General features: G+C 40.2%; 1 protein-coding gene across 1 annotated transcript; it reads right to left on the bottom strand.

Annotated features, from left to right (window-relative positions):
• Positions 1–19,117: 19,117 nt before the first annotated feature.
• On the bottom strand, positions 19,118–66,697 carry XIAP (X-linked inhibitor of apoptosis). Its single transcript, XM_063432107.1, has 7 exons — positions 66,608–66,697; positions 42,248–43,141; positions 30,664–30,763; positions 24,993–25,071; positions 23,407–23,443; positions 22,394–22,582; positions 19,118–21,333 (listed from the first exon to the last, which is right to left on the bottom strand). The coding sequence occupies exons 2-7, from the start codon at positions 43,119–43,121 to the stop codon at positions 21,140–21,142; spliced, it is 1,473 nt and encodes a 490-aa protein (XP_063288177.1). The 5' UTR covers positions 43,122–43,141; positions 66,608–66,697; the 3' UTR covers positions 19,118–21,139.
• Positions 66,698–72,089: the final 5,392 nt, after the last annotated feature.

Below are 72,089 nucleotides of genomic sequence, written 5' to 3'. Positions count from 1 at the left end.
ACAAATATACATTATCACAATTTTATGTCTTGCAAAAGGGATAAACTTATTTTACTCTTCGCTGATAATGTATTAAAAACATACAAAATAGACAAATAACATTGTTTTCTGCTAGATAAATTAAAAAGATAATGGAGATTTTTTGTTAAGCTTTATAAATAGCTATACGTTAATCTACCTTTTTTCGTTTCCAGTTTCTGGCTGTTAATGTACTTGCTGCTAGTAACAGATCTGGAATCAATACATTATAATGGCCAAAGTCTCGACTCATATGTATATGCAATAATAAAATATCTGGGCTTACATCAAAATTTATGTTAATTAGTCTTTAATCTTGGAGGCTATCATTAACCAATAAAGACAGATTGGAGCACACTCCCACCTTATCCATTCTTCATTGTTTATGCTAGTACCTAACTCCTTATTCCATTTGTAAATAGTTAGGCTTATAATGTAAAATTTTTTAGACCAAACCTTTAACTGTATTACCATTTATTCAAGAAATCTTTGTTTATTAGAAATTTATTTAAGTAGATATTCTTTAAGATGACCCTTTTTCCAGCATGTTATCATGCATGTTATGTTTTTGTACACAAAGCTAAAACACATTTGTTACTTACACGTGAATCGATATATATATATTCTATCTATATATTTTCTCCATTTTTTTTTTTTTTTTTTTTTTAAATTCTTTATTTTTGCAGTGCATATGGTGATAACATTCAGGCACGTGGTGCCCCAAAGGCAATCCGCATGCATAGTTCAAATCAAAGAGTGTACAACATAGAAAGCATTGGGATATGGCAGTACAATGCACTATTTTTATATTTAGGAACAGGCTTAAAACACGGTAATTAGGTATATCAAGGATTATAAGATGGCTTTACAGTAGTGTTGTCAGTCGCTGCCTACTTTAGGTATTACTATTAGTCCTCGCTGGAAGTCTGTTTGAGTTAACGGTTGCATATCATCACTTGTTATAGTTAAGGTAAACAAGATTGCTGAGGCAGTCTACGAGGTCTTAATGATAATAATGTAGGTAGAGTAACTTAGCTTTAAATGCTCTGATTCGTGTTGGAACAATATCTACCGCGTGTGAGCTATCTAAAGCTTAGTGAGTAGACAGTAATTGTGCGTAGGTAAGTCAAGATTAAACATAGCAGAATTATATGTGAATAAAGCGAGATGATAAGAGGCTTAATAATTGTTAGGAGACACATGACTCAAATTAAAGCACATGAATAAACCAGTTGTTATACTAAACAGTGAAAGTCTAGTCAGCTGCTGGAGTGGTAAGGCGTAGTATGAGGGACATGCGGTGGGTTTGTTGCATGAGTACTTTGCCCTTCGCTGTGCTGGTTATCCCCGTGTATTGTGCCCCTGACTCAAGGGGGGGGGGGGGAGGAGGGGGGGGAGGAGGGGGGTAGGCGGGGAAAGGGTGGGGGGGTGATGTCCCGTCCGGTTAGGCGTGCCGGTATGGTAGTGAGGTCATGTTGTGACAGTGTCCTGTCCCAGTCCTTGCCTAAAGCATGGATTGTAGCATTTAGCAGTTTGTGAAATCATAAGCATTAGGGTAAACTGACCTAGCATTAGGTGTAACAAATTAAAGCAGAATGTTAGGGCATAACAGTGAGCCCTTATAACGTCCGCACATATCTGTGTCCTTCAGACCCACTTGGTAGCGTAAGTCCCATTGGGCTCTAAGCAGTCAGGTCCCGTGTGTTTCGGAGCCTCTGGGCACGAAGGGTTCTACGTTGTCGAGGTCCCAGGATCTGACCGAATTGTCGGGGTTATCGGTGGGTGCTTGTGTGGCAGGTAGTGGCATACCATTCGCTTCCAGGAATGCGGATATGTCATCCGGCGTGCGGAGCGTGTGTGTAACTCCGTTACTCTTTGCCATGAGGGAGCCTGCCGGACCCCAGCGGTACTGCACCCCTGAAGACCGCAGGTGGGTAGTGACCGGCCCCAGGGATCTGCGCCACTGAAGCGTTGCCTTGGAGAGGTCTTGAAAAAAGGTGAGCTGAGAGTCCTCAAATTTTAGGGGCGTCTTGCCGCGGACGGCAGCCATTATGTGGGCCTTGTCGGTGGCAGATGTGCAGCGGACTATGACGTCCCGTGCTGTGGTGGTGGTTCCGAGGCCCGGGATACGGAATATCCCTTCTAAGGTGAGTCGTTTGGTCACTGCTGGTGGCAAGATAGTGGCTAGCAGCCTCCGGGTGTAATGCGGTAGTTCCACCGCTGTTATTCCTGCTGGGATGCCCCGAATCTTAATATTATTCCGGCGTTGTTGGTCCTCTAGGTTAGCTACCCGTTGTGAGATGATGTCCTGCTGGGCCTGTAGCTGCTGTATTGAGCCGTTGAAGTTGGACACTGTGGCTTGGGTGACTTGGATATCTCCCTCAGCTGCCTTAATGCGGTCTGTGTTGGCCCGTATTTCGGCCTGCAGAAGTGTTCTGTCCGCCGCCATCATTTGGTGCAGTTCAGCAAGGAGCATTTTAAGATCCCCTTTGGTTGTCGGAGCTGAGCTATCAGTAAGGTGAAGGCTCGTCGAGGGGTGTGGAGGCGGTGAGTCCCGTACAGCGCACCGTTGTATTTCAGGCTGTGGGTTCTCCGTCTGTGGAGTTTTAGGTGCCGCAGGCCGTTGGAGCATGGCTCCTATGTCCCTGTCGGGTTTTTGTGATCTGCGTCCCATATGGAGGCTTTGTGTTTGCGGGGTTATCAGGTGGGACTCGGGTTCTCCTATGTCCTGTGCCTCCAGAAAACTGTCGAGGAAAGTTTCTAGGCCTCGTGCTTGTGATGCGTGGTAGGCCCCAGTTTTGCGTTTTGGTTTTGCTTGCCTTGGGGTGAACGTGAAAGGCATCAGTGTGTGCAGCTTGTCGCCCGGCTGGCAGTGCCGCGATTTATTTTCAGTTTGGACGGGTTTGTCTCGTGGTTTTCAGGCTTAATTTACACGGTGAGCGAGGAGCGATCAGGAATGGCGACTGCTCGGTTCAAGCGTTGGCTCCGCCCCCTATTTTCTCCATTATTAACCATCACTTATCACAGACACATTTCTGATATAGGGAAACAAATAGCAGGATTATTTTAGTAATTGTAACTTTCTTGTTCATAATATGTAGAGTACAAGGAAAACAACATATCATAAGACAGGATTAGCATGATAGGGGTAGGTCTCTTGATGGAGGCAGCCATGACAGGGGCGTGGAAGGAAGTGACATCACTGATATGTATGGGAAAGGAAGAGGCAGGATGTGGGGCATGGTAAGGGCAGAAGTGACGTCAGTTTGGGAGGTCACGGGACTGGCTGTGCCAACCTCCTTTTGTACTAGACTGACGTACTTTCAACATTACACTATATTATAACTAATAAAATAAGTCAGAGAAGCAACATTCTGTTCTGCAAAAATGGAATACTAAACTATAAACAAACCTGGCAGGTTAAATAAGACAGTTGAAAACAACATGCATCTAACAGCCCGTAAAGCTGTCTATAGAAACATATACTTTAAAATAACATGATGCAAAATAAACTCACGGAATGCAACCAATCTCCCCCATCATTCACCAGCCATTAATCACTTCACATACTAACTTAACAACTTCTATTGAAATAACAAAATACACAATTAGAATATTTTCTAGCAAAAATTCTATTGCTAACTCTTATCAGTAGCTCTGAATAACTCTACGGAACACAAATTTGAATCGCAAGCATGTCACCCCTCCCTCCTCCCCCCTCGCGTCTCACAGAAGGCAAGGAGGGAGGGGTGGGGGGAAGAGAGGGAGAGGAACAAGAGAGACTGCAAGCATGAATTTTTAACCATGTCAGCGCTGGAAGGACAGTTGCGTTACAGTTATTGCAAGCAAAGAGACACAAAAACACAACATTTACCCATACTATAGCAGAAAGTAATATGGCCATGTACACATTAGAATAATGCGCATATAAACAGTAAAACACAGCAAATAACTCCTGATCCAGTCAGGTCAATCATAAAATAGTAATAATCTCAGTGAAACTCAGCAGTGAAATACAAAACCCCAACCCTCTACTAGGGTGGTCCTCTGCCATCTAATGGCTAACACAAAATACAAAAACCCCACAGCATTTAAGATTGGGGTAGGGTGGGGACCAGGGATGGTGACCGTGGTCAGCTACATTTCGGTCATTACTGACGGGATGTTGGGCGTGGTCACCTCCTGGACATAATAATGTAATAATAGGGCGCTGGCTGGGAGAACTTCCCAGTAACACAATTATTGTAATAAACATACAATCTTAAACCTTTGTGATCAACATCTTCCTCAATCCATCCTTCTTGCTGAATAGCTTTTGTTGTATGGACTAAATCATGGTCCAACAGCTTCCCTTTCTTTTCTGTCAGTAACTTACGCCAGCTCTCTGGCTGCAATCTACCGCATGGAGGTACGGTAATTCCACATACTTTAGCAATCTTATCAACTTGCTTAACCATCTCTTCTCCTTCTTACGGCAATTCCACATACTTTAGCAATCTTATCAACTTGCTTAACCATCTCTTCTCCTTCTTACGGCAATTCCACATACTTTAGCAATCTTATCAACTTGCTTAACCATCTCTTCTCCTTCTTATGGCAATTCCACATACTTTAGCAATCTTATCAACTTTCTTAACCATCTCCTCTCCTTCTCTATCTTCAACCAGATCATATGCTAACCAACCCTTATTGGGTTTATCTAGATTCTGTCCCATCTTCCCTATACAAGGCGTCCCAGATATAGAGAAAGAAAAAGGAACAGAATGTCTACAGTGCTCGACTGCTACGTAAGAATAGGTTCCTACGTACGTCTTCCCAAAACGTAGACTAGTCACTGATTCCGCCTACCCAGGGTAGCCGCGGATTGGAGCGTGGCGAGAAGTGTGTGACCAATCACTTCTCTCATCAGAAAAAGAGAAATAGGAGGGGAAAGTGCAAATAGTACAGAGAGTAAGATAAAAGTAAACACAGGAATCTGTGTGACAGACAATTAAGACAACATTTCAGTGTAAATACAGTGCATGCATCACAGTTCAAAATGAATTCAACAGTAATCCCTTTCCTTTACTCATGTGGCAGAAGCCACCTATCTCAATCCCGTAGTGCCCCTACGGACCCACCCGTAAGTCCCACTACCACGTGGTGATGGAGACAGCAATGCCTGCCCGAATCCACACGCCACAAATAAAGAAAAATTGGAATGCCACCAGCCTCAGCACTCAAGGCTGGAGGGTACCAGCTAAAATTGGAATGCCACCAGCCCCGGCACTCGAGGCTGGAGGGTACCACCTCTCTGCAAGCAGAGTAATGTGTGCACAATGAGGCTAGCTAAGCTGTCAAAGTGACACCTATGGGAAACCCCCAGGAGGCAGTGAGTCTACACCCCTCCACAGATTCCCCCCTCTTTTTCCTTACTGCCGTAGCTACTCGGCACCTAAAAGAGGAAAACAGGCAAACAGAAGATCCCCAGGAAAACTTCCACAGATCCACCCCCCTTTTTCCTTACTACCACAGCCACGTGGTACCTAAAAGGGGTAAACAGGCAAATAAACTACCCGGGCACATAAACTAAAGACAAAACAACTCAAACACACTCAGGTAACAGATAGTCAACAGGTAAGGTACAGGGGTCTCTGGGCAAGATATTACATGACTTTGATGTCCTCTCGGCAGCCAATCTCAGACGCTGGGGCAGGTCAATCACAGGGGGCTGGAACATACCGGCCAGGTGCTGCAGCAAACTCTACCGTGTATTCAGAGGTGATCAGTCTCCTTCCTTCCCCCAGGATTCATCCACCCCACGTCTTCTTGGACGGCTGCCATAGCAGGGCATAACATTCTACAACAGCATCATTTATGGTTCACAGGGAGCCATGTCATCACTACAACCTCATTACTGTGCATTTTGGTGTCACAGAGATTACATGGACCAAAGTCCACCATAGTGTATAAACAAAGTTTTTATTCCCATCGTCTTTGTCTTGTCGTGCTTTCCTCTTATTTCCTCATATAGCACATTATATATTCTCAGATTGTCTGGTTATTCAATTTTGGCTTGATTATAGATTTTTCAGATATCTGTAATCCTGACCTGTCTAGTTCTACTGAATTCCCATATTTCTGTTATCCTGATCTTGGCTAGTATTATTATGTTTACCTTTTTCTTTTTTTTTCTTTTTTTTTTTTACCTGGCTATTCTAAGCTCCGGTAATATATCCTTTCTTCCTATTTCAGACCTAGCCTTCAAGTTTGGTAGTGTCACTGTGACACATGAAGATCTGCAACATATCTTTCATGAGTTAGGTCAATTGGTCCGATCTGCTCACTTTCTACTCCCTACATACCAGGGAGTTCTGGTCCTCATCCTATAACAGTAGTTCCGGCACAAACCACAGAGTAACAGTCACTCCAGTAAGTGTGCCATTATAGTGTTTCTACTTCTTTGGTCTGTTGGAACTTTTACCAATATCCCTTTCCTAGTTATTCAACCTCACTGGCCCTTCTGATATATTTAGCTTTGTCTATATGTATCACCCAATGGCTACTGAAAAGTGTTATTTTTGTTTGTTTTTAAACAAAATAAATTAAGGACTCTAATATCTTGATTCAAATATTGTGATACAAAGTAATAGCATTAATCTGGGAAAATGAAACATTATTAGTGTAATGGGGATTAATTTGACAATATCCCAACATTGGTTATTGATTGCAGTGGACCAGGTATATGATATATTACTCAAACCCAATTTTTGTAAAAAAATTAAAGGAACACTATAGTCACCTAAATTACTTTAGCTAAATAAAGCAGTTTTAGTGTATAGATCATTCCCCTGCAGCCTCACTGCTCAATTCACTGTCATTTAGGAGTTAAATCACTTTGTTTCTGTTTATGCAGCCCTAGCCACACCTCCCCCGGCTATGATTGACAGAGCCTGCATGAAAAAAAAAACTGGTTTCACTTTCAAACAGATGTAATTTACCTTAAATAATTGTATCTCAATCTCTAAATTGAACTTTAATCACATACAGGAGGCTCTTGCATGGTCTAGCAAGCTATTAACATAGCAGGGAATAAGAAAATCTTAATTAAACATAACTTACTCTTTACAGGAAGTGTTTATGGAAGGCTGTGCAAGTCACGTGCAGGGAGGTGTGACTAGGGTTCATAAACAAAGGGATTTAACTCCTAAATGGCAGAGGATTGAGCAGTGAGGCTGCAGGGGCATGTTCTATACACCAAAACTGCTTCATTAAGCTAAAGTTGTTCAGGTGACTATAGTGTCCCTTTAAGGCATTTGCATTATGCTCATAACAATGAGGGTGGAATTGGAGATAGAAATCCCCATCTGTAGTGGAGTGAAGCTTTGCAGTAGTCCTCATAATATTGTAAAGCTGTACCCTTTAAATGATAAAGGATGTTTACTTCACACATCGGTTAAGATCCATTGCTTATCATTAAGGTTTTGCAAGATTACAATAACCTCTCTTAGTGGTTTATCATGGACTTGTGATGATTTGCCAAAGCAATACACTCTGTTCAGGGTTATGTTCTTGCCTGTTTATGGTATAATCATGTCATGAATAGCCTAAGAAATTATGGAAGTTTCATTGTGTCAATATAACTTTCTGTCCACAAATGTTTATGCTACACCACCCATGTTTGTCATTAAGGCCCACAATCTCGGAAGCTAGATCTACGAGACTTCTGCAGTTGCAGAGTACTTAATTCAGAAGATGACTGAGATTGTCAAATATCCATGGAGTCTTGCTCAAGTGCCCTTACCAGTCCTGTTAGGGTGTGAATTTCTTGATAATAGCAGTCTCTTTTTACAGGGTTTGAAGCCACTCAAAGGCTGTTCACATACTGTAATAAGTAGAGAACACTTATAGGTACTTGCCTGCTTGTTTGAGTGCTGAGCAACCTGGCTGTGAACCTGTATAAATATATCTAACCCACCAAATGTTAGCCAGCATGCTTTCTTGTTCTTGATGGGACGTTGGTGGTAGCCCAAGGTGTCTGAAGATGTAATTAGTTCAGGCAGGGTCGTCTTAAACACGAGGAAAAAAGGGCAGCTGCCACGGGCCCAGTCAGTCTTAGGGGGCCCAAAGCAGCTGCCCCTTTAGCCCTCTGGCCGCCATGGTGCGTGTGGCCCACGTGGAACTACCACCGCGGACCGCACGATTTGGAGGTTCATCGAGTGGCCAATGCTCTAAGGGCCACCCGATGGATTTTCAGGGGCCCGGCCACTATGAGAGCGCGACCGGGCCCCCTGTGATAATGTCAGGATGCTGGGAAGAGGAGGAGAAGAAAAGGAGGGAGTCAGATTGGGAGCTCTGACTCCAATCAGCCTGAGCCAGCCTCCTGTACTCCAATGGTAGGAAACACATAAAAAATGTGCATGTATGAATGTGTCTGTTTGTATGTATGTATGTGTCTGTTTGTATCTGTATGTATGTATCTGAATGTGTCTGTCTGTATGTATGTGTGTATCGGTTTGTATGTAAGTGTCTGTATGCATGTTTTTATGTGTATCTGTTTGTGTGTGTGTGTTTCTGTATCTTCATGTGTCTCTATGCAACCTGTGTATCAGTATGTTTCTGTGTGTTTATAAGTGTGTCTTTGTATATATATGTATCGGTGTGTCTGTTTGTATATGTGTATGTCCATATGTGTATCTGTGTGTATGTTTGTATGTGCGTCTGCATGTCTTTGTATCTGAATGTGTGTCAGTGTGTATCTGTATGTGTGTCTGTGTATCTGCATGTGTGTGTTTGTATCTGTGTGAGTGTCATTCTGTTTGAATGTGTATCATTCTGCATGTGTGTCTGTCTCTGTGTGTTAGTGTGTGTATCTGTGTATCTGCATGTGGGTCTGTGTGTGTATCTGCATGTATGTCAGTGTGTTTGTTTGAGTGTTAGTGTTTCTGTTTATCTGCATGTTTGTCAGTGAATGTATCTGTGCATCAGTGTATGTAGTTGTGTCAGTGAATGTATCTGTGTATATGCATGTTTGTCTGTGTATCTCTCTATGTATGTCTGTACCTGTGTATGTGTGCATCTCTATTGATGTCAGTGTTTGCATCTGTATGTGTGCTAGTGTGTGCATTTTGTCTCAGTAAGAAATGAGAGGGCTAAGTGTGTGGTTTTTTTTGTGTGGGCGTTGATGGCGTGATTGCATGCTAGGAAGTAGAAGGGCTAGGTCAAGGGGCACCAATCAAATACCTGCCCAGGCTTGACAAAGACCTTTTGGGGTCAAAACGTTGCTGTTGTGGTTCCTAATAAAGTACTTGTCTTGAACCAAGGAGTGCCTGGACCTCTACTACTTTATTCATTTTTGGAAATCTGGTGTTTGATTCCGGTTCAGCAAGCACCCTGGCTCAGATTTATGGGAGTGAGTGCAGTTCCACACACACTAATAAAAGTGTGTGTATTTTGTCTCAGTAAGAAATGAGAGGGCTAAGTGTGTGTTTTCTTTTGTGTGGGCTTTGATGACATGATTGCATGCTAGGAAGTAGAAGGGCTAGGTCAAGGAGCACCAATCAAATACCTGCCCAGGGTCCAATCAGTTTTAAAGATAGCCTTGAGTTCAGGGACTAGTGAGCTCAGGCACAATGGCAAGCATGGGTACTGCTCCTTCCACCTCTATGCTGATGTGATGGATGAGCAGTACACCATAGAAAATATATTACAGGTACTAAAGAAGTTTTCAGAACAGTGGCTGGGATAACAGACAGACAAATGTTATTTTTGGTGACTGACGGAGTAGTAAATATGTTCAGGGCTTTCTGAGATGGTCGATTTTTAGGTGTGCACTCCTCAGCCCATGTCCTTCGTCTAGTATTAAAGGTTGCTCTCGTTAAGGAAAGCACTGGAATGTTGACACCCCTTCTTGAGTCTTATAGGAAGATTTCAGGCCACTTCCACTGTAGTGTTAAGGATAGCCAGCTCTTGAAAAGAAACAGAGGATGGCAGGCATCCAGCAACAGTGTCTCAAACAAGACATAGGGACTAGGTGGAATTAAACTTTGGAGATGCTGTTTCATTGGGTTCATTCACCCCTTAGGCAGGGAAGATTGGGCAATGATTGGGCAGGTAGTGGCAGTCCTTGTGCCTTTCAGGAATGTCACTGAACATTTGAGCCAAGACGCTTTGGTCAAGTTATTCCCTTGTTCACCCACCACTCAAACAAGAATCAAGGGCAAGCTGGTACTCTGTATGGATTCTCTGATCACTTGGATTTTTTAAATTGACAGGATTCCTAATGTTTAAAGGGAGAACGAGAGCTGGAGGAGTCCAATATTGTGGAACCTCCAACTAGCAGTATTGCTCATCCACTGGAGTAGAAACATTTTGGGCTGAGGACCTGTGTAGTTTGGTGGTACTCACTAAACTTTCCTCAAGAAAAGAAAGAAAAGTGGCATTGCAAAGATGGTGAAGGCTTACCTTAACGAATCTCCTTTGCCCCCTACTACAGATCCTTTGAGCTTCTAGGATGACAAGGAGTGTGAGTCTTGTTCTCTTCCTGGTAACCCAGTGTCACATCCTGTTCCTGGCTGCGGATCATTTTTGGCAATAGCTTCTGGTATCCAGTAATCTTTTTGCAATTCTTTAGTTTTTCTTGTTTTTTCTGGTTTTCTATTCCATGTCTGGTTTTCTTTATGCTGGGTTTTCTGGGTTCATTCCTTTATTCCGTTCTTGGAATTCCCAGTCTCCTGGATTCCTTTATATGTTTGTTTTATGTTGCCACACCCGTTCCTTTTCCATGAATCCTTTTGTTTCAGTTGTTTCCTGCAGGCAGTTGCTACTAGTCCTCTGCCCTTTTCTTGCAGGTAAGTGCTGTGAGTTTTATTATTGTTTATTTAGTCATGCATATCTAGGTAGATAGGACCCACCTTAATTGGAGGACTTTGACGCAGTTGGTGGGCTGCATACATCTTGGCCATTTATGTATGTCTAAATCTCCAATGTTTGACATATATACTACTTAGTTATTTGTTTTATTTAGTCTTGTATTCCCAAGTTCATGTACAGTCCTGTCCTGCCCTGTTCTTGTTTTCCTCATGTCTTGTGTACATGTTCTGGGTTCTTCTTTCTGTCCAGATCTGGTTCTGGTTTCTTCTGGTTTTGTCTTGTTTTCTTGTTAGGTGCCTGTCCTAAAAAAATTGCCAGAAGCTCAAGGAAGCAAGGCGAATGGTTAGCGTTAGGACCCACCTAAGAGGTCTGCCTTGACGTGGCAGGTGGACATACCCTCTCATGGCCATTGGAGGTAACTAAAAACCTCCATTTGTTTAAAAATACATAGGGATGTGGAAAGAGCGCAGGTAACTTTTTTCTAAAGTTAGCGTTTTTATTAGTTTCCCCCCCCCTCCAATATATATATATATATACACACATATATATATATACACACACACACACATTTTTATTTCCTATATATGTATAATATATTAGAATTAAATAATTTTGTAATATATTAAACATATACAGTATAATGCGTATATATGATTTCATTTCAAGTGTATTTTGAGATGTGTATATATCTCAAAGTACACTTATAATGAAATCATATGTATGCATTATATATGTATAATATATTATAAAATGCTTTAATTATTTTATAATATATATATATATATATATATATATATATATATATATTTTTTTTTTTTTTTTTTTTTTTAACTTTTTAGCAGCCTGTGGGACTGTCTGACAGCTCAGACAGTCCCACTGCTGGCAGTTCCAAGACTCCTATTGCGGTGATGTGATCACATGGCCCTGGAAGGCCAGGGTGGCCGGAGCTGCTGCAGGGGAAATGCTGGGGTCTCTGGCAGTCCCCCCAACCGTGATCACCGCTCCAGGTAAGTCCAGGGCTCCTATTTGCCGCGGTCCTTAATGACCATTTTTTGTCGGATGTACCTAGTACATCCACGGTTGTTAAAGGGGATCTACATATATAATTTCATTCTAAGGGTATTTTGACATAAATAGATATATAAATAACAATACAGTTAGAATAAAATATATATAAACCTTTTTAAAAAATATTTAGTTTATTTTTAATAAATTATTTTTTATAATATATATATATATGTTTATACACACACAATATGTATAGTTTTATATATATATATATATATATATATATATATATGTATACACACACATATACATTTACACGTGTAATTTTACTCAAAGTGCATTTTTATATTAATATATGTATATATAAATTTAAAAAAATACACTTAGTATGACGTTATATATAAGACATATATACATATTTTATATATATATATATATATATATATATATACACACACATATTGTGTATTGTTTATTATATATATATATATATATATTTTTTTTTTTTTTTAACTTTTTTCACCAGCAAGGGGATTGCCCATCAGTTCAGGCAGTCCCCCTGCTGGCAGCACTGTGGACACCTATTGCAGCCATGTGACCGCTCTTTTAGAAAAGTAGCAAAGTAGGGAGGGAGGGGGAAGAGGTTAATTTTTTTATTTAATTACATTTTTTTTCGATCCCTCGAGGAACTCGGCATACAGGCAGAGCATCGGAAGCCTACCTGATGGCTTCCGATGCTCTGCACTACACTGCCGCGCTCCAGCGCTCTAATTAACCGCGGACAAGCAGGGTACGTCTGTGGTCTTTAAGGACTGTTTTTTTTCGGACGTACCCTGCACCCTCAGACGTACCCAGCCCCTAAGAGGTTAAATAGCCCTGATTTGAGCGCCCAAGTTCTCCAAATAGCGCTCAGATCCATGCAGTGTAGGAAAAAGGCCACCGTGTTAGTTCTGACTGGCCGGACACGTGGTCTATGCTCAAAATAGTTCCAGGGTGTTTGGTGCTTTTGCCGGTCAACTTTCAGGAGCTCCTGCGGTCGCAATACGGGGTGCTCCGCCTGGCTCTTGGGTAGCGTTTTCCTCTTACTCTCAGACACCTTCCCTTCAAAAAGCGCTCTCCTTTGGATTTTAAAGTGGTTAAAAACCACAAACGAAGTTGTCCTGGAACTGCACGGCTGCCTCATGCCAAAAACAGTACCATAACATTAGCAGCAAAGTCCCACTGAGGTGCCTGGGAACCCACGAACTCCTCATGCCAAATTTACTTCCAAAGCTGTCGCGGCTAAGTACCACTGAGGATTAATTGTGGTTTGGTTCATCGAACGGATGCCAGGGAGCTAGTGTTCGGTTTCATTGGCATAAAGAGAAAGTGCAGAACCAGGGGCACCCAGGATAAGCTACTAATAGCGGCTGAGTGTCAGTTGATCGAAGTAGGCGCTAGTAGGAGGTAACTAGGTTGAGCGTGCCTGGCGAGGCCTTTGGGATTTATTTTGAGGGGGTGGGGGTTTCCTTCCCATTTTTTCCCTGGTCATTCTACTGCTTTTGCTAGGATTAGAGAGGGAGTATTAGGGAATTAGTCCTGCTCTGTGGTAGACATAGTATACTTTGCAGTTACCCATATGAATTTTACTTGTACCATTAATTTTTTGGTCCCTGCCAATGTTTTCAATATATGGTAATCTGTAGGTATCTTACAAACATAGGTCAGGGTTTCCTTCCCTTGGGTATTATTATACATAGTCAGATGTTTGTGTAGTCAATTATTTAGTACCCATATTTTTTAACAATGGTTGTTTTTAATATCCACTCTCTTCCCCTCCTGGAGTGTCTTAGTACTTAAAAAAAAAAAAAAAAAAAAAATTATGAGCGGTGAAATTCTTACTACCTGAATCGGTGTAGTTGAACTGCTAAGCCATGTAGCTTACAGATGCAAGTGGTTGGACTTTTGACATGACCTGGAAGTCAAGGTTGCGGAGACTGCACAAAACAAGCATTGGACACTAGCAGACTAAAGGGGAGAGTGGCCCATCGTTATAAGATGGACAGCCCATCCCACATCTCCAGGCTGATGCCTTTCATATATAGCATTGTGAAGCCAATATAAATTTCACAGTGTATCTGTTATAGTAATATCCACCAGGATTTGGTGGTGTCAAATCCTAAGGTATGCTGCTATAGTCACATTCTACACTGCTATATTCATTTGGTATAAGTGTGTACAGCAAACCTCAATGAACTGAAGCATTGTTGTAAAGTGAATTCATACAGAAAACTAAGACTTCAAGTTATTGCTGTTAAAGGTGGTTCTACAAATGCTACTCCTAGCAGCAGGTGATGTCTCTCCAAACCCTGGTCCCTCCACTACTCAGCCACCTGGTTCAAACACCAGAAACCACTACAACCTAATACCCATTCCATGTAATTCTCACTATAATTCCTCTTTTAAAGCTGCCCTCTGGAATGCACGCTCTGTGTGCAGCACCTTTAAATCTACTTCCATCCATGACCTATTTATCTCACACTCCCTAAACCTACTTGCACTAACAGAAACATGTCTCTCTCCCTCGGATACTGCTACCCCTGCCTCACTGTCCTTTGGTGGTCTTCACTTTACCCACAATCCAAGACAAGCGGAGATTAAAGGTGGCGGTGTAGGTTTTCTTCTCTCACCCCACTGCTCCTTTAAAACCCTGCCCACCCCCCCTTCCCTCTCTTTCCCATCATTCGAAATTCATTCAATTCGCCTTTTCAAACCCTTCTCTGCTAACATTGCCGTCATCTATCGTCCCCCTGGTTCCCCTCTCCTCTTCCTTGACCACTTTGCTGCCTGGCTACTCTACTTCCTCTCTTCCAACATTCCATCCCTAATTCTTGGAGACTTCAATATTCCCATTAACCCACCTTCAACCCCAGCAGCCTCTAAACTACTTTCAATTACTTCCTCCCTTGGACTATTGCAGTGGGCTAATTCTCCCACTCATGTAGCTGGCAATACCCTCGACCTTATTTTCTCCTATTCATGTACATTATCTAATATCTGCAATACTCCATTTCCTCTCTCTGATCACCACCTCTTATAGTTTGCTCTCAATTACCCCCTCACCCAACAACCTCAGCCTAACCCCCCTCAGCTTAGGAGGAACCTTAACTCTATTGACCTCCAGCAGCTGTCGGCTGACATTGATTCACAACTGCTATCCATCCCTTCCCTCTCCTGTCCCTCACTGGCCATCTCCACATATAACACTACCCTCACATCTGCCTTGAACACTGCAGCCCCACTCCAAACATGCACCACGAGGAGAACCTTGGCATAATAAATCAACACGCTATCTGCAGAGTTGCTCCCGCTGTGCTGAACGCTCCTGGAGGAAGTCCCGCACCCAGGCAGACTATCTTCATTATAGATTCATGTTGCTTTCGTACAGCGCAGCCCTTGCCCTCGCCAAACAGTCCTACTTTTCCTCTCTCATTAGTTCATGCTCCCGCAATCCCAGACGTCTCTTTGACACTTTTAATTCCCTTCTCCGCCCTGCTGTGGCCACCACCCAAACTAACCTTACAGCTGATAGCTTTGCATATTACTTTACTGACAAGATTGAACAGCTAAGGAAACAATTCTCCCCTCCTTGCCGTTCTCTTTCTCAACCACACATAAATCATGCTTTCCCTACCCTTCAGACTTTCTCCCCAGCTACTGAACAAGAGGTGGCTGCACTCCTCCATTCCTCTCGCCCCACCACTTGCCCACTTGATCCTGTCCCATCTCACCTCATCAGATCTCTCTCCCCTTGTCTTGTGCCTATCCTAACACACATCTTTAACTGCTCTCTCTCTTCTGGCACTGTTCCTGCTGACCTTAAACATGCCATTGTAATACCTATCCTGAAAAAACCATCTCTTGACCCGTCCTCCCCCTCTAACTATCGTCCCATATCCCTGCTCCCTTACTCATCAAAGCTTTTGGAAAGACTTGTCTTTACCCGTGTGTCTCACTTCCTTAATTCCAACTCTCTCCTTGACCCTCTTCAGTCTGGCTTCCGCCCTCTCCACTCTACTGAGACCGCTCTTATCAAAGTGACTAATGACCTAATCTCCGCTAAATCCAAAGGTCACTACTCCATATTAATTCTCCTTGACCTCTCTGCTGCCTTTGACACAGTTGATCATGCTCTCCTCCTTCAAACTCTTCAATCACTCGGTCTCTGTGACTCTGTCCTCTCTTGGTTTTCCTCCTATCTCTCCCATCGCTCATTTAGTGTCTCCTTTTCCAAGGATACCTCCTCCCCTCGCCCTGTCTCGGTTGGAGTTCCCCAAGGCTCTGTCCTTGGTCCCCTTCTATTTTCTCTTTATACTGCCTCTCTTGGAAAACGTATTGCCTCTTTTGGATTCAACTACCACCTGTATATCTGATGACACTCAGATATACCTCTCCTCACCGGACCTCTCCCCGGCCGTCCTGCAACGTGTCACTGCTTGCCTCTCTTCCATCTCTGACTGGATGTCGTCACGCTTTCTCAAACTTAACCTCTCTAAAACTGAACTCCTTGTCTTTCCTCCTCCTAATACTGATCCTCCTCTCTCACTCTCCCTTCAAGTCAGTGATATCCACATGAGTCCATCCCTACAAGCGCGCTGTCTTGGCGTCATACTTGACTCTGGTCTCACCTTTGATCTCACATCCAGTTTGTTGCCAAGTCCTGTAGGTTCCAACTCCAAAACATAGCCCGCATCCGCCCCTTTCTTACGCAAGATGCTACCAAGGAGCTTGTCCATGCTCTAGTAATTTCCCGCATAGTTTACTGTAACCCTCTCCTGATTGGTCTCCCCAAAAGCCGTACTGCCCCGCTACAGTCTGTAATGAATGCTGCAGCTAGACTGATTTTCCTATCCAGTCGGTCCTCTCACACCTCGCCCCTCTGCCAGTCCTTACATTGGCTCCCTGTATCCTATGAGTCAATTCAAAGTGCTAACCCATACATTTAAAGCACTGAACAATTCCAGCCGCTCTTATATCTCTTCACTGATCCAGAGGTATGCCCCTCCCCGTACCCTCCGCTCTGCCCGCGACCACCTCCTGACCGCTGCTCGCACCCGTACGGCCAACTCACGCTTGCAGGACCTCTCACGGGCGGCTCCTCTCCTATGGAATAACTTGCCTACTGCCATCAGACTCTCCTCTAGTCTTCAATCATTTAAGAAGGGCCTTAAATCCCATCTCTTCAGGAAAGCGTATGGCCTCCCAGAGTAACCTCTCCCTTACATGCCTGTCTCTTGCTCTCCTATGGGATAGTGCTTTGCTCTCTCCTCCAGCTCTGCTTCACTCCTACTTGATATTTCCTATCCTAATGTTTCTAATACCCCACCTCCTATAGACTGTAAGCTCATTTGAGCAGGATCCTCTTCAACCTATTATTCCTGTAAGTTTTCTTGTAATTGTCTTATTTATTGTTACATCCCCCCCCTCTCAAAATATTGTAAAGCGCTACGGAATCTGTTGGCGCTATATAAATGGCAATAATAATAATAATAATAATAATATGTACTTCATGTTTACCATTAAGTAATTTTTATTTTATTACAACCTCTCATTATATTGCATCCGAAGATTTTTCAATTATTTTCTTCAAAAGCCTACTTTATATTTCAAAATAAGAAATATGAATAAAGGGACACTACTTTCAAAAGGAAGTGCGGACATTTATTTTTATACTTTCCTATTTTGTATTTCAGTCATAATAGTGACATTGTTTTACATGGCCTGTATTTAGGAACATACAAAGATCTTAATTTAGGAAAATGCAATATTTAATTGAGTAAAAATTTAATTTATACATTTATAATTTTAACATTTAGCTATATTTAGAAAAATAACCTCTTTTATCATATACCTAAGTCTTGTAATAACGTTATTTGAAGCTCTCCGATGTATTCCTTAAACTGGGAATGTTGGAAAACAGAATAGTAGCATTTATTTAATTATGATATTTAACATCAATAGGATACATTCCATAAAGCACACAGAGGTATTGCTCTATGACAAAAATAAATAACTTGAAAACTCTAAGTCTTAATGGGCTTTACAACAACAGTACTCAATTCAATTCTCACCAGAAAAAAAAACAAAATCATATTTTATTATAAATGGACAATTAAGGAAGAAAAACGGCAAAGTTGTAGAAAAATCACGAGTTTTTAATGTACGTTAACACGTATGCTGTATATAACAATGGATAAACTTTTATAAACCATATATTTTAAGAGATTTTATTCTTATCAGTAGCTCATCCTTAAAATATGTGGTTTGTGACTTGAGATTTTAAAAAATACCAGTGCTTATAGAGTTGTGGTAGAGAAAATCTTGAAGCACTCTATAAATATCTATAGTTCCTTGATAAAAATAAATTATCTACTGCAGAAAAAGGATTAACCTGTAAAATGTAAAGTTTTAGGGTAAAAACTCAAACAGGTGCAATGGTTTAAGGTTAATAAAATATCAATAAAAATATTTGAGATGCAGATAAAACTTTACACATTATCTTTCATGGCATTTAATAAATATAACTTAATTTATTGTCTTACCAAATTCATTACTTGGTGGGATAGAGGTGATAGACGTTTTCGCATTATTGAGTTGCCTTATCTTTTACACAAATCTACTACAATTGCTTAAAATGTATTATTTTAAAACAAATCAAAAAACTCAGGATTGCTGCATTGCATTGGGACTAACTTTAAATAATAGGAATGCAGCATTGCTGTGCTAGTGCTTTAAACTATTATTTTATCCATAAAACCATGTAAAATGCATTCTTAGTAAAGGCAAAAAAGCAGAGAGAGAGGGAGAAAAGGCTCACACATGATGGAGCTGTATAATCGTCCATGCCATCTGGTTTAAGCATGGAATAGCTCTCCATAGTGTGAGCGTGGCTTTGTTGGCTTTTTAGTGCTCCTTTAGAATTCTGCACATTGCCCTGTGATCTCTTTATGTTTTTCTGCATATACATATATAATCACTCTTTTTGCTTGCCTTTAAGAAGAATTTTCTTTTATATTTATATGTATGTACATTGCATGGTTTTTAATGAAGTGCATTTCCTGTAATAAGGTGCAATTAAAGCACAGTTAAAGCTTGTACTTGTGTATTTTATAGATTTGTTGCAGAGAAAAATCCTTCTGTACTAGCGGTGGCACAGCAGATAATGCTGCAGATAGTTTATAAAAATAGGAGCAAAAGGGAGTGATTTTTGCATTGCTTGTATTTGACATCATCAACATTGTAAATAAAAGTCACAAATAGGAGAATAAATCCAGTTTAAGTATCTTTATACATAATGTACAGGCGCAAAAGTAAAAAAATGACAAACAAGAGCATGCTTAGTTTTGGAGATTGCACCATTTATACATAACCCCCATATTTTAAAACCATCTAAGGTGCAAAGGTGAGCTGTCACTGCTTTAGTATTTAGTTTACAGTTGTATATGAGTAAGAACAAAAATAGACAGACCAGGAAGCACGTTTCTCCATAATCAAAGTCTGGTCTAACCAGATTCCAAGACTGGCTAAACTTGAGCCCTTTAAATATGTTTTACACTAGAGAATGAAGCATTTAAATCATGATAAAATTACTGGAATATGGAAAGCCACAGAGGAAAAAGTTAACCCTTTAGGAACAAAGGGCTCAGAAAAAAACCCATCTAGGTCAAGACCTGGCCTGACATATCACAAAAGGTTTAAAAGGTACAATGAATCAAACAAGTGCATTATCCAAATGAAAATCCATTCATATATATACACATTTAAATTATACAATTTTTTTAAATTCTATTGCATTATACACACAGATATTCCATATACCTGACTTTTCATTTCCAGTGCATTAGTATTTTAGACTTATCCAGCAATTAGGTGCAGCTCATTAGATACCATGGAAGTAGTAAGTGTAACATTATGAAACATCGTTCATACTTCTGTAATGTAATTTTCCATCTATATGATGTAAATTTCAAAGCACGTTCAGATTATATCCTAATAAACAAAGTCTTTGATCACCACTATAGGGATGCTAGGCCTTGTTCTATGTGATGTCACTTTTCAGTGACTGCTTAATTTTAAAATTACTTGTTGCCAATCAGGTCTGCTGTGTTTGCCTTAATTACAGTGTTTGCATTGTCCATCAAAATGATACACTGTACTAACAAGATTAATCAGAATGCAGTCAATCATTCTCTAGTAATTGCCACTGCACATTATCTAAGGCAAGCTGTACAAAGCACACTGAGGAGATCATACCAGTATCAATAAGTGAAAAGTGGGTCATAGCTTTAAAAGTGAAGTAATTACTATGGAAACCAGTGGAATGAGCAGGGGTATTCTACTGGTTTCCATTGTGATTTCTGCACTTCTAAAACTTGGCTCTACATTCACACTATTCTAAAAAGCCATCACACTATCACATTTTCCCATTATAGTGTAATCAAATGAGTAATCAGTGGGCTAATTTCTTAATCATCACTGCGAATTACAAGGCTAGAACCATTTGTAAATATGCAATTATTAACTCTAGTCAGAGACAGGTAAAATGTATACCATAATTACGATGACACACACACACAAATTGTATGAAACTAAAATATAAAGAGGACTCATTCATTACATTCCTGTTTCAATAATCCATTACTACAGGCTTGAAGATCTCATGTCAGTTGAAGATGGATGTGGTGGAACATTCGGGCAGTTAATCCACACAGCTTGTCTAGAACTGGCTATTGGGTCTTCCAGTTTATATTAAGTTTGTCTGTAAACCTATACATTGTCCTTTTTGCCAAGCAAACACAATGCATAGATACAATTATTTGTAGATTAAAACACCACTGGTCTTATTATCAACAAACTATTACTATCAGAGATGGGATGGCAAAAGCATAATTTTGGTGATTAAAACGGTCATAGTCCGTGACCAACAGTGCTCTGATAGTCAAGAGGTTTTTTTTCTAATTAATGCCTACTTTTTTTTGTACACACCCATAGATGGAGAATATAATTTGATAGATTATTTTCGAGTTTGTAAATGGATTCAGTAACCACAAAGCAAGTTGTATTTTTGCCAATTGCATTAAATACATTTTTAAAAAAAAAATGTATTTATGACACATGCACATTTCCAAGGCACAGCTCCAGTGTTTATATTTATATAATTTTAATGATTCAGTTGAAATAGTTATTTTACAAAAGATCAAAGTCTAGTGTTTGTGAATTTGGTTTAAGACATAAATATTCTCTGTCTTCTTTGAATAACCATGCAACAAATGGGACACCTGTCAACCTGTTCTGCACATTCTACACAAGCCACAAGATGGCCGCATGGGATGAAGACAATGGATATTCCTTTGTCCATACACAGTTTGCAGATTTTCTCCTCCTCCAGCTGTCTCAGTTTTTCCTCAATGCTGCTCTCTGTAGATAAAAATACAATTATTTACTTGATAGGCATATAAACATGTAATAAAAACCAGAGAAAATAGGTATTTGCACACTATCCACTACACCACACAATAGTCATTGCTGCCCGCCAGGGGTAGTGGGAGTTTAAATGCAGGACTTATTTTCGTATATAACAACATTTAGTTTTCAAATAATTATTTATAACAAATGTATCACATGTAAAGGATTAAAAAAAGACAGTTATGAACCATTTTAAACGTAAACACTTAAAAAAAATCTACTACATTAGGAAACACTTGGCATGCAATACTATTTGAACATAAAATTACAAGAAGAGCTCTACTGAAAAATTGGTAATAAGTGTATGGTTTATAAGGTACAGGGTGCTCTTAACCCCTTAAGGACACATGACGTGTGTGACACGTCATGATTGCCTTTTATTCCAGAAGTTTGGTCCTTAAGGGGTTAAAGGAAGAGAATATGGTTAACATCACAGAGCTAAGCAGGGCCACTCTCATTAGTTAAGACCCACTCTCATTATTTGAGACTGTCAGATGACTGATCTCAGACAATGAGTGTGGTCTTTTCCTGGACCTGCTTAGCTCAGTGAAGACATCCAGCAGGAGAAGCCAGATGCAGGGCAGGTGCCCGAGGGAATCAAGTTGTTTCACAACCATTTGTCATTTTGCCTGGAAAGTCGTCAAGGCATTCCTGCCACATTACGCACTACAGTGAGCTTGGAGTATTCCTTTAAACCAAAATTTCCTTTTGTTCATAGTTAAAGTAGTATGTCTAATTTTAAAAATTATTTTTTTGCCTATTCCATGCGTTATTAACATAAAATGCACATTCGTGTGGATTAGTCAAGAGTACTCATGAAATGTTTTTTTTTTTTTTTTTTTTTTACTGCTATAAAAAGCAGGGGGGGGAGGGGGAGGGGAGAATCCACGATGCTCCATTTAGCCACTTTGACGCTATGTGTGATAAGGCAGAATTGCAAAACAAACTATACATTTTCAGAAAAAATGCTCACTTCAAAGAAAAATACATACGAAGGAGTGGAAAAATTTACCTTTCTCCTTGGGCTTTTCATCATCTATTTCAATCTGAGCGTTTAGCAAGTCTGACACCAAGATTTCAATTGATGTATATATTTCTCTTGTAGCCTCCAGTTTTTTTCTCATTGCCATCTTTATGTCCTCGAAATTGAAACCCATTTTTTGGGCACCAGTCACCAATGGATTCTTCATTAATTCACTATCTAAAGAGATACATTTCTTTTAGTTGCTGCCAAAACCAGAATATCAAGTGTGCTTACTTTTACAATTCCAAATAAGAGATACCAATTGGGGACTAATTGGGAAAAGTAGTGGCACAAAAAAAAGTTTCATGGCAAATTAGCAGATTTGTTGCTTTTGTTTCTCTGATTTTGTATAATAGACATATAGGTAGAAAACAACCAACAAAATTGAGAATATAGAGGTAGAAAATTGGAAAAGGGAGCCCATCTGTAAACGGCCAAAGCTTTAAAACTAGATATATTTTGGGTGGAAAGCTAGATTCTGATATAAATGTAAGAATTCTTATCACCTTTAAAGGCGAAAAAACGTATCATGGTGGAGTGCTTTCTTTTACTAGCTGCACAGCAGACGATTATGTATGACACAGGTAACCAATTGATAGGATATAATAGGTATGAGTGCTATAAACTTCAGATCTACGCCATCAGACTAAGAAATGAGGCTGAACGCACAACGATAAGATTTCTGGTTTCATCTTTTGAACGACAAACTACTGGAAGATTGCGAAACCGTGAGGGTGCCAGCATCCATTTCACTTCCAGCATCAGAGAGAGGGAAAAAGGAGCCATAATGTGAGGAAACTTTGTAAGGCATTTCACTCTCGATATAACTATTTGATCATCAGTGTTTTTAACTGTATGTCTGTTTATAAAGGTCTTTTACAATAGTGCACACTTTGAATGCCATGTCAATCTAATGTTAGTGGATAACTGTATGCATATAAAGCGTGAAATGTCCACAAAAGTTTGAACATTTAGATGCCATACGTAAACAGTATACATACCAGCAGGTAAAGTAGGAGTATTTTCTGCACATGCCGCCTACAGGGAAAGAAAACCAGATACAACAATTACTATTAGATGTATTGAAAGACAATGAACTATGTAAGTGCACTGGTCAACTAAAATTGGCTGAGCATCTTAGGAAATGCGTTTTGTAAACACCTGTTGTGACAAGGATCACTGGGATAGGGATTTTAATTATACAGTTTTATTAAGTATGCTCTACAATTTGAAAGACTGGCACCATATAAAACAGAACATGGAAGGTAGTGGAATGACACAATGATTCCATCCTACTTTTCTTGTAATCTCTTACTGGATGTGCCTGGAGAAATGTATTTTCAATTGTGTCAAGTTCTATTAATTTACATTTTGGCTAACCAAATCGTTTTGCATATGTTATTTCTACATAAAGCAATAAACACTAAAACAACATAAAAGCATGATCACTGAAAGTCAGCCATCTTTTTTTTCCTCCTACACGTACTCAGTAGTATCCCTGAGTATCCACCCTTCCTTGGCTTTATTTCTCTGTTATATACTATTCTGCATGTATAGTATAGTGAGTTTATAAAGCTATGTGAAAGCATATGGTGCTATAGTGACACTCCATTGCCCAAATACAAATAAAAAAAAGTTAAATAAAAATCACTATTTAATAGATATAACCCAAATCAAAACACGCATGGATTTGACTAGGCACGCTTATGGGACTTAACAGACACAGATAAGACGTGTATCGGGCATGCCTTCTTAGGCAACTCAAACAGGGTGCACATCACATGAACAGCCTTCCTGCAAGGGTCCAATATTAAAAGCCATGCATGGCTGAATCTGCACATAACAGCATTGTTCACAATATGTATTAACAAAGAGCATGTGCAGCACATGTCCATTACACTAGTGGCCTTCTTTCTCAGAGATTAACAGGAGAGAAGAACGGCATAGGAGCCATTTATCTCTAAGAGAGGAAGCAGACTGGCTGGAACTAACAGCTACTTTGTGGTTTATTTCTGACAATATGTGCATGATACGGATATCCAAAAGCTAAAACAATTACTTTGTTTTTAATCATGAGAAGAAGATGCAGATTTTCTTTTGTATGTATAATCCATGTAAAATAATGGAGAGTAAAACCTGGAGTCTTAAAAGAACACTCAATACATTGTAACTGCTTCAACACACTGAAATGTGGGTACTGTGTGGAGTCTCCTGATGCCATCCTTTTATTCAGTGTTAAATTGTTTTAAATTGATTATCGATAAATGAGTGTCCCTAACAGCCACTTTGCTCTCTGTGCTATTCAGGTTAATGAGGAAGCAACAGGCCGAGCATCAATGGCCGATAATGAATGTCTGAGAGTGTTCAATTATTAATTTATCTCAGTCTATCACAGCGCCCAATATTGGCAAGCATAATCTTCGAATTAGCCATGCCTCCAGTAGGAGCCGGCGGACCCTTATTCAGTGATAAACTGTTAGAAAATAGTTTCATTCTGATATATGGGATGGCTTCAGAGGAATGATGATCCCTGCTAAAAGAAAATGATGATGATGGTTACAAAAATAAATATATTACAAAAACTTACCATCTTCTTTTCCAAGGGTCGCATTAGCTGGATGGTATTTATAAAATGCTGGCCCTTTTTTTCTATGAGAAATTTGCACCTGCCAAAAAAGAAAAAAAAAAAAAGTCATGAAAAAAATATTATTGGGATGTAAAAGCATTTAAAAACAACAACAACAACAACAACAACACCACAATTTTATAAAGAAAGTGACAGATTTCTCAAGTGCATATGTCTGCATGCATAATATAGTGAGTTTATAAAGCTGTGTTAAGGCATATGGTGTAAAAGGGACACTCCACTGCCCAAATACAAAAAAAAAAAATTATACATGTAATCATTGGGGGTATATCTAAAAACAGCTTACAAAAGATCTATTGTAAGCACCCAAAGAAAGCCCTCCACTTCTTTTCCAGCCCTTCTTTTCCAAGGCAGGTGTTCTGAGCAATTGCTGCCTCTTGAGTTTAGCTCCACTGAGCAAACCGAACCAGGAAGTAACAGGACTGGTCGACTGATTGAAAGTCAATGGGGGCGTAACAAGGTTTGTTTATGGAAGCATCAATTCCTATTGAAATCTGCACTTTTTGTAAAAAACAAACAAAAAAAAACGCAATCTTCAAACCAAAGTGCTTTAGCTATTTGGAATTAAGTTGTAATGATGCCAGCAGGTCCCTGGCACTGGCTTACCCTTAGGGCTAAAATGGTTACGAATGTTTTTTACCCAATGTCTTTAATCCAGCGCCATTTAGTTCTGCCCAAGCCGATCACTTCTCTTGGTGATTCTTGAAACAGGAAGCCTCCGATAGGGGCACCACTGATTGACTGAGAGCATCAGCAGACGCTCTAAGGCAATCAGTAGCTCCCGACTCACAAAGCGGCTTGTGAAACACACTTATTTCTCAAGTCATTTTTATGAATGGGGCAACGGATTGGCTTAGTGACTGACACTCTTAGCCAATCAGCGGCGCAACTCTCAGCAGCGAGCCTCAGCTCTACTATCAGGCATATCAGGCTGACTAGACTACTGTCACGGAAGTCATACCCCAACACGCAGGAAAGAGGAAACCCACAAAAGGTGGATCCAAAAGATGTATTACCGAGCCTTAGAATGGCCAGACTTAACGTATTATACAATAAGAAACAGGGTCAAGATAAATCAAGGACAGGATAACAGAAATACTCAGAGTCAACACAAAGCCGGGTCAGGATACCAGAAATCACAAGTGAAATACGAAGCAGAGGTCAGGATACCAGAAATCACGGGTCAAATACAAAGCCGAGGTCAAACACAGGAAATCACAAGGGAATTTCTAGGAGCACTAAATGAGGATCTAACAGAAACCACGATAGGGCAATGAATGGTGGCTAAAACAAGCCTTAAATAGGCCTACCTATGTTCTGATAGGTCCACGTCATCACTGCGATCCAAAACAGATTAAGAGTGGGCGTGACATCCACATCAATTGATAGATGTCCTGCTGCGCGGTTCGGCCAGATTGTGCGGCAGGAGGAGGTCTGCATGAATCGAGGGAGGTGAGTCTCCCTCAGTGTGCCGCACAGTCACGTGAAGAGGTCGGAACGCGCGGCAGGAGGAGGTCTGCGCAGCTCGGCGGAGGTAAGTAATGCCACAACTACAGAGGACCCTCCTTACTAATGCTCCTGATACTTATATTTCCCTACCAGCAACCTTGAGCTCCACATTATAAGAAGTAAAAACAGATGCCCCCTGCAGAAAATGCGCCTGTAGGCAGATGCCTATATGCCTAACGGCAAATCTTGCTGTAGTCCTTCTACAGTTTTTGACGAGAGAGGATTAATTGGACATGTGTATATTTATGGCATCACATGTGGACCTGCTCAGACATTTCTGATGAGGCTACCTGTACTGCAATCTGGTAATGATAGTACAGCTTTGGGCAGCTGTTTTCATTTATTAATTAATGAGCAAGCTGCGTAAAGCTTCCCCATTAATTGATAAATAAATGTAAAAAAGTAAGGCCAGCGAATGTCCAGTGTGAAAATATGAGAATGGCAAGTATACAAAAAGAAAAAAATGCTTAAGTGTAAAAAAAATGTACTATGCAAACCATTTTTAAAACCCAGCACACTATGACTAGTGATGCACCAAAATGTTCGGCCGAAATGGGCCTATCCCTATCAAATCTGCGGAAAGGTAAAAAAAATTAAAAACATTTAATTTTTTTTTTCATATTTTTGATTTTTGTAGTGCATAGTTTAACAGACATGCTTGCATTAACAATTCAGATGATTATATATCACAAGGCAAGATAGTAATGATAACGTGAAAAGTCTAGAATACTGCACTTGGGACGGGACAGGGGAGGGGGGGGGAGAAAACAACACTATGGGACAGGGGAGGGGGGGGAGAAAACAACACTATGGGACAGGGGAGGGGGGGAGAAAACAACACTATGGGACAGGGGAGGGGGGAGAAAACAACACTATGGGACAGGGGAGGGGGGGAGAAAACAACACTATGGGACAGGGGAGGGGGGGAGAAAACAACACTATGGGACAGGGGAGGGGGGAGAAAACAACACTATGGGACAGGGGAGGGGGGAGAAAACAACACTATGGGACAGGGGAGGGGGGGGAGAAAACAACACTATGGGACAGGGGAGGGGGGGAGAAAACAACACTATGGGACAGGGGAGGGGGGGGAGAAAACAACACTATGGGACAGGGGAGGGGGGAGAAAACAACACTATGGGACAGGGGAGGGGGAGAAAACAACACTATGGGACAGGGGAGGGGGAGAAAACAACACTATGGGACAGGGGATGGGGAAAAAACACTGTGACAGGGGATGGGGAAAAAACACTATGTGACAGGGGATGGGGAAAAAACACTATGTGACAGGGGATGGGGAAAAAACACTATGTGACAGGGGATGGGGAAAAAACACTATGTGACAGGGGATGGGGGGAACACTATGGGACAGGGAAGGAGTTAGAAAAGAACACTATGGGACAGGGGAGGGATTAGAAAAGAACACTATGGGACAGGGGAGGGGGGAGAAAACAACACTATGGGACAGGGGAGGGGGGGAGAAAACAACACTATGGGACAGGGAAGGAGTTAGAAAAGAACACTATGGGACAGGGGAGGGATTAGAAAAGAACACTATGGGACAGGGGAGGGGGGAGAAAACAACACTATGGGACAGGGGAGGGGGGAGAAAACAACACTATGGGACAGGGGAGGGGGGAGAAAACAACACTATGGGACAGGGGAGGGGGGAGAAAACAACACTATGGGACAGGGGAGGGGGAGAAAACAACACTATGGGACAGGGGAGGGGGAGAAAACAACACTATGGGACAGGGGAGGGGGGAGAAAACAACACTATGGGACAGGGGAGGGGGAGAAAACAACACTATGGGACAGGGGAGGGGGAGAAAACAACACTATGGGACAGGGGAGGGGGAGAAAACAACACTATGGGACGGGGGGGGAGAAAACTATGGGACGGGGGAAGAACACTATGGGGCAGGGGATGGGGGAAAAAAATACTATGTGACAGGGGATGGGGAAAAAACACTATGTGACAGGGGATGGGGAAAAAACACTATGTGACAGGGGATGGGGAAAAAACACTATGTGACAGGGGATGGGGAAAAAACACTATGTGACAGGGGATGGGGAAAAAACACTATGTGACAGGGGATGGGGAAAAAACACTATGTGACAGGGGATGGGGAAAAAACACTATGTGACAGGGGATGGGGGGGGAAACACTATGTGACAGGGGATGGGGGGGGAAACACTATGGGACAGGGAAGGAGTTAGAAAAGAACACTATGGGACAAGGGAGGGATTAGAAAAGAACACTATGGGACAGGGGAGGGATTAGAAAAGAACACTATGGGACAGGGAGGGATTAGAAAAGAACACTATGGGACAGAGGAAGGATTAGAAAAGAACACTATGGGACAGGGAGGGATTAGAAAAGAACACTATGGGACAGGGAGGGATTAGAAAAGAACACTATGGGACAGGGGAAATACTATGGGACTGGGGAGGAGAACACAAAAAAAGAGGGAGGGGAGAGAAACACTAGGGGGGGGGGGAGAGGAACATTAAGCAGGGGGAGGGGCCACTAAGGGAGAAGGGAAGTTTTTCATATTAGATTAATTAAATTAATTAAAAAGTCTAATATTAATAAAATTATAGGGGGAAAAAAACAAACTTTTAAAAAATCATTTGGGGGGAAAAAGTCATTTTCGGTTTTCGGCCAAGGGCATCCTGAAGTTTCGGTTTCATCCCAGAATTTTCATTTCGGTGCATCCCTAACTATGACCTTAATGTAATATATCCAAGGAGCAAACAAACATGTTGCAGTGATAGAACCATCATCCACCCACATGCTGATAAGACTGGATGGAGTTGTTTAAAGGAAAACTTCCACCCCATAACAACTTAAAGGACCACTATAGTGCCAGGAAAACAAACTTGTTTTCCTGGCACTATAGTGCCCTGAGGGTGCCCCCACCCTCAGGGTCCCACTCCCGCCAGGCTGAAGTTGGAGGAAGGGGTTAAAACACTCCCCTTTCTCCAGCGCCAGGCTCCCTTGGTGCTGGGGACTCTCCTCCTTCTTTGGACGTCATCGGCTGAATGCGCATGCGCGGCCAGACCCACGCGCGCATTCAGTCAGTCCATAGGAAAGCATTCTCAATGCTTTCCTATGGACACTGGCGTCTTCTCACTGTGAAAATCACAGTGAGAAGCGCGGAAGCACCTCCAGCGGCTGTCAATGAGACTGGATGGATTAACCCTAATGTAAAGATAGCAGTTTCTCTGAAACTGCTATATTTACAGCAGATGTAAACATAGCAGTTTCTCTGAAACTGCTATGTTTACAGCAGGCAGGGTTAATCCTAGATAGACCTGGCACCCAAACCACTTCATTAAGCTGAAGTGGTCTGGGTGCCTATAGTGGTCCTTTAATATCAATGTTTATATGGGGTCAGTAGGGTATGTTTTCTGTCTTACCTCCAAGGGCTAAACAGTTTTCCAACAGTGGTTCCCTAGAATCTGACACTTCTGACTCCTTTTCTACCTTATTTACGGCTACCGCATTGTTTTTACTGACCATTCAATTTAAATATGTATACACGAAATAGAGCATTTAAAATCAACATTTAGAGTATTACAAAAATATACAGTTAAAGGAACTCTCCAAGCGCCACAACCACCACAGCTTGCTATAATTAATATGGAGCCATAAGTGCCCTGGCACTCCCTCACTGCATTTATTGTAAGGAGTAAACTATTTTTGACTTCTTAGCTGAAGTCCGCTAGGCTCCTCTCCCTGCCTCCACAACCACCTGTCGAGAGCCGAAAGGTCCTCAGCAATAGTTTTCCTTTAACAGAAAAGGTATTTGGTTGTAACATCATTGTTAACAAGGGGTTTTCCTGCTTACAAAGGTTAAGAATGGATATGATGATTACTTTTAACATTTGAGTACCTAAGGTGCAAGTATGCATTTTTTTTTTAATTACATTTAAGCTTGCAGTGCCACAACAGCCAGAACAAGCACGTTTCAAGACACAGACAAAGTAGTGTGCAATTTTTTTTTTGTTTACATCTCATCTCTCTCAAACTGTTAAAAACACTGAACAACAATGCTCAGACTCTTCTAGTAAAGCCAGACACAGGTATCTGTCTTACCCTGGATACCATTTTGCATGTTCTTCCCATGGATCTTCTTTAAGCTTCCAGTCTTTTAATACTCCACCACAACAATAGCATTTTGTTACATCTCTTTCACCTGCAAGAAAAAAACAGAACATACATGAAATCATGGCTTATTTACATACTCTTTTAAAAGGAACTGTCACTTCCTTAATTTTAGCACAAACTGAAACAATAACTATATATATATTTTTAAAATTCTTACTAGTTTCTTTATTTTTAAAATTTACATGTTTTGCCAAGCAAAGGAATGAGGAACTGACACTTGTTTGTAGGTGGCACGTCCTCCTTAAACATTTTTCACTTCTACTAGACAGTGCGCATACCTGGATGAGGAATTGCATACATATTCAATATCCTTTTTTACAATAAAGACATAAACTACAGAATTATGAAAATTAATAAAACCCTTATGCCATTAAAGTATTGGAGACTTGAGGCTATACAAGATTCCTATCCTTACACGTTTACATGTACCAGCTACTTTTGGTTCCTCCTTTTTCAATGTGGTTTTAGAATAGAAGTTCTGCAATTCTTGACTTTTTGTCAATGAACATATCAGACACGCGAGGGACCAAAGCTAAATGAATGAAAGGGATAACCCTTTCAGGCAAAAAAAATAAAAATAAAAAAAACCACCACAAAAGACCAAATATTCTAATTAATGATTTCAAATTTAGCTTATGCCACCTGTAGAGTCTAGTCATTTCCACAAGCATTTAAATTTTTTCCCCTCAAAACTGAATGAGATTCCGTACTAGCCTGCATTGCACAGCACAAGCGATTCATGTTCACATGAATTACAAAATGACCAAGCAGCCACTTGAAAATCTAAATTAAAGCGACTGTCACATGTGAGTATTTTATAAAAAGATATAATCTTTATGAAATACTCATGCTGACTGTGTTGAAATGTATTAAAAATCCATGGCAATCCAATGATACCATAAGGCAGGTTGGAGACTACTTTGTCTTATAGGAAGGTCCGAGATTGACAAAAGGCGGAGCTCTGCAGTCAACTTCTGTCCAATCCCAGCAGACATCACAAGTGACGGCTTTGGGATTAAGGCACTTTCTCACTCATTCCGCCTTGGACCCTCAGTAGACTTCAATGTTGTACTCTTGTGCATGCACATGAGTACAGCACTGACATTCTCCAGGCAGATGAAGTACCAGTAGTCAAAGAATTTATTCAGGAAGAAGCTGGAGACAGACATAAGGGACAGCTTTACATAAGTAAACCCAACTTTTACTGCTCCCCGCGGCCACCAGACCCTAACCGGAGATCATATCTTTGGGGTCTTTGCAAAATATGCAAAGATACCCAAAAGTGACAGATCTGCTTTAAAACTATGGAAGGATGGACTGTTTTAATGTGTACACAATTTTGGTAGTGAAGTGTTTGGAGAGAAATAATTACCTTTTTAGTGCTTGGAAATTCTTTTTTTACTGACCATCAAATGCTACTGTAACATATACCAAAGTGAGGCTTCCAGCAAAGCGAGTAAAAAATAAAAATCACATCTTGGTACCTTTATCAAAGTGCACAAACAGTGTTTATTCTAATCTGGGCACCTCCTTCCCTTAATGCAGGGCAGGCCGAACTAAGAGAAACATGTACAGAATGCAAATGATTTACAAGTGCCCCAAAGTGCGCAACATTTTTAACGAAGGACATACTGTTCAAAGCAGACAATGACCAATAAACACAATGCCTGAATATAACTCCAGACTACAGGGCGCCACAACCACTAGAGTATATATAAATGCCAAACAATGAAGAAATAACAATGGGTGGAAATCCAAACAATCCACTTTATTGTAAAATATAACCTGCGCAATATATGCAGGAAAAAACAATATAAAATATTAACAGCCAAATTGGCCAAGAACCCCTAAGGACAGCAGCTATAAACTCACAGAAGCCTTTAAGTGTAATAAGGTGCCAAGTGCTAAAGTGCAAACAATGCAAAGTGCTTGATGTAACTTCAAAAAATGGACACCAATACTGAACAATAAAGTGCTTACAGGAGACAGAAAAAACTGCTGTGCCGAAAGTGCAGGGATCTTGTGGGTGCTCAACGCGTTTCGTCGATCTCGACTTCCTCAGGAGCTTGCTGGGTGTGCACTGGTCCTCTTCTTCTTTTAAATCTGCCGGTCCGGCCGCCATTCCCCGGTTGCGCATGCGCAGATCGCGCCGTACGTGCCATCACACGTAATGACGCACGGCCGGTCGATGTGCGCATGCGCAAACCAAGCTGGAACGCAAAAACAACTTTATGTATACTTTACACAGCCGCATGACGAGCAGCCCGAATTAATCGAGCGCTCGATGTGGATGCGGTCTGAATTTACAGACCTGCCTATCATGCAATCCTTAAAAAATACACAAGATTGGCAAATTAGAGCATGCAAATAGGACCATGGGCACTGGGATTTGGCTAATGGGGCCAAAATGAAATTAAATTGATATGCAGGCGCTCTGCAGATATATATTATGAAAATTAAAAAAATTATAAAAGCAGATATATATTATGAAAATTTAAAAAATTATAAAAGGAGGATCTAAACTTAAAAAAGGAAAATAGTGAGTACTAAAAAAGGGACATATAAAAAGGACAATCAGGTTCATTTGCATTGCTAGAGACGCAATATACAGATTACATATGTATATGAATAAGGCTAACAGAGGAATCTAATATTAACCAGATGTAACTGACACTGAGATACTTCAATATGTCAGTATGGTGTGACAAAGATACGGAGGATTTCAAAAGAGATACAAACGGTTCTAAACAAAGTTTTTTGGCATAATACATACATACATAAAACGGTAAAAGATGAACACTGGGGCATCTCTTAAAAAATAGTAATGATAATAACGATTATTACATTAGAAAATGTGAGTATTTGGAGACAACATATTTAGTATTCCAAACTTTGAACCATAAAATTTAAAGATTCTAAAGCATTTCAGAAATTCCAAAAGTAGAGAGAGATATAGATAAGGTGCACAATACATCGAAAAATGCATCCGAATACATAGAAAAGTAATAAAAATTGATAAAAAATGATAAAATGACCCATATATACTGGAAAGAGAGAAAAGGTAGACGATGATCTTATAGGGTCCCAAAGGTTTCCCAAGCTTGATTAACATCTCGTCCTTCACTTCGACAACCGGGACCAAATGGAGAAACAGAACACAGTGGGTTAATATAAATATAAACAACATGCCAATTTAATCAATAAAGACAAGTATATCGAGATCAGTGTTAAGGCCAGAGGGAACTGATGACTTCATTTTATAAATCCACTCGGTTTCCCTCATGGCTAGCATCTTCTCAGTATTTCCCCCTCTCCAATGTGGTATAACCAAATCGATCCCGATACATATAAAATCTTCCCAATTAAAAACATCACAAGTGGTACAGTGTTTCGGGACACTATGTTTCATATTCTTATTGTTAATTCCATAAAAATGTTCCCGTATTCTCACATGTAGTGCCCTGATGGTCCGTCCTATGTACTGGATACCACATTTGCATTGCAATAAATATACAACATTCTTACTTTGACAATTGATAAAATGTTTGATCTTAAAAACCTCTTTTGTAACTGAGCTTCTAAATTCCGTGGTTTTACTTGTCTGAAATTTACAGGTGCTACACCTTCCACATTTAAAAAAGCCTTTAGGTTTTTTGGATAAAAAATGGTCGTTCCCTTTCCCCTCTTTAGGTAATATGCTAGGTGCTAAAATGTTTTTTAAACTATTATTTTTCTTGTACAGCACTTTTGGTCTTGATGGTAAAACCTTTTTTAAAAACTGATCTTGTAATAGGATGGGCCAATTTTTCCTGATGGAACGTTCTATTAGATTTGCCCTACCATTATATTTGGTAAGGAAGGCGAATTCGAAATCATTCTTGTGACCTCTACTAGTCATATTTCTTTTCCCATTTCCATTTCTATTTTCATTTCTGTCCTTATCTCGCAGGAGGTTATTTCTTTGGAGTCCTTCTACTTCCTGTTGTGTTCTAGATAAAAGGTCATCAGGATAATTTCTATCATAAAATTTCTTATTTAAAATCTGTACTTGTTGTTTAAAATCGTTTTGATCAGTACAGTTTTTAAAAATCCTCATGTGTTGTCCTTTTGGAATGTTCGTTAACCAGTTACGGTTGTGACAACTAGAGAATTCAATGAACCCGTTCCCATCAGTGGGTTTAAAATAAGTCTTACTTTTGACTTTCCCGTCTTTCACAAATAGAGTAAGATCTAAAAAATTAATATGAGTATCATGGATCTCTTCAGTGAATTTCAACCCATATTCATTAGAATTAATAAAAGATAAAAATTCATCTAAAACACCTCTCTCTCCTTTCCAAATAATTAAAACATCGTCTATATATCGTCTCCAATGTACCAGGTTCGCACCGAATGGATTGTTCTGCCAAATATTCTGGAGTTCCCAGTCTGCCACAAAAATATTGGCATAACTCGGTGCGAACCTGGTACCCATCGCTGTTCCACACGTTTGAAGGTAATAAGTCCCTTCAAACCAGAAAAAGTTGTGGAACAGGATGAATCGTATAAGGTCTAGAATAAAAACAGTTTGATCAGTGTTCATCTCAGGGTCTTTCATTAAAATTCTATGAATGGCATCTATACCCTTTTCATGATCTATAACTGTGTATAAGGATGCTACATCCACAGTCACCCAGAGATATTCATCATGCCACTTAAAATCCTCAAATTCTCTTATGATCTGTGTGGAATCTTTGACGTACGATTTTGTCTGTGTCACATATTTTTGGAGAAAAAAATCAATGTATTGAGAGACATTACTCGTCATTGAACCAATCCCACTGATGATGGGCCTCCCTGGTGGGGATATTTGGCATTTATGTACCTTTGGCAGGTAATAAAAAACGGCTGTTTTGGGGGATGAGATATACAGGTAATCAAATTCACCCTTGTCAATAATCCCTTTATCATGACCCTTATATAAAATGTCGTGCAGTTTCTTTTTAAAAACACATGTAGGGTTACTCTTCAGGACTTTATATGTATTGGTGTCTCCCAATATTCTCTGGGACTCCTTCATGTAATCGTCCCTGTTTAAAACTACAATACTCCCCCCTTTGTCCGCCTGTCTAATAACTAACTCTCGATTCTCTTTTAGTTGTTTCAGTGCCGATTTCTCCTTTCTTGTCAGATTCTCTTTTTTCTTTTTCGCCGAGATTTTCTCAAAATCTCGCATGATCATCTCGCTAAACACCGGGATATGATCCCCCTTCTCCCAAGTTGGAAAAAACTTTGATTTATGTTTAAGACCTGAATGAATGGTTTCTGGTATTATGTGTTCCGTGTCTGCCAATGTCACATCCGTATTAGAATTATCTACAGTGATCCCAGGAATTGGTTCAGTTCCCTTCTTTTTTTCAAAAAATCTCTTAATTGTTAATTTCCTCAAAAATTTTTGAGTATCAATGAACAATTCAAAAAGGTTTGGTTCAACTTGTGGGGCAAATTTCAACCCTTTGTTTAAGACACTTAATTGTTCTGAACTTAAAGTCATTTTCGATAGGTTCAGGATGCCCTCGCCACTAGGTATTTGGGTTAATCGGTCATTTCCCCCTCCTCTACATCCCCTAATCCTCCTGTGGCCCCCAATAGTTTCCTTTTCTTTGGGGGTGTCTGGATGGTCTGAAGGGGGGAAAACCTGTTTCTGTGGGACCGGGCATTCTGATTCCTCAAATAATGGTCTCTTGGTCGGTTTTCTAAAAAAACATCCTGTTGACTAGACCTGTCCCTTATTCTTTTATTGGTGGTATTATCTTGTGTTACTTTTCTTCTTACTACCCTATCTGGATCCTCAAAGTTCCTACCTATCTTTGGTTTCATAGACATATTGTGTGTATCATACCCTTTTCGGGCCACTGTGGGTTTTCCAGGGGTAATGTATGTTTCATACCTTTTCTTAACTCCCACCACCCACCCATTTACTGTATCTGTTTACTATACCTTCTTAGGTATTGAATTCACTCTTTTAGGGTGTGTAGGAGGTGTTTGTGCACTTTATTCTGATCCAGTCAAGCTTGCCCTAGATTAGTGGCTATGGCCTATTGTAGGCTTATGACCACCACTATAAGGGATGCTAGGAACAAGCGTGTTGAAAGCCTTTTCTCAAGAAAAGAAACTACTATGAGCCAGGCTGTGAATAATTTTTCATTTCAGAAATTAGAGAGACTGGCAGAGAAAGAGGTTAAAAAATGGTGGGAGATTAAATATCTCCAGCAATATCTAAAACTGGGGATCATACCAAGAGGACTGAGAATTGAAAAAGAACCGGCCTTTGGTCATGATAGCCCAAGTTTTATGGAAAAATGGAATAACGCCTTAGATAAATGTTCAAATCAACTAATGGGAATACTGGTGGAATACCAGGAGGACTGTTTGAAAACGATTGAGGAGGAAATCCATTTGGTAGAATCCGAGATCAATAAAGCATTTGATGAGGAGACTATTAGGGATAACAGCAAATTGCTAAATAAGAATGTAGAGAAACTAGAGGAGAGGATTTTAAATACTAAAGAAAATAAATTGAGTAGGGATAAGGAGGATTACAAGAAAGGCATACAAAGGACGTGGAGAAAAAATAACAGGTTTATGGGTCCCAATGGTAGGAATCTACGGGAAAATAGATCCCAGCAGTTTAATCAGGGAGTTAAGAAAAGGTATGAAACATACATTACCCCTGGAAAACCCACAGTGGCCCGAAAAGGGTATGATACACACAATATGTCTATGAAACCAAAGATAGGTAGGAACTTTGAGGATCCAGATAGGGTAGTAAGAAGAAAAGTAACACAAGATAATACCACCAATAAAAGAATAAGGGACAGGTCTAGTCAACAGGATGTTTTTTTAGAAAACCGACCAAGAGACCATTATTTGAGGAATCAGAATGCCTGGTCCCACAGAAACAGGTTTTCCCCCCTTCAGACCATCCAGACACCCCCAAAGAAAAGGAAACTATTGGGGGCCACAGGAGGATTAGGGGATGTAGAGGAGGGGGAAATGACCGATTAACCCAAATACCTAGTGGCGAGGGCATCCTGAACCTATCGAAAATGACTTTAAGTTCAGAACAATTAAGTGTCTTAAACAAAGGGTTGAAATTTGCCCCACAAGTTGAACCAAACCTTTTTGAATTGTTCATTGATACTCAAAAATTTTTGAGGAAATTAACAATTAAGAGATTTTTTGAAAAAAAGAAGGGAACTGAACCAATTCCTGGGATCACTGTAGATAATTCTAATACGGATGTGACATTGGCAGACACGGAACACATAATACCAGAAACCATTCATTCAGGTCTTAAACATAAATCAAAGTTTTTTCCAACTTGGGAGAAGGGGGATCATATCCCGGTGTTTAGCGAGATGATCATGCGAGATTTTGAGAAAATCTCGGCGAAAAAGAAAAAAGAGAATCTGACAAGAAAGGAGAAATCGGCACTGAAACAACTAAAAGAGAATCGAGAGTTAGTTATTAGACAGGCGGACAAAGGGGGGAGTATTGTAGTTTTAAACAGGGACGATTACATGAAGGAGTCCCAGAGAATATTGGGAGACACCAATACATATAAAGTCCTGAAGAGTAACCCTACATGTGTTTTTAAAAAGAAACTGCACGACATTTTATATAAGGGTCATGATAAAGGGATTATTGACAAGGGTGAATTTGATTACCTGTATATCTCATCCCCCAAAACAGCCGTTTTTTATTACCTGCCAAAGGTACATAAATGCCAAATATCCCCACCAGGGAGGCCCATCATCAGTGGGATTGGTTCAATGACGAGTAATGTCTCTCAATACATTGATTTTTTTCTCCAAAAATATGTGACACAGACAAAATCGTACGTCAAAGATTCCACACAGATCATAAGAGAATTTGAGGATTTTAAGTGGCATGATGAATATCTCTGGGTGACTGTGGATGTAGCATCCTTATACACAGTTATAGATCATGAAAAGGGTATAGATGCCATTCATAGAATTTTAATGAAAGACCCTGAGATGAACACTGATCAAACTGTTTTTATTCTAGACCTTGTACGATTCATCCTGTTCCACAACTTTTTCTGGTTTGAAGGGACTTATTACCTTCAAACGTGTGGAACAGCGATGGGTACCAGGTTCGCACCGAGTTATGCCAATATTTTTGTGGCAGACTGGGAACTCCAGAATATTTGGCAGAACAATCCATTCGGTGCGAACCTGGTACATTGGAGACGATATATAGACGATGTTTTAATTATTTGGAAAGGAGAGAGAGGTGTTTTAGATGAATTTTTATCTTTTATTAATTCTAATGAATATGGGTTGAAATTCACTGAAGAGATCCATGATACTCATATTAATTTTTTAGATCTTACTCTATTTGTGAAAGACGGGAAAGTCAAAAGTAAGACTTATTTTAAACCCACTGATGGGAACGGGTTCATTGAATTCTCTAGTTGTCACAACCGTAACTGGTTAACGAACATTCCAAAAGGACAACACATGAGGATTTTTAAAAACTGTACTGATCAAAACGATTTTAAACAACAAGTACAGATTTTAAATAAGAAATTTTATGATAGAAATTATCCTGATGACCTTTTATCTAGAACACAACAGGAAGTAGAAGGACTCCAAAGAAATAACCTCCTGCGAGATAAGGACAGAAATGAAAATAGAAATGGAAATGGGAAAAGAAATATGACTAGTAGAGGTCACAAGAATGATTTCGAATTCGCCTTCCTTACCAAATATAATGGTAGGGCAAATCTAATAGAACGTTCCATCAGGAAAAATTGGCCCATCCTATTACAAGATCAGTTTTTAAAAAAGGTTTTACCATCAAGACCAAAAGTGCTGTACAAGAAAAATAATAGTTTGAAAAACATTTTAGCACCTAGCATATTACCTAAAGAGGGGAAAGGGAACGACCATTTTTTATCCAAAAAACCTAAAGGCTTTTTTAAATGTGGAAGGTGTAGCACCTGTAAATTTCAGACAAGTAAAACCACGGAATTTAGAAGCTCAGTTACAAAAGAGGTTTTTAAGATCAAACATTTTATCAATTGTCAAAGTAAGAATGTTGTATATTTATTGCAATGCAAATGTGGTATCCAGTACATAGGACGGACCATCAGGGCACTACATGTGAGAATACGGGAACATTTTTATGGAATTAACAATAAGAATATGAAACATAGTGTCCCGAAACACTGTACCACTTGTGATGTTTTTAATTGGGAAGATTTTATATGTATCGGGATCGATTTGGTTATACCACATTGGAGAGGGGGAAATACTGAGAAGATGCTAGCCATGAGGGAAACCGAGTGGATTTATAAAATGAAGTCATCAGTTCCCTCTGGCCTTAACACTGATCTCGATATACTTGTCTTTATTGATTAAATTGGCATGTTGTTTATATTTATATTAACCCACTGTGTTCTGTTTCTCCATTTGGTCCCGGTTGTCGAAGTGAAGGACGAGATGTTAATCAAGCTTGGGAAACCTTTGGGACCCTATAAGATCATCGTCTACCTTTTCTCTCTTTCCAGTATATATGGGTCATTTTATCATTTTTTATCAATTTTTATTACTTTTCTATGTATTCGGATGCATTTTTCGATGTATTGTGCACCTTATCTATATCTCTCTCTACTTTTGGAATTTCTGAAATGCTTTAGAATCTTTAAATTTTATGGTTCAAAGTTTGGAATACTAAATATGTTGTCTCCAAATACTCACATTTTCTAATGTAATAATCGTTATTATCATTACTATTTTTTAAGAGATGCCCCAGTGTTCATCTTTTACCGTTTTATGTATGTATGTATTATGCCAAAAAACTTTGTTTAGAACCGTTTGTATCTCTTTTGAAATCCTCCGTATCTTTGTCACACCATACTGACATATTGAAGTATCTCAGTGTCAGTTACATCTGGTTAATATTAGATTCCTCTGTTAGCCTTATTCATATACATATGTAATCTGTATATTGCGTCTCTAGCAATGCAAATGAACCTGATTGTCCTTTTTATATGTCCCTTTTTAAGTACTCACTATTTTCCTTTTTTAAGTTTAGATCCTCCTTTTATAATTTTTTAAATTTTCATAATATATATCTGCTTTTATAATTTTTTTAATTTTCATAATATATATCTGCAGAGCGCCTGCATATCAATTTAATTTCATTTTGGCCCCATTAGCCAAATCCCAGTGCCCATGGTCCTATTTGCATGCTCTAATTTGCCAATCTTGTGTATTTTTTAAGGATTGCATGATAGGCAGGTCTGTAAATTCAGACCGCATCCACATCGAGCGCTCGATTAATTCGGGCTGCTCGTCATGCGGCTGTGTAAAGTATACATAAAGTTGTTTTTGCGTTCCAGCTTGGTTTGCGCATGCGCACATCGACCGGCCGTGCGTCATTACGTGTGATGGCACGTACGGCGCGATCTGCGCATGCGCAACCGGGGAATGGCGGCCGGACCGGCAGATTTAAAAGAAGAAGAGGACCAGTGCACACCCAGCAAGCTCCTGAGGAAGTCGAGATCGACGAAACGCGTTGAGCACCCACAAGATCCCTGCACTTTCGGCACAGCAGTTTTTTCTGTCTCCTGTAAGCACTTTATTGTTCAGTATTGGTGTCCATTTTTTGAAGTTACATCAAGCACTTTGCATTGTTTGCACTTTAGCACTTGGCACCTTATTACACTTAAAGGCTTCTGTGAGTTTATAGCTGCTGTCCTTAGGGGTTCTTGGCCAATTTGGCTGTTAATATTTTATATTGTTTTTTCCTGCATATATTGCGCAGGTTATATTTTACAATAAAGTGGATTGTTTGGATTTCCACCCATTGTTATTTCTTCATTGTTTGGCATTTATATATACTCTAGTGGTTGTGGCGCCCTGTAGTCTGGAGTTATATTCAGGCATTGTGTTTATTATGTTTAGAGGTTGAGAGTGACCTCGTGACAGTGGCCTGCCCACACTAGCTTTGTGACTTATTATCACCTCCACCACCCACCCATTTACAGACAATGACCAATGACAAACGTTATGCCGCAATAACATGGCAGGTTCATACGTTCCGGTCATTCCTTTTGTCAAGTCGAGAATGCAAACACCTTTTCAGGAAGAATATTAGCAGGAAGTACAATGATTTAAAAGAGCACTATTGTGTTAGGAATACAAATTTGTATTCCCAACACTATATTATTCTAACAAATACTTTAGTTCAGGTATTGGGTTGTGCAAGTATCTTAGAGCCAAAACCTAAGCAGCTCCATTTTCATTATCAACCATGGAATATAACGAATCAATATGACAATTATTAGCCCAGAAAACCTGACTATTTAGATACTGTTGTACTAATTAAAGGATTACTGCACGCACTATGAACAGGTTAGTGTTTTGAAGTGGTCATGGGGCAAGAACATTTTGTACATGGGTATTAACACAAATTTAAGATAAATAAGTTACATTCTCACCAATGCTATAAAAACCAGCTTTAGCGAGTGCCTCTTTGTTAGTGGAAAACACCCATTGAGCAAAACTATCCAAGCGAGCCTTGTATTGGTTCATGCCTGGATTATCAGTGATTTCAGAACCTTGTCTACTGCTGTTTGATGTTCCACTGGACTCATGGGTCACATTCCCTACGTCTCGACCCAAGACAAAAAAACATTCAGGAAAATGCCTCTTGTGCTCTGTCCATGCTTTATCACTTGGCTCCCAGTTCATTAATTTTCCACCACAACAGAAACATTTCACCTGATCATTGATGCCGGAATAGAAAAGACCTGCAGCGGCAAGCTCTTTTGGTGTTATGCGGACATAATTTGGCCAGTTATGAAATGTTTTCAGTCTATTTTCTTCATCACACATATCTGGGTATTTTGGATATTTGGCTTTGGACTCATCAACAACTCTTCCAGTCCTCAACAAGAAGTCTGAATTGTATACAGAACTGGATACATGCATCACATTGTTAGCTATATCTTGTGAACAATTTCCATCAATGTGTGGATTTGAATTTGGAATAACAGGTACTTGAGTCTGGATGCAATCGCTTGTTACATGAAATCCATTAATGAACTTGCAGTTTGGGGATATTTTCCGATGTTTTCCTATAGCAGTGTCGCCATGTTGCCAACCTTCAACGATTCCTTGACAACTAAAGCACTTGACTCTGTCCTCAATTCCAGTGTAATAAAATCCAGCACGGGCGAGTGCTGGAGCTGAGATTGGGCAGGTGCTTGGGAAATTGGAAAATGATGTCATTCGAGCATGTTCCTCTGCAAACTCCTGTTCCGGTTCCATTTCAAAGTTGGCACTTGACATCTTTGGACAGTTACATGACATGTCCTCGTCAAAGAACTTGTCTAAATGTGGAAAAGAAAAACAATTATTAAGTAATCAAATTAAAATTAATGTATGCAAAAACAAAGAATAATGAGAGGGTGCAACATGTATTAGATCTTCAGTTACAGGAACATGCACACACACACACACACACAATTGAATTTAAAACCTAAAACTGTTAAGCTTAGAACCCATTAATTACTGTTGGTTATATGTGACTTGCACAATATAGAAATTAAATGTACGGTATTCCCTATAAAGAGATCCCAAGTCATATCTGACATTGTGTGTACTTTATCCCACATGGTAGCATGGCCTAACCTTGTTGGTTATCATGAAAAGTAAAGAGTATGTGTATATCAAAAGACAAATAAATACAATTTGTATCGATAGAACAGTACCACTGCATTGCATGTGTTCAGATTGATACCACAGTTTGTGACATCCATATACCACATAGAACAAGAAGAGCTGTCAATTGACAAACCAAAGCATGTTTAAAGGGACAGTGAAACTGTTAATGAAGTGACTTTGGGGCATAGATGCTGCCCCTGCAGTCTTAAAAATAGCACAATTTCAAGAGCACGGTTTACATTTTGCAATGACTTCAACTACTAGTGACTTCTTGAAGACAGCGCATCACAATAAGAGGGGTCAGCGACCAAGTAGGTCTCCAGCTTGTTGTTATGTTGGCTCACCTGAGACCTGCAGGGCAAAACAGGCTCACAGGCTGAGAACTGAACCATGCAATGCGGGTTAGCTCAATGCAAAAACCTTCTGGCTCTCCTGGAGGAGATGAACAGCTCCCATTGGGCCACCGATAAGTTGTCCAACCATTCGCAAACAAACTGACCACTTACCCTGGGAGCGTGCCAGGGCAATCAGGCCACAATAACCACCGTAGCACTTTTTAGTAGTTGTGGTGCTTGGAGTGTTTATTTAAACCTAACTTCTCTGAAACCAGTAGCATCATCCATATCCGATCACCAATTAATTTGTTATTTCAAAATTATTTTGTTTTCACTTAAAAAGGAAGTCTTTCTTTGCTTTTAATTATGTGCACTTACTTACTGTTGTGAAAATGTGAATGTAAAATGTTTCATATGCACTATCAACAAATGTTTCCTATGCCCTATCAACTGTTGTATTCCATTTGCTTTAATATTGATGCTATGATTCATGCGTTGTCATTCACAATAAAAAAAAGTGTTTAAAAAAAAAAAGTTGTCTTCTTGGTTAGGTTTTCAATTAAACGATAACTTAAAGGATCACTATAGGGTCAGGAACACAAACCTGTATTGAATGAATTGAATCAATGAATCTCTATGAGCACAGTTCAGTGTCTGCATGCAGAGGGAGGAGATACTGAATGTTTGGATGCATTTTAGGAAGCCATGACCCAGGAAGGATCTCCAACAGCTATATGAGGAGTGGCCAGTGAAGTTATCACTAGGCTGTAATGTAAACACTGCATTTTCTCTGAAAAGACAGTGCTTTCAGCAAAATGCCTGAAGGTAATGATTCTACTCACCAGAACAAATTCAATAAGCTGTGTGGTATATCACCAAATTAATATAAATATTACACAAGGTTCGTCTACATTAAAAGGTATTTATTTAGAAGACAACAACACAATACTATCACAAACACACAGCCCAGACCCACGGAGCAACAACCCTTTTAAATCTATCAATCTATATAGTAATCCCCTTCCCCACACGTTTGATCTCACCCACGGTTAGGCCTTCACCATCTAGTAATGGCTCACTGCTGCAAGTTCAACATCACATCCACCAAGGAAGAAAAGGAAGCAACAGAGTATAACATGGTTCACCAAGATAGCACATGGCGTCTGCACATCTGCTCAGTAGAACAGCCAAGAAGGAACAGAGAGAAATGAAGATAGAGAGGAGTGGCTATCTCTCTCCTGACTTGTAAAGGTATTGAATTACCTACTTAACATATCAAAGGGTAAAGCTTATCCCCCTGTAAGAAAGATCTACATGAACTTGATCACATGACCCCTGGTCACCATGTTAGTTTGATGACAGAATGTCACCACATTCCCTCACTTTTTCTTCTCTTATGTTGAGCACATTTAAAAATAATAATATTTCCCTCTTATCTATCTAAACTATGAGATCTGAAGTAGGAAAGGGGAGCACAGGAATTAGTGTGAGTGAGATGAGTAAGGTAAAAGAAAACAGTCAAATAGGGGTTGCATCACCCCACATTCCCCCACTTTTTCTTCATCTATGTTGCTCCGTTATCTAGTTATCCCTCTAGTACAAGAGAACCTAGTGGGAGCAAAAACCTGATATACAGGAGAAATTCAACCCACCGTCCCTCCGGAATAGTTCCCTCAGCGACATAAGTTCTCCTGTACTTTCCTATGGCTGTCAATTCACATTTTATACAAATTTGTCAAAAAAACAAAACAAAACAAAAAAAAGAAATTTAGGTCAATGTGTGTGTGTGTGTGTGTTAAATATGTATGTATGTGCAATGTACTAGTGGCAGAGTTTGTAGAGTGTGTAGGACTGGATGTGATATTTGCGGAATTCCATATTCTTAATCCAGTTCCGACTCCTCCCAGAAGGGCTGCAAATATGTCCAGTTTTTCCTGACTCCCTGCTTTGCCTAAACCACTGCCGCCGTTGTTCCGGACACCTTGGAAGAATAGAAGGATTATTAAAATGTAGACTAATCTTTTTAAACTGACTCCCTTATTTGGAGTATCTTCTGCCCGCATTGCCTGTCTCCCATCCCTACTGTGATACAGCTTATACTTATCCATCCTGTAACAAGGATCCACCACAATCTTCTGTTGACACACATCATCATCCTAATGCAGCTTTGCCTTGCTCTGTGGGAACACTAGATCTCATCATTAGAAATGTATAGCTATATGGGAGACTGGAAAACTCAGAGAAAGAATCAAAACAAAAGAAAAACAAACATACATACAGATGTAGAGAGATACAAAAATTATGAGAGTTATTGATTGCTGGGACCCCCCAATTGAACAATCTTTTCCTCCTCTCTCATCTGTTCCCTCAGTGCTTTCACATCTGCCTCCAATCTTTCAGTCTGTCTCTTTAGGTCCCAGTAGTCTCTATTCCCTTCTTTATTCCTCCAATTATCCCAGTCCCGTCTATTGGTCTGATGCTCATCCCATCTATGGTTCCTTCTCCAATTATTCTCCCAATAACTGTTCCTGTTGTTTCTCCGTTTTTCTCCCCAATTGTGATTATCTGTCCTTTTTAGCCTCTCCCAGGTATTTTTATTATTCCAATTATTATTGAGAACCTTAGGCCCCTCCCATCTATTTCTCCAATTCTCTCCCATTACATTACTTCCATTAGCACTGTCCCTATTCCTATGGTCCCTCTGTGGATCTCTCCATCTTTTGTCAAAGTCCTGTTTTGGTCTCCAGTTCTCATTATCCCTCTTGTTCTGGGGTACATCCCACCTCTGGCTTCTCCATTTACCATTTATATCTCTACCAGAGTCAACCTTGAATGTTCTTATGGCTGAAACAGAGAAGGCCTGTTCTGAGGAAGGATGCTTGATCCACCAATTGTCAGCTCTAGTTAGTACCATTTCTAAGTCTGCTAATGTTGGATCAAAAAGCCTCACAAATTCTTGACACTCCCAGGGAAGGGCTTCCATTACTTTAGCAATGTGTTCTGGTGAGCCCAAGACCAGAGGCTGCTGAGGTTGGCGTAGCGTATACCAGAACAATATCCTTTGAGCTACCTCTCTAGGACCATCTGCTGGCCTCATCGTAATATTCGCAATTTCTTTCTCAATGCTGAGTAAATAGAAATTTGTTGCAGCAATTCTTCCTGCCTGATCAGACACACTGTTATTAAATCCAAATAGTCTGCTAGCCAAAGGACCCATAGCATATTCTAACAGTTCTGTCCATTCTTCTAAGTTAAGACCTCCTTTTTTCGCTCTATTTGCTCCCCTCATAAACCAATGTGTAAAGGTGTTAAAGTCGTCAGTTGGCATACTTCCCCACCATTTCTGGAAATTATCTTTGTCTGTGATTGACATAGTCCTTGTCTGTCTAGAGAAGCTAGTAGGCATTTCTCTTACATTAAAATGTTCAGTTATTATTATAGGGGCTTGTGGGACACAATTCACAATTGGCACATTTCCATTGTGTTTTGTTCCCACTACTGGTTCTTTAATAAAATACGACTGGCCTGGGCATACTCTAGGAATCTCCTTATCCCATTTATTTGTGTTTTCTTTAATTTTCATTTTATATTCCATGACTAGGTCTTGGAGTTCAGTGATCTTAGCACTATATGCATCTCTCTGTTGTTCTGTTTCTCTTAACTCCTTTTCCAACCCCTCAATCATTTTGTTTGTTCTTAGGGCAGCTATTTTAAAACAATTTCTTTCATCAAGAGCATCTTCCATTTTATTAGTGGTTACTAAATTAGCTTGCTGCAACTCGAGTACCATGCTTGCCAAACCCCCTATTGCAGCAACAACCGCTTGTGCCACCAAGCTTTTCCTTTTCTTAATATTGCACTTTTTATTAGTAACAATCTGTGTCAAAACATCCATAAAACCTTTATATTTTCCACAATTGGGGCCTGCTGGTTCTGGAAGCTCATATGGTCCACCATGTTTGTCAATGTCATTCTTGAAGTACTCTAGTACTTCTACAGAAAAATACTTAGTACCTAGAAATGACATTTTAAAACTGAGCTCTCCCTGAGTCTTTAACAATGGGATTAATTTAAAAAAAAAACTGAAACTGGCTCCAAAGAGATTAACAAACTCTTGTCTTTTAAGAAAAAAACTTCACAGTTTCAATACAACAAATGCCCACAGAAAGCAACACACAAAACCACCCTTTTGCCTTTGTTTAAGTGCAGTAGGGGGGAGGAGGAGGGAGTTACAAATAAACAGAATGACTTAAAGGAAGAGATGGAAACTGGAAAATACCTGACTGTAACTTCAGCACAATGATAATTCCCAACCATATAACAATTTAACATAGGCACCTTTACTTCATAATATTTACCTCAAATACAAACTGTTCATTTTCTATTAAACACACTCCAGTGTAAAAATGGAAATGTTAACCTGGCTAAACAGTAGCCAACACTCTGTATTAGCCCCAATACCTTTATCATGTAAACACAATGCAAATTATATTTACCTTAGTATGGTGAAGGTAATACTTGCTAATTAACTTCAAAACCAGTAAATTAGCCCAAATTAGCATATTAAAATATAATCGCAAGGCTTGGAGGGTAGGAGTTATACCTAAACTAGATTATTCAAGACATACAAAAAAAGTATAAAGTATGGAAGCCTATAGTGTATTAAAATGCAGGCCTGAAAAAAAATTAAACATTTTTTTTTTTTTTTTTTTTTTAGGCCTGTACTATGATAGCCAAAACAAAACAAAACTCAACTCAAATATATGAAACACACAAAAAACAATAGTATGTTCAACATTGAGGCCTATGCTGGTAGTATATTAAAATAAAATAAAATGAAGGCTTGAGAAAACACACAAAAAACGAATCAGCATTCGAATACAAAAAGAAACCGCATGGAAGCCTACTATAGTGTGTTAAAATGCAGGGCTAGGCCTGTACTCTGATAATGAAGGCCTTAAAAACTACTAGGCCTGAACTATGGTAGTCTAAACACAACAAACTCAGATATTTGAAACACGCAAAAAGACTAATACTCTATTAAAAATTGAGGCCTGATGCCCAAGCTTGTATAAAGAATCAAATCAGCATTCAAATACAAAAAAGAAGCAGCATGCAAGCCTATTATAATGCAGGGCTAGGCCTGTACTCTGATAGCCAAAAACCCAATAAAACTCAACTCAGATATTTGAAACATATATTCAAAATTGAGGCCTGGTGCCTAATCTGGTATATTAAAACTGAGGCCTGATGCCTAATCTGGTATATTAAAATGGAGGCCTGATGCCTAATCTGGTACATTAAAATGGAGGCCTGATGCCTAATCTGGTATATTAAAATGGAGGCCTGATGCCTAATCTGGTATATTAAAATGGAGGCCTGATGCCTAATCTGGTATATTAAAATGGAGGCCTGATGCCTAATCTGGTACATTAAAATGGAGGCCTGATGCCTAATCTGGTACATTAAAATGGAGGCCTGAACTAGACTCCAAACACAATCAGCCCTGGATTTCCCATGCAGAGGATAATTAACCAAAGTACTTTTTTTTTTTTTTTTTTTTTTTCCTCCCCAAAAAGTAAATCTGACTATCTATTAATGTGTTATTACCTCATAAATAACCTTTGTAGAAGTCTAAAATTCGTTGGTCGCCATATGTGGTATATCACCAAATTAATATAAATATTACACAAGGTTCGTCTACATTAAAAGGTATTTATTTAGAAGACAACAACACAATACTATCACAAACACACAGCCCAGACCCACGGAGCAACAACCCTTTTAAATCTATCAATCTATATAGTAATCCCCTTCCCCACACGTTTGATCTCACCCACGGTTAGGCCTTCACCATCTAGTAATGGCTCACTGCTGCAAGTTCAACATCACATCCACCAAGGAAGAAAAGGAAGCAACAGAGTATAACATGGTTCACCAAGATAGCACATGGCGTCTGCACATCTGCTCAGTAGAACAGCCAAGAAGGAACAGAGAGAAATGAAGATAGAGAGGAGTGGCTATCTCTCTCCTGACTTGTAAAGGTATTGAATTACCTACTTAACATATCAAAGGGTAAAGCTTATCCCCCTGTAAGAAAGATCTACATGAACTTGATCACATGACCCCTGGTCACCATGTTAGTTTGATGACAGAATGTCACCACAAGCTGTAGTTGTTCTGGTGACTATAGTGTCCCTTTAATGTAGCAAACTTCAGGGGCAAACCAATATCAATAATTATTTTTGAGCAATGACAACTTTAGTGTTCTAAAGGACCACCATATAAACAGTAGGTCTCTAAACTAAAGGATTCCCTAACACAACCTAGTACAATGACTCATCCCCAATAAAACAAGTGCTATGGTCCCTGGGACACAAAGAGAATTAGAGGGGAAATCTGAAAATAGTACCGTGGGTAAACATTTATAAACACCTTCTGAATGTTTCTGTGTACATGCAATATATAAATACAAATTATCTGCAAAGATTTTTTTTGTGTCTAAATGTGAAAAGGGAGAATCAGGACAGAGCAAAATAAATATGAAAAATGGCTGATAATTGAGTATGAATTAATTTTGCTTTTCTTGGTATTTAGCTATACCTTCCTACATTTGTTATTATTTGCAAGGACCATATTAAATAAAAAATAAAAAAATAAAAATAAAAAACAGAATACACGGGTATCGGCCAATTTTATTAACAGGCTATCTTTCTTTAAAGAAATACATGCATGACCATGTATCTATCTGTCCTCTTTTTGGTAAGAAAATCTTTTTGTCCCTCACCACATTTTGCCTTGGTGTGCATCAACAATCACCAACCCCTGAACTGGTACATATATTCTAGTCTTTTCGGTCTCTATTTTTATAGCGTCCCTTTATTTGTTCTGCAGTGTTTTATGAGCCTTCTCTGGATCATGCCAAAACAAAGGGGGTGAGTCAGGAGATTTCAAAATATATATAAATGCATTGTCACGATTACAAGTAAAAATAAAAAAAACTTCCATGAATTCAATAAATAGCACTTTGGATTAAGGAGTATCAAACAAGCTAGTAGTAACATTTGTAACTATTGTTAAAATGTATTGTATGTGGGCGCTGCTCCTTAACCGGTGTTGAGTAGATGGTTCCAGCAATCTAGGTCTGATTCTACCCCAGAAATCTTTATCCAGCAGAAGTTTACAGAATAAGCAGTTTATTCTTCAGTCACAGTTCACTTATCACATAATATGAGCAGAAGTGTTCAATAAACCGATAGAAGCCACACCACATCTGCTTTAAGTTTATATTGGTGATCGGCGAGCTCCAATCCAACGAACAAGCCTCAACTGATCACTAACGATAACCAATCGGAGGTACAACGTAGACACCGCCTGACACGCCGGAGAAACACCCCAGCCCCTGGGAATCTCCTGACTGGGACGCAAACATTGACACCAAGGCCCACACATTTTTGCCACAGGAGGTTGCAGAGCCAGATGCGGACAATGAAGGCTTCAGCCCAAGTGGCCATCTACGGAGCCCCCACACCCTGGACTATCCTGCCAATGAACGACCCACCTCCACCGTCCAGGTCATGGTGCTTATGCACGTTCCTACCGGGACTCAAAAGTCAATCTATATGTATTGTTTTCTTCCTACACTATACTAGATGCAACACCACACATTGGTAACGATACACTCGTCTCCCTACACTCTAAAACCCACCCTGCTAGGCCCAGATACACCCGGAGACGCTTAGTTCTGCCCTACACGGCAAATGTAATCGGCCTGCTTACTCCTCCCTCCCCTAAACCAATAATCTTAACTACCGGTAAATATAGGACTTGTCCTTCACGAGTCAGATTATCCCCCACTCGGACACCTATACAACAGTTCTGGAACAGCACCGCTGGTTCCTTAGCACACACTCAATGTCCTTCCGTTGCTACAGACAACATATAAATTGTACCTCACTATCGTGCCAATGCTGTCTTACTACTTTATGGCAGGAACATGCGGTTGAGACGTGATACACACATAAGCTTTTATATGGTGTTACCCTGAAAAACCTACCTGGCAGTGGGCAGACGGTAATGCACACCCTCACGAGCTATGTTTCGGAATGCGAATGGGGCAATACTAGTCCTGTGTCTACCCTCTGTTAACAAAAGTTTGCTCCAGTCCCTGTTGTTATTAAGCAGTGTTATTTATGTTTCTGTTTCTTACTATTACTCATAATTTTATTACTCATTCAATGCTTACTTTTCTACTCATGCTGACTAAGCGTTCACCCCGCTCCTCACTATAATGTTGTGCAGATCCTCTACCTGCCATAGCATGAACTGTATAATAATAGTATACCTGTACTTGTTGTCGTGACGACATGAGATGGTTGCTTACGCCTGCCCGATAACAAGAAAACGCAAACAGGAAAATGTGTATCACTGCTGCACTAACGTTGTACTTCACAGGTATCGCGACGCTGATAGTCACTTTGACAACCTTATGTTTGACATACAGTAACGAGCTCCTCTAATAGCTTACGATTTATTACTATAATGTGTTCAATGCATACTGCACAGCAGAGATTGCCGCTAAGTTACTCCACTAACTACATATTGTATACATGTGCGATGTTTCCTCTTGTTCCACACTACACCTTTTAAAAACTTGCGCAAGTGTTATCTGCCAACCATTTATTATGTCAACCATGTACTAAGCTATTTATGTCAACTGCTATTGTGGCATGACATAACTGTCTGTTCACCTTTGCGCAACAAAAATAAAGAATTTAAAAAAAAAAGTTTATATTGGTGATCAAAGCAACCAACCATGCATTTATGTGATTATCAACTCACCTATCTCCAATGAGCAGAGAGAGATTCTTCTTACTTATTGGACAAAATTGATATAACAAAGGAAGAAATTAAAGCCCCTTCTTCTCTATGTCAAGGTCAGTAAAATTGTCTTATAGCTGCAGTGAATTTTTACAAATCGCTAGTAGGGTAATCTCTGAGAGATAACTTTTGCACTAGTGCTTAGACTGAGTGATCATTTCATGTTGTGGTTCTCAAACCATTTTTATGCCCAGTTGAGTGTAAAATTCTCTATCCACTTTTTACCAGACAATGTGTTATTAATGCTGTATCAATATTTAACAATATCTAAAGAGGAGCTGGCCTAAAGGCCGCTGGGAGACCCAGGCAGAACTATTTTTTAAAGGGACACTATAGTCACCCATACCACTTCAGCTCAATGAAGTGTTCTGGGTGCTAGGTCCCTCAGGTTTTAACCCTTCAGAGAAACTGCTATGTTTACATAGCAGGGTTAATCCAACCTCTAGTGGCTGTCTTCCTAACAGCCGCTAGAGGCACTTCTGCAACGCTGGATGCAAATTCGCATCCAGCGTGCAGAACGTCCAAAGGAAAGCATTGAGAAATTCTTTCCTATTGACTGTTAGAATGTGTGCGCGGCTCTAGCCGGGCATGCGCATTCCGCTCCACTTGAGAGCGGACGTCGGCGGGGAAGGGGAGGTCACCAGCGCTGGATTAAGGTAAACTGCTGAAAGGGTTTTAACCCCTTCAGCGCCACAGGAGGGGGACTCTGAGGATGACATAGTGTCAGGAAAACGGGTTTGTTTTCCTGACACTATAGTGATCCTTTAACCCCTTAATGACGAGGTCCGTCACTCAGGGGATTGCCTTAACGACGAGTGACGGACCTCGTCCGTCACCCGTTAAAATTAACCCCAGATCGCCGCAATTGCGGCGATCACGGGGTTAATGGTGCTCCGGTCTGCCTCTGTATTAGAGGCAGACCGGGAGCACCGGATCAGGCTGTCCCAGCAAAAGTGCCCGCTCTTACATTCCGCCTCCCTGCACTTCTGGGTTCACTGTGAAGTGCAGGGAGACTGATCATCAGTGATCCTGCCCCCTGCCAAAAATAAATAAATAAAGTTTAATTAAAATCCCCCCCCCCCTTTACCCATTTTAATAAAAAATTAACCCCTTCCCTGCCAATTGATCACTGACTACAGTGATCAATTGGCAGGGATTACATTTTACTATGATCTGATTTTTTTTTAACCCCTGAGGGTTAATTCTTTATTTTGTTTAACCCTCAGGGGTTACATTTATTGTATTCATTAATTTAAATATTTTAAAATTATAAATTTAGCTAGCTGGGGAGGGTGGAAGTTAGTGGGGAATTGGGGGATTTAGTGTTAGTCTAACTAGGGGTTAACGTTAAAAAAGTTTTAAAATAAGCTTTAAAAAGTTAAAAAAATTGGGGGGCGGGGCCGGACCGCTAAGCTGAGCGGTCGCAGGAAAGAGCTTCTCCTGCTTTACACAGACAAAACTGCGATAAAACCGCCACGAACGGCACTAAAACAACCCCAAAGTGTCACCAACGGAGAGGGGAAACTGAGGGGTACACGATGACACTAAATGAGTTGCCCAACGTGCAAAAATCGAGGACGAGACGCCTGCGGCCTACAAGCTCAGGCGGCGTGGGGGAGACGGGCGCTCCCCCGCAATCCGCCGCGGCTTAAAACAGGTCTCTGAGCCTCAGTTCCCCCCCCTTTGGACCGGTGGGGGATATCCCGGTCCCAGGAGGGCCCACCTGGGCAGCGGGACAGCAGCTTCAGACGGAGCCAGCTACCCAGAAAATGGCGGCAATAGCCACTGCAACAGAGGGGCGAGACACCCTGACACGGCTGCATGCTATATTTGCAGCCTTCTGGAGGAGAATTGAAGACCGACAAGCCATGTCACAAGCCCCAGAAGAACACACACTGCTGAAGCGGCCCACGCAATCCCGACATCACGGCACCTCCTGCAGAGCAAAGAGAGCGCGAAAATGGCGCAATCACAAACGAATCACCGTAAGCAGACATAGAATATGGCGCCCTGTAGGGATGAGCACCTCACACGAGCACAAGCAGACCCTGACCAGGCACACCCCACAACATCTGTGCGAGGCTAGCTCCGAGGGGAGCCCACACACCACCAAACGCAGCCCTGGACCAACACAGAGGAACCCACGATGGGCCTCAAAAAGCAGACTCTACAGAATGCATCCTGCCAGGTGCCCCCACAGGCAGGCAAAATCAGACCCAACACCGAGACACGGACGGAGAGCTTCCTCACGGCCAGGCGGACATGGAACCCTGCGGAGCAGTTCTCTCCACCTCTACTCCCAGCACACCCGGCAAGCCTCCAGAGTCGGCATCGGCTGAGTGGGAGGACTGTGTGGGGGACAACCTTGGACTCTGGGCACCGGGCGGCAGATGACCCTACCAAGCAGCCTCTGGCACACATAAGTATTCAGGACTCTCATGCAATATAGCGGGATAACAAATGTAATTGTTTTAAATGACCTACGAATTGCAACAGATATAGGGGTTTACATATTTTAATCATACCATGGGAGGGGGGGGGGGGAGACCGCTGGGTACAAGTAGATGACCCCCTCCACATAGGCTTATAGGCCCATACACAGCAGACCTCTTGCCCACCCGTCTACCATTATGAGCGTCTAGCAATTGTCCCCGATCCTTGCATAAATGCTCGGCCATTTCACCCTACCCTAGGGCACTAACCCAGCAGGTGCCGCTCGGATGCCCCTTGTGGGCACAAATCTCTTGATTGACCCCCTTGCATACTTCTGCAGTGCCAAATATGTGCGACCCACGGGATGGTCCATATGTGCAGCCCACTTTACAGGTAACTCAAGAGCGAGAGACCTAAGGCTAAAATATCTCTGACCTAGACAACTAAGCATTCTACACGCTTACCAGATAATACCTGTTAGTTTATATGTCGGTTAATAAGCAATATCTTGTTAAATGCTTCTCTTGACATTAACGTGACTCAACCATGTTATCTTTTCTATTTCAAAAAAAAAAAAGTGCAGTGAATCTCATTGTTCTTTGCGTGTCTACAACTTGTTATGCCATTCACCAATTTTGTCTTGTGTAATCAACTCTGCACTTTGAAAAATAAAGAATTTAAAAAAAAAAAGTTCAAAAAATTAAGAAAAAAAAGTTTTAACCCCTTAAGGACACATGACGTGTGTGACATGTCATGATTCCCTTTTATTCCAGAAGTTTGGTCCTTAAGGGGTTAATAACGTTTAAGTAAAAAATAAAAAAAAACCTTTACCCAGTCCACATAAAAATTAACCCCTTCCCTGCCAGTCGATCACTGCCTACAGTGATCAAAATACAGATCACAGTATTATACTGTGATCTAATTTTTTTTTAACCCCTGACGATTAACTTTTATTTATTTTTTAACCCTCAGGGGTTAAATTTATTTAAATCTATTTAAATTTATTTAATTAACTAATTTAAATATTGTATAATTAAATATTTTGCTAGGTGGGGTGGGTGGGAGTTATGGGAAAATGGGGAATTTACTGCTTACTGCTAGTTAGGGGTTAACTGTAAAAACAAAAGGATTAGAAAAATGTTAAATCTGTAAAAAAAAAGTTTTAAGAAACTTTAAGAAACTTTAAAAAAATTAATAAGCAAAACAAAAGTTTAAAAAAATAGTTTTAAAAAGTTTAAAAATACATTTAAAAACGCTCATTACCACTACACCTGGAACAAACTAGAGAAAAAATTATCCCACGCCAAGGTTCAAAATATGCCTTTTGAATTACCCCAGGGTGTATTCTTTAATAAATAGTATGTGTTTGTGGGGAAGTTTCAATAACCAACCATCAAAACTACTCCAAATTGGAACATGGACACAGCATAAAACTTCAGTTAGAAAAAAAACTGAATGGCTGCGTCTCAAATGTGCCCCTTCAACATCCACATATACCTGGCAAAGGTACATCCGGGGGTATTGCTGTACTCAGACCACATAGCTGAGCAACATATGAAGTATTATACAGTGGTAGCATACATAAGGTTTGCAAAATATACTGTGCAAACTCACTTTGTGTGTCAAAAAGGCAGAAAAAACGCTTCTTACCACTACACCTAGTACAAGCTAGCGGAAAAATGATCCCACGCTAAGGTTCAAAATATGCCTTTTGAAATACCCTGGGATGTCTTCTTTAAGAAATGGTATGGCTTTATGGGGTATTTGGATTTTATAGCCTGGTAAAATACTCTAAAATGGGACATGGGCACAGCGCAAAAATGTAAAGTTTGAAAAAAATGGAATGGCTGTGTCCCAAATGTGCCCCTCCGATGTCCACATATACCTGGCAAAGGTACATACGGGGGTATTTTTGTACTCAGCAGACATAGCTGAGCAACATATGAAGTATTATACAGTGATAGTACACATAAGGTTTGCAAAATATACTGTGCAAACTCACTTTGTGTGTCAAAAAGGCAGAAAAAACGCTTATTACCACTACACCTGGTACAAGCTAGCGGAAAAATGATCCCACGCTAAGGTTCAAAATATGCCTTTTGAAATACCCTGGGGTGACTACTTTAAGAAATGGTAGGCCTTTGTGGGGTAGTTTGAATTTAAAACCTGCAAAGATGCTTGGAAATTGCACATGGGCCCAGCGTCAAAATTCAACGTTCGGTAAAAACTGATATGGCTTGGTCTCCTATATGGCACTGTAGCTTCACGAAATAGTGCCAAAGACATTCATTGGGGGTGTCTTTTTACTCAGAAGACTTAGATGAGCATAATTTGGGGGTTTTGCACTTAGTGGCACATATGAAATATACAAAATGCCCAGCAAAAATGCAATCCGTATGTAAAAAAAATGCCCAAAATAATTTTTTACCACATACTTTGGCATATATTGGTGGAAAAATGGGGGCATGCTAAGGCACAATATGCACCTTATGAGATACCCTGGAGTGTCTACTTTTACAAATGGTATGCCTTTGTGGGGTTTTTTTGAACAGTCAAACTGTTATAATACCCCAAATGGAAGCATAGGCTTATTAAATCCGTCTCTCAAAACTCTACTGTGAATACTGAAAAGAGCAGGTCTACTGTATGGCACTGTAGCTTCACGAAATAGTGCCAAAGACATACAATGGGGGTGTCCTTTTACTCAGAAGACTTAGCTGAGCATAATTTGGGAGATTTGAACTTAGAGGCACATATGAAATATACAAAATGCCCAGCAAAAATGCAATCCGTCTGTAAAAAATGCACAATTTTTTTTTTTTACCACATACTTTGGCATATATTGGTGAAATAATGGGGGCATGGTAAGGCACAATATGCACCTTATGAGATACCCTGGAGTGTCTACTTTTACAAATGGTAGGCCTTTGTGTTTTGTTTTTTTGAACAGACAAACTACTATAATACCCCAAATGGAAGCATAGGCTTATTAAATCCGTCTCTCAAAATTCAACTGTGAATACTGAAAAGGACAGGTCTCCTATATGGCACTGTAGCTTCACAAAATAGTGCCAAAGACATACAACGGGGGTATCATTTTACTCGGCAGATGTAACTGAATACAAAATAAAACTTTGTACAGGAATAGCACATACCAACTTTACAAGATACACAGGAGAAGTTCTTTGTTATAAGTTTGTGTGCCAAAACCCCCCCAAAACACAATTTTACTCCAATATTTAGCAGAGGTTGGCGGTGAAATGGCTACGTAGAAAGTGTCAAAACAACCTTATGTAAATAGCCTGTGGTGTCTACTTTATATAAATATATACTTTTGTGTGGCAATTTTGTTTTCTTTTATGGCTATTAAGCTTACAAGACAAACATACCAAATTCTAAAATCGCTCCACATTAAAAGTTTATTTTACTCCTTGTGCTTTGTGACCTGTAACTACCAAAAAAAACTTTAAATCCCAGGCACATTATATATTCTGTAAATCAGAACAACTAAATGAATTTATTTTTAATTACTTTCCTTAACCAGCACTAATTGTTCACACATTATTATTGCAAAAACTGTAAAAAAAAACATTTTTCATTTTCTTTGCATTTTTCTGTATTTTTTTTATAATAAATAATCATTTATGTATATATATGTTACATCAAATTAAAGCCCTTTCTGTCCTTTAAAAAACGGTATATAATATGCGTCGGTGCAATAAATTAGTCAAATGCAAATTGCAGTTGAACGCAAACAGCAAAAAATGCAAAAAATGCCGTTGTCATTAAGTGAAAGACAAGCTTCTGAAGCTCTGTCCTTAAGGGGTTAAAACTGTTGCTCAAAGATCAGTGTATATTAAACACTATTTAATGTAAATAAATGCATTTTAGTTTGTACATTATTTAGACGCTACAATGCCAGTAGGAGATGACGAGATTATAATACTATAAATTGAGTGAAAAAGGTCACGTTTGTCAAATTCTCTGCTACAATTTGGTGCAACTGGAACACAGGTACATGTTTATTTTCATAATCACTGTTTTGTCCTGCTAACTACTGTCAAGATAAGCCAAACTTTTTTTTTTATATTTTGCACTTTTTGCAAAATGTACACAGAGCATTGGGCACTAAACTGTGAAAGTTACAAGGATATATCAGGAAGTATTACTTTACTGAGAGGGTAGTGGATGCGTGGAATAGCCTTCCAGCTGAAGTGGTAGAGGTTAACACAGTAAAGGAGTTTAAGCATGCGTGGGACAGGCATAAGGATATCCTAACTATAAGATAAGGCCAGGGACTAATTAAAGTATTAAGAAAATTGGGCAGACTAGATGGGCTGAATGGTTCTTATCTGCCGTCACATTCTATGTTTCTATGGATGCAATTAAAAAAAATAATAATAATAAATGTGTCTGTGTAATTCCTTAAAAATGCATAATTGCAATGGCAAATTTATATTTAGGGTTTACAGGCAGTCAATTGTGGGGTGTAAAAGAGAGTCAAAGAGTGCGCCCCTAAAAAAGAGGTATCGGTCCATGGCACCCTGCATGCTGGCAAATACAGCACAATATCTATAGCAGGCTGAAATGTAACTCATCACAGGCTCACACCCCCAGACAGTCTTACAAAGACCAAAGGAGCGCATAGCCCCCAAAATGAAGGGTAACAGTGACTATACCCTGTATGGTGCAGATCAGGGTGGACAGATATTAAATCCCCAGGTGTCTCATGATATTTTGCCAGCCTTTAGGTTGGCTAAGCAACATGGGAGTTGCAGTTTTACAACTGGAGATCTGCCATTTGGACACTCTAGTTAAGACTGTACTGTATATATATTGTATGTAGCCACATTCAGGTATCAGGAGATTATCAATCCCTGGGGTTTAACCTGAAACACTCCAGTTGTTGATAACCATGCTCCTCACACTACTCAGCCAGCCATGACCATCAACTGCAGTACACATAACACTCAGCCAGTCAGCCGGCAACCACAAACTGCAGGGGAATACTCAATTGCCACACAATTCGTATTGCTGGAGAAGAACATATATTTAAAACCAACAATTCAGCAAACACTTGCATCTTGCACACAGACCCCGCCCCCTGTGTGTACGGCGCCTTTAAGTGTCGCACTAGCCGCAGCCATATTCTCCACTCACCTTGAGCAGCAAGACAGGACACAGTACGGGCGGAAACGCTACGCTGCTATTAGCGAACATTCTTTTACACCCCCAAGTTGCTTACGTAAAACATGTCAGAGGGAGCGCCTACAAGTGAAGTGGGCGGGAAGGATTGTTATAGTGTGTGGGAAATAAAGGGGATCTCCCACACCTATCTAATACAGGGGATCTCCCACAGCTGTCTGTCACTTTAGTCCCTTGGTGGTTTATTTTTGGTTTTTAATTCCACATCTCTTCATACTGTACCATTTTTGGTAGAGAAAAACCAAAACATGGGTTGATGCATGTATTTTAGTAAATCAAAGAGACTGCAAGATTTTTACATGCTTCCCATGCATATTTAGGGTTTCATACTTCGATGATGCAAGCTGTCAGTATTGAATTCTTAGTGGGGATTACCACACCGTTACCACTTTACAACAAACGCTGTTATAAAACAACAAGGTTTAAAAATAAAAACCGGCTAAATTCAAACAAACGGCCTGACTATAGATCCAACATCCTTGTAATAAACAAGTATGTAGTTTACTATTCTAAATTAACCATTTATTTGTGAAATCCCTTTCTCACCGTGTTGTTTTTTTCCTGGTACTCTGTTCCTCTGGGGATGTCAAATAAAGTCGCAAAAAATGCAGCACAAATGCTTCATTAAATGTCACAGTAGATACTGGGTACGCTAATCTCAATTACTATAAACCTGTGAACCGTAAGCAAGAGGGTTGGAAGGTCACTGTAGTTTGCTGGGATGTCTGGTAATGTTTTAACCCCTCAAAGGCTGCACAGGATTTAGGACATGGTGAAGGGGCAAAGGTTTGTTGGATTGTATTAAGTGGCACTCTAAGCAATAAGACCACAACAGAAACCATGGCTCTTCCTAGAGAATAAGCCCTCCAAGTCACACCGATTATGCTGAATTAATACTTTTGCATACAAACTAAAAGAGTGTGCAAGAGAATACTGAGAAGAGTAGCCTTGAGCTTATATCTGTGCCTAGAGGGTTATCATCTATACCTCACTGATGAGGCCAAAAAAGGCTGAAACGATCATCTGGGGTTTCTCTATCTCCAGTGCAGAGGGAACCAGCCAGCTTTTTTTGAGAATAGAACGGGGACCCACCGAAGGGCAAACTATAAGCTCAAGACAAGCTACTGGAGTAGTTGTCTGTTCTCAGTATTCTTGTGCGCCATGTTTTAGTTTGCTTGCTATTCTTAAAGGATCACTATAGGCACCCAGACCACTTTAGCTTAACCCCTTAACCCCTTAAGGACACATGACATGTGTGACATGTCATGATTCCCTTTTATTCCAGAAGTTTGGTCCTTAAGGGGTTAAGGACACATGACATGTGTGACATGTCATGATTCCATTTTATTCCAGAAGTTTGGTCCTTAAGGGGTTAATGAAGTGGTCTGGGTGCCTGGTCCAGCTAGGTTTAACCCTTTTTTCTGTAAACATAGCAGTTTCAGAGAAACTGCTATGCTTGCAATAGGGTTAATCCAGCCTCTAGTGGCTCTCATTGACAGCCGCTAGAGGCGCTTCCGACTATGATTTTCACAGTGAGAAGACGCCAGCGTCCATAGGAAAGCATTGAGAATGCTTTCCTATGGACTGGCTGAATGCGCGCGTGGCTCTTGCCGCGCATGCGCATTCAGCCGGTGACGGAAGAAGAGGGAGGAGAGTCCCAGCGCCGAGGGAGCCCGGTCCTGGAAAAGAGGTAAGGGATTAACCCCTTCCTCCCCTTCAGCGCAGCGGGAGGGGGGCCCCGAGGGTGGGGACACCCTCAGGGCACTATAGTGCCAGGAAAACGAGTTTGTTTTCCTGGCACTATAGTGGTCCTTTAAGGTTAACCCCTTAAGGACGGAGGACGGTTCAGGACCGTCATCGGCATTTTTGCGTTGCCGACGGTCCTGAACCGTCCAATGTACTTACCCGATCGCCGTCGTTCCCCCGGCGGCGATCGGCGGTGCTCCCGGTGTGGGGAGACTGCCTGCAGCCCAGACAGTCTCCCCATGGCGGTTTAGGACCCCTGTGGCCATGTGATCGCCCAACAGGGTGACCACATGGTCACAATAGGTGTCCTAGTCTCTGCCTGCAGGGGGACTGTCTGTGCTGACAGGCAGTCTCCCTGCAACTGTAAAATAAAAAAAAAAGTTTAAAGTGAAAGTTAATAAAAAAAAAATATTATTATATATGTGTATATATATGATATATAGACATATATTATACCTATATAATATATGTCTATATATCATATATATAATGTCATGCTAAGTGTATTTTTATATTAATATGTACATATATTAATATAAAAATACACTTATAATTAATTTACACACGTATATATAATATATATAATAACTATATATATATATATATATATATATATATATATATTATAAAATACGAATAATAAATAATTTAAATTAAATTAAAAAAATTAAAAATAATAAAAATTAAAAAAAATTATATATCTATACGAAATTTTATTCTAACTGTATTTTGATATTAATATATATATATATTTATATCAAAATACACTTAGAATGAAATTGTATATATATCTATGTATATATAAATAAATAAAAAGAATGCGAACTATTCATATGTCCATATACAAAATTACATAAATAATTATATAAATATACACGTAGTCTTAAAATATATAAATATGCATATATATTTAAATTCTACGTGCGTATTTATGTAATATTTTTACATAATTAAGTTATTTTATTGATTGCAATTTAAGGGACCTGCCTGCCAACCCAGGCTGAAAGTCCAGAGAATTTAATTTGCTATCACTGTATTTTACCCTGTAACGTTCTACGACACCCTAAAACCTGTACATGGGGGGTACTGTTTTACTCGGGAGACTTCGCTGAACACAAATATTAGTGATTCAAAACAGTAAAACATATCACAGCGATGATATTGTCAGTGAAAGTGACTTTTTTTGCATTTTTCACACACAAACAGCACTTTTACTGATGATATAATTGTTGTGATACATTTTCCAGTTTTGAAACACAAATATTTGTGTTCAGCAAAGTCTCCTGAGTAGAACAGGACCCCCCATGTACAGGTTTTATAGCGTTTTTGAAAGTTACAGGGTCAACTATATGGGTCAAATATTTTTACATTGAAAATGGCCAGGTTGGTTACGTTGCCTTTCAGAGCGTATGGTAGCCCAGGAATGAGAATTACCCCCATGATGGCATACCATTTGCAAAAGAAGACAACCCAAGGTATTGCAAATGGGGTATGTCCAGTCTTTTTTAGTAACCACTTAGTCACAAACACTGGCCAAAATTAGCGTTCAATTTAGTTTTTTACTTTTTTCACACACAAACAAATATGAACGCTAACTTTGGCCAGTGTTTGCGACTAAGTGGCTACTAAAAAAGTCTGGACATACCCCCATATTGAATACCCTGGGTTGTCTACTTTTAAAAAAATATGTACATGTGGGGTGTTATTTAGCAATTTATGACAGATAATAGTGTTACAATGTCACTATTGATACATTTTAAAAATGTATGTTTTGAAACCGCAATATCCTACGTGTACTTATAGCCCTATAACATGCAAAAAAATAGCAAAAAGCATGTAAACACTGGGTATTTTTGAACTCAGGACAACATTTTGAATCTATTTAGCAGTTGTTTTCATTCGCTTTTGTAGATGAGTAAAAGATTTTTCACATAAAATTCAAAAAACGTGTATTTTTTTCAATTTTTCATCATATTTTTTAATTTTTTTAAAAATTAAATTACATGAGATTATATAAATAATGGTATGTAAAGAAAGCCCCTTTTGTCCTGAAAAAAACAATATATAATTTGTATGGGAACAGTAAATGAGAGAGCGGAAAATTACAGCTAAACACAAACACCACAAAAGTGTCAAAAAGATGCCTGGTCGCAAATGTACAACATCGCAAAAAAAGTCCGGCCCTTAAGGGGTTAAAAGAGTAATCCCAATGACGACCACTTGCTCACTGTGCCTAGAGAGGTATCAGCTATATCTCACTGACAAGGCCAATAATTTGATTGATCTCCAATTTGGGGCTGGGGCAAATGAACTTGAAGCTGGGTTTGCAGATTTTTAACAATACATTTAGTAAATATCTTATAAAATTTGGCCTCCAAAATGTCTCAAAATCTTGTAAATGTTCCTAAATATGTTTGTTGGGGATATGGCATAGCCAGGGTTAATTACTAAAGTGAGCATTGTCAGGAATTCAGAGTGAATTTCAAACTTAAGGCCAAAATAGCCAAAGTGGAAAAATTCTCCAAGTCGGCCATGCTTTGTTTGGCTACTCTTGCCTTAAATTTGAAATTCAATATAAACTCCCGACAATTGTCCTTTTATTGGATAACTGTCAGTGTCTTTAATTAAAATTCAATAAGCTATGGTATTTAACATTCTCCACTTATGAAATGGTAAGATCCACATCCATACCTACAATCCAATTTTACTGTATGTTATTATCAAAACTCTTTCAAGAACAAATGCAGCCTGTGCTACCAAAATATTATAATCACTATGGGCTAGTCTGCTGAATCATCAAGCATAACCAGTTTTTGTGATTTACCAAACATACAGCTTGTTTGAGTCAGTAAAATCCATTTACACTGATGTTAAATGAACTGTCAACTTTAATGTTGATCAGCCCTTGGCAAATGTATTTGGAACGAAACGTGTTAAACACAAAGAACCATAGATTCAATATGAATCCCTATGTAAAATGGAAGAAAAATATAAAATATAGTAAGAAAAAAAAAAAACCTCTTTGCAAAATAATTACAGCTTGTTGAAATGGTTATAATTCAAGCATCTGGTCTGTAAATCTTTTCCAGATCAAGAGATATTTGATATTTTTAATTGTGGTGTAACTCCACCTCCAGAGGGAGGTGGAAAGGAAGATATTTACCTTAAAGGAACACTTCATGCAGGAGAACCACAAGTGGTTATGGTGCCAGAATGCCTTTGGTACCATACAACATTATGTCAAACAGGTTTAGTACAGTCTATAAACTCACCTGGGTCCCCGTGGGGCCTACAGCTGAATATTCTGCATCCTGACCTCTCCAGCAGAAGAAGACAATATTTCTGTAGAATATAGCACAGTCACTCGTCTTGGGCACGCTCCTTGGCTGAGAGTGCTCACCGGACACTCTCAGCCAACATATGCATGCTTGAATCGTCCCAGTGGCAGATTGTATCACAGATCTTCACACCAATAAAATCACAGTAGTGTCGGAGGGTATATCAGAACTCCCCAACAATAAAACTCATAGTAATGTGCAGAGTGCATGATCGTGTCACAGAGCTCCACAACAATAAAGCTCCAGTAATGTGCCGTGTGAATTATTTTATCAGACTCTTGCCAGAAGGTGCTGTATGTATGTATAGATCACAGAGATGCAAAACAGCACGCTTACACGGAGAGACCACAGAATACATAGATGGATTGGGAATCATCTTATGTCATAAGACATTTCTCCTAGCAAGACTGCTCTCTGAATCAGCCCCTTCCTCACCCCGCCCTATCTATAGGAATCCAGACTCTCCTGTTACAGAATACCAGTTGCAGATACATTGTCAATCCATATTAGAACAGTTTGGCATCTTACTGTTAGGGTGTTCCTGTTCAAGTTATCCCTTAGGAATCACCATCTTCTAATTGAACATTCTCTTCAGCTCCAGCCTGGAGCCAGATCATTTTACTCTCAGAGATCAAAACAAGAATTTAAAGAAAATCTAGTGGGATTAGGGAAGCCAGATCCATCCTATTTTATTGGAATCATACCTTATCCAAACTAATGGGAAGAATATAGGAAATACTAACCTCAACTTCAAACAATGCAGCTGGGAAATCAACCGGTTTATCAATTAGGAACAGCCAACAGGATTAAAAAGCCCTGACCTTGCCAATATGTCAATGCAGTCTATGTGCTTCTGATACAAACGCTATCTTGACTAAATAAAAATTAAAATAAACGAATAAAACAGTACTGTTATTATTATTTATTTTTTTAACACTCCAGCTGTCATGGACTGGATCCTATGATGCTGTGCCAGTTAAATGGTTTCGCTGATTTTAGCCATCACTGGTGCACACCTTAAACAGGAACTGAACTGAACTATTGGTGGATGTCTCTAATTCTATAATAAATCAGACCATACACAATACAGTACAGGTAAGTACTGCTGATCTGGTACTAATCGTTTGCAATCAGTTTAATACATGATAAAGGCATGCAGTATATAGCATTTATTACTCATAATCACATTACTTACATGCAACAAGCTGCCAGTAGATGGGTCTCAGTATATCTTCTTCTTTTAGGAAACCCAGGAAGCTCAGTCACTAACCCGGATGTAGAAAGGTTTACACATTCGCCACTATACAGAATTGACAGAGAAGCACCCTGCCCTCTAGTGGCATAACTGAAAATTTGTTTTCAAACCATTCACTCTTACAAAGTAGTATAAAGGTTAAAAAATAAAATCTGTATGTAATGGTATGTTGTCACGGGCAACTTGACATTAAAGGCACCTAGAAACTGGTTTGTTTACATTGCAGGGCTAAGACAGAATGTACCTAGTAGTCCATAGACTAGGTACACATGTGCGACGCGCGGTTTATCAGGGGTCAGGTTGCTGTGCCCTCGTGCATTTTTCAAACAGGGGTCCGCGCGGACAGGGCTCTGATTGGAGCACTTGTCTGCGAGGATACTCCTAGGCAGGAAAAGCAAGTATTTAAGGCACCCTGAGATAAGTTCTTGGCGCCAGAAGAAAGAAGAATTACCTAAGAAGTATTTACCCCCTTTCTGGAGCTGTTTTCCCCGCCCTCCCGCCCTATTCATTTGTTGTGGTCTTTTATTGGGGTTTAGGTCACCTGCCTAATTTAAAGGGGGGTGGACTAGCTGAGTTTATGATCATTTGGTTGAAGTTCTGGCTAATAGGCAGGGCCGGCGCATCCATAAGGCGGCACAAGCGACCGCCTTAGGGCGCACCGGCCAGGGGGCGCAAATGTCCGGGTGGCCGGCAGGAGGGAAGCGCACAGAGCCCCTCTCCTGCCGGTCACTTCTTGTAGCGTGGCCGAGCGCCAACCTGCAGTGCCGCTGATACCGGAGAAACTGACGGAAGCGAAGCACAGAGAGAAGGACACAGGTTTCTTCAGGAAGGAAGAGATTCTTTATTGGATCACCGATCGGGACTCAGAGGGACTAGCGTCACCAAAATACAACAAGTTCTGAGCCCCGGACAATAGTGCAGGCTCCTTATATAGGCACATAACTCCTCCCATATTAAGCTCCACCCGCACATTCTCTTGACCAATCAATACAAATAAGAATTAACTTCCTGCTTGACCGCATGGCCTGTCCAGCACTAATGGAGGAGGGGAATACTACATCCTGTATTCTTGCACATGCTCCGTACACTACTGATCGTATCTTGCCTCGTGCAACCAACTGATCGATACGTCAGCATATGCACGTACACATGCCACGTGGTAATCTCGGCCTACTAAATTTATTTTTACCGAGATTCCACCACATTCCCCCCTTTGATGCCTCTTGATATTTCACAATTACTTGAGGCATCATTTAACCTTGGTTTGCATACACCGCAAGTTACCCTGAACCAGACCAGACTTAACTTATGATGTGAATCTTCAACACTCATCTTCCTGCATTGGTTCTCCCTGATCTAGAGCCTCATATTTATAAATTGCCATTATCTGTGCAGCAGCCTTCCTCTCTGCTATATTTTCTATCAGGCTTTGCACAGACCTAACTACTAAGGGTATAAGACACGGCAGGAGTAGACACAACATTAAAATCAGTAGGACTCCACCTACCACTGCCTTAAGCCCTCCAAACCACTCATACCAGCTACCAAACCAACTACTTGGATTATACCCTTTCCATACCTGAGTAGGCACATGCGCTAGTTTAACCATATGGCTAGTAAGCTCAGCTATTGCTTGCCCTTCGTCATCTATTTGAAGACAGCAATTGCTCAGGTTAAACTTCCCACATACACCTCCCTCTACTGCCAAAAGGTAATCCAGGGCTAATCTATTTTGGTATACTGCTGTCCTCATCCTGGTATTATGCTTCGCTAGAAGATTGAGCGCTTGTGATGTCTCGTTAGTAATAATCTCAACCACCGCCTGTAATCTTATAATACGGTTGAGCATATAAATAGGGGTTCTATAACCAAAGGTACCATCTTCTGCCCACGTGGCTGACCCATAATAATCTATAATACGCTGGGGAGGCCATTCATTATCTTCCCAGGCGCCTATCTCTATGGGTCCCCTTTTCTTCCTATGATTCACATCATACACTTTAACACCTAAAGTCTCACCTGTTTCAATCGGTAACAAGAAGAAGGATGGTTTGAGCATACCCAACACACATGCCCCTTCCCAGTCCTGTGGCAACTCCGAATAGGCTTTCTTACCACAGATCCAGTACAAATTTGCTGGGGCTCTCCAGGTAGATGTGATGGATAAATCAAACCACACATCCTTTAAATTGGCGTATCTAGCAAACGGGTTAGATGGTTCTGAGACATTTGAAGCCGACCACCAAGTTGTATTCTTTGTATCATCATCATAAGCTTTTTGCCCTAGACAAGTTAATTCTCCTACAGAAGTATTATACATTATTCCTTTCCTTGCTATGCAAACATAACCTATGATGGAGGTCTTTAATCTCCACTCAGATTTACCTCTAACGCTCATATGATAATCGGCTTGTGTAGATATTAATTGGTCAACTGCCTCAGAACCGGACATTACCTCCTTTGCTTCCCAAGGCCATTGGTCTCCCATGTTAGTACCTCCACACACATAGCAGTTGGTAACATTAAGACTACCGGCAATACTTTCGGCTAAATCAATGAACAGGTTTTTAGCATTATGGGGGATCTTATTATCTATGCTCATCTCTTCATAAAAGGAATGGTATACTTGATGAGTTTGGGAGGATACCGTATCAGTCTCTATCCCTATAAACAATACTGTCCCAGGATCTAAACCCGTCCCGTATATTTGAAACCCAAATAAATTGCCATACTTGTCTAAGAACTTGTCGGGGTTATTTATAAGTATATGGACTGGGTTGCATTCCATAGACTTACAATATGGGCTGGTAGGCAACATAGTCACTATCATGTCTTTGTCTACTGTCTGTCCCCAAGTTGCCCACCCCACACAAGACCAATATGGGCAAAAGTTATAATCTCTATTTGGGCATCTAGGACTCACATATTTATGTTTACTACTGGGACAAATATATTTATCATTAGACCCATACGTCCTCTCCCATCTAAGATCCCCACATACATTCCACGGCTTTCTACCACTTGATATCGCCTTACACGCATCAAATAGCAGAACACCCGAAGAATGTACGGATTCTAACACCGTCTTATTAATTAGGGTCCCCTGAGGATCTCCATTCCTGAGAGTCAACCAAATTGTACGAGGTTGATACTCCGGACTGAAGCACTTAGGTTCTCCTACTCCTAAATGGCACACACTATAGTCTATATTTAGGTATCTACATCTTGATACATCTCCTTTACACTCGTATTGTGAATGCCAAATTAGGGTTTGGGAAATATGGTTACCTGTTCTTGTAGTCTTAACGCATACCTCACAGCTAGGAGTGTCGGTACCTCTACCTTCCTGAATATAAAAATACACATAAATAAACATTATCATCAACACATCTTTCGCCGTCATCCTCAGTCTTCGTCCGTGCGAAGGCACCTCAGCTTCCAGGATGTAAGGGCTGCAGGGAGTTCTGCTCGTCTTCACAGGAGTCCCTTCGAGACTTTCCCTGGCTTATATACTATACGTCGGTGGGCGGACAGGCTTTATTATGGCCTTCTCACTCACGCACCAAATCCCTAAAATAATAAAATTTTGTAATCCACAAAGTTCCTCGTTACTCCGACTGAGTCGTGCGTTTTAACCGGATCTTGCAGGGATTCTCTGGATCTGCTGTAACTTGCCAAGAATCGACTGCTGCTGGTTTAACCCTGGAGTGATGTATCCACGGAGTCACTTCGGCTACTTTTATCGCTGTAGGGGTAGACAAAAGAACAACATAAGGACCTCTCCACTTGGGCCCTAACGGTACATTATTCCACTCTTTAATCCACACTTGATCTCCTGGATGGTAACTATGAACAGGGGGATAAATATTCACAGGTAATCTATCTTGTACCCATTTCTGTACCTCCTCCATAGTCTTACCCAACTCTACAACCTGCTGCCGGGTAATTCCTTCTCCCAACTGACTCAAGTCCCCCCTTAAGTTACCAAGTACGGGAGGTGGTCGCCCATACATGATTTCAAAAGGAGAGAGGCCCATCCTTCTGGTAGGGGTACTGCGGATTCGCAATAGAGCTATGGGTAAGAGAACGTTCCACTTAAGTTGGGTTTCCTGACACATTTTAGCCAACTGATTCTTAATAGTTCTATTCATTCTCTCTACCTTACCAGAACTCTGGGGTCTATATGCCGTATGAAGCCTCCACTTTATACCAAGCATATGAGTCAGTTGTTGTAGGCACTGATGAACAAAAGCTGGACCATTGTCCGATCCTATAGAACAGGGTAGTCCATATCGGGGTATTATTTCTCGTAGCAGGAATCTCACAACTTCTCCTGCTTTCTCTGTACGAGTAGGACATGCTTCTACCCAGCCTGAATAGGTGCACACAATTACCAGCAGGTAACGATGTCCACCCGATTTAGGCATCACTGTAAAGTCAATTTGTAAATCGGACATGGGGAGTCCTCCCATAAACTGGACTCCTGGTGGCTTTACTGGTCCTTGTCTTGCATTATTTTTAGCACACGTTACACATCTTCGTACAATGGCCTGAGTCAAGTTGGACAATCTTGGTATGTAGAAATGTTTTCTGAGAGATTCTTCTGTGCTGTCTCTCCCAGAATGTGTCCCGTTGTGATAATTTTGGACAATCTCTACCGCTAGTGATGCTGGTATGACTATTCTTCCATCTTCTAGCTGATACCACTTGTTCTCCAAATACTTTCCTGGTTCAGTCTTTAACCACTCCTCTTCTTGAGCTGTATAAACTGGAGTCCATTGAGACAGTGGAGTTGGTATAAGAGCAGCTATATGCCCCACATATTCCTGTCTTCCTGATTCAGCGGCACGCTTAGCTGCACTATCTGCCATCCGATTTCCTTTGGTTACATCACCATCTCCTTTCAGATGCGCTCGACAATGTATGATACCGACTTCTTTCGGCTCCCACACTGCTTCCAATAGTTGTAGGATTTCAGCTGCGTACTTGATTTCTTTGCCTTCTGAATTCAGTAGTCCTCTTTCTTTATACAAAGCTCCGTGGGCATGAGTGGTTAAAAACGCATATTTGGAGTCCGTATAGATGTTCACTCTTAAACCTTCAGCCAATTGTAATGCTCGTGTCAGTGCTATCAATTCTGCCTTTTGTGCTGATGTTCCTTTCGCCAGTGGCCGAGCTTCTATCACCTTGTCTATTGTTGTTACTGCATATCCTGCATAGCGGATCCCTTCTTTCACATAACTACTGCCGTCGGTATAATATTGAACATCGGGATTCTGGATGGGGAAATCACGAAGATCTGGTCTACTTGAAAATACTTCATCCATTACTTGCAAACAATCATGTTAACTTTCAGTAGGTTGTGGCAAAAGGGTAGCTGGATTTAAGGTGTTTACAGTCTCTAAATGCACTCTTGGGTTTT

Source organism: Pelobates fuscus, chromosome 9 (assembly GCF_036172605.1).
Source record: "Pelobates fuscus isolate aPelFus1 chromosome 9, aPelFus1.pri, whole genome shotgun sequence".
Classification (NCBI taxonomy): Eukaryota; Metazoa; Chordata; class Amphibia; order Anura; family Pelobatidae; genus Pelobates; species Pelobates fuscus.
The sequence above is the reverse complement of the archived record's forward strand: the minus strand, read 5'-3'. Positions and strand labels throughout refer to the sequence as shown.

Bases quoted from the DNA above. Each gene is read 5' to 3' on its own strand.
- XIAP (XM_063432107.1), bottom strand. From the start codon at position 43,121: ATGTCATGTAACTGTCCAAAGATGTCAAGTGCCAACTTTGAAATGGAA. The intron at 25,072-30,663 runs GTAAGACAGATA...CTTTTTTGGCAG, and splicing joins CATGCAAAATGGTATCCAGG to GTGCAAATTTCTCATAGAAA. The intron at 23,444-24,992 runs GTAAGTTTTTGT...CTTTCCCTGTAG, and splicing joins GACCCTTGGAAAAGAAGATG to GCGGCATGTGCAGAAAATAC.